The 72,089-nt window shown below is 40.3% G+C and overlaps 1 protein-coding gene across 1 annotated transcript; it reads right to left on the bottom strand.

The window, feature by feature from the left end:
- Positions 1–32,096: 32,096 nt before the first annotated feature.
- NDC1 (NDC1 transmembrane nucleoporin) lies at positions 32,097–71,885 on the bottom strand. The gene is made up of 18 exons (XM_053693446.1): positions 71,661–71,885; positions 63,186–63,306; positions 62,960–63,061; positions 61,286–61,460; positions 56,685–56,826; positions 56,333–56,441; positions 51,009–51,060; positions 39,305–39,437; positions 38,733–38,825; positions 37,224–37,305; positions 36,276–36,434; positions 35,945–36,187; positions 35,626–35,741; positions 35,392–35,442; positions 34,904–34,967; positions 33,113–33,213; positions 32,603–32,763; positions 32,097–32,368 (listed from the first exon to the last, which is right to left on the bottom strand). The coding sequence occupies exons 1-18, from the start codon at positions 71,676–71,678 to the stop codon at positions 32,305–32,307; spliced, it is 1,986 nt and encodes a 661-aa protein (XP_053549421.1). The 5' UTR covers positions 71,679–71,885; the 3' UTR covers positions 32,097–32,304.
- Between the last annotated feature and the right edge of the window lie 204 nt (positions 71,886–72,089).

The following is a 72,089-nucleotide window of genomic DNA, read 5'->3' as shown; positions in this document are numbered from 1 at the left end:
ATTGTGAGGTAAAATATCTTCCTTTTTTACATAGAGATGCTCAGGTGATATTTTCTTGTCAGCTTTTTACAGTTATACTGCATCAGTTTCAAGTGATTTAGCATATGAGTATTATGTCCCTTTATGTACTAGCACACCTTATTAAGTACCAGCACACCTTATTAAGTACCAGCACAACTTATTAAGTACCAGCACGCCTTATTAAGTACCAGCACGCCTTATTAAGTACCAGCACACCTTATTAAGTACCAGCACAACTTATTAAGTACCAGCACGCCTTATTAAGTACAAGCATATCTTATTACGTACCAGCACATCTTATTAAGTACTAGCACACATTATTAAGTACCAGCACGCCTTATTAAGTACTAGCACACATTATTAAGTACCAGCACGCCTTATTAAGTACTAGCACACATTATTAAGTACTAGCACACATTATTAAGTACTAGCACGCCTTATTAAGTACTAGCACACATTATTAAGTACCAGCACGCCTTATTAAGTACTAGCACACCTTATTAAGTACCAGCACGCCTTATTAAGTACTAGCACACCTTATTAAGTACCAGCATATCTTATTACGTACCAGCACATCTTATTAAGTACTAGCACACATTATTAAGTACCAGCACGCATTATTAAGTACCAGCACGCCTTATTAAGTACTAGCACACATTATTAAGTACTAGCACACCTTATTAAGTACCAGCACACCTTATCAAGTACCAGCATGCCTCATTAAGTACCGGCACAGGTAGCCTTTACAGCTTTTGGAAAATTAGCAGTCCCTATACATAAGTGTAAACGTAACCATGCATTTTAGCTTGTACATAAGCGTGTAAATTACCCTGTAAATAAGCCTGTTCATAACTTTGTACATAAGCCTGTTTATAAGCTTGTACATAAGCCTGTTCATAACTTTGTACATAAGCCTGTTTATGAGCTTGTACATAAGCCTGTTCATAACTTTAAATAGCATTAAATATAAAAGCCTGTGTCTGTGTTACAGGTCAGTTACAAAGAGACAGGAGTTACACGGTTACAAATGCACCTGCACTAAATACACAACTATGTAAGCATAAGCCCCTTGTAACTCCTTGTAGCAAGAGACAGGAGTTACACGGTTACAGATGTACATGCATGCACTAAATACACAACTATGTTAGCATAAGCCCCTTGTAGCAAGAGACAGGAGTTATACAGTTACAGATGCACATGCACTAAATACACAACTATATGTGAGCACAAGCCCCTTGTAGCAAGAGACAGGAGTTACACGGTTACAGATGTACATGCGCTAAATACACAACTATGTAAGCATAAGCCCCTTGTAGCAAGAGACAGGAGTTACACGGTTACAGATGTACATGCACTAAATACACAACTATGCAAGCATAAGCCCCTTGTAGCAAGAGACAGGAGTTACACAGTTACAGATGCACATGCACTAAATACACAACTATGTAAGCATAAGCCCCTTGTAGCAAGAGACAGGAGTTACACGGTTACAGATGCACATGCACTAAATACACAACTATATGTGAGCACAAGCCCCTGTACACGGTTACAGATGTACATGCACTAAATACATAACTATGCAAGCATAAGCCCCTTGTAGCAAGAGACAGGAGTTACACGGTTACAGATGCACATGCACTAAATACACAACTATGCAAGCATAAGCCCCTTGTAGCAAGAGACAGGAGTTACACAGTTACAGATGTACATGCACTAAATACACAACTATGTAAGCATAAGCCCCTTGTAGCAAGAGACAGGAGTTACACGGTTACAGATGTACATGCACTAAATACACAACTATGTAAGCATAAGCCCCTTGTAGCAAGAGAGAGGAGTTACACGGTTACAGATGCACATGCACTAAATACACAACTATATGTGAGCACAAGCCCCTTGTAGCAAGAGACAGGAGTTACACGGTTACAGATGTACATGCACTAAATACACAACTATGTAAGCATAAGCCCCTTGTAGCAAGAGACAGGAGTTACACAGTTACAGATGCACATGCACTAAATACACAACTATGTGAGCACAAGCCCCTTGTAGCAAGAGACAGGAGTTACACAGTTACAGATGCGCATGCACTAAATACACACCTATGTAAGCATAAGCCCCTTGTAGCAAGAGACAGGAGTTACACGGTTACAGATGTACATGCACTAAATACACAACTATGTAAGCATAAGCCCCTTGTAGCAAGAGAGAGGAGTTACACGGTTACAGATGCACATGCACAGCTATTCTGAAACACAACAGGATGGTATAACCACAAGATAATTCTAATAAGTCTGTTGTAGCTTTTATTTATGTGATTTTGACTTCTATGTTTTCTCATAGACAGCTTAGTATAAAGTCCTGCAATCACAATAAGTGTTATATCTCATGTAGCTTATTGTGCTGATAGTTGTCTAGTTGTTTGTATGATTCTCCTGGTTCTTGTCCCGGTACAAATGGGATGTCCATACTAGTAACCATCCTAGGGCACCTATCCCAAGCTGTCCTTCGTTTCCATGTCCTCTAGTCAGCCATCTGTGATTGCTCCTGCATATTTGTGGTGCAAGTTCCTTAAACAGCAAATAACTGCAATTATAAATACAACGTAGCTCACAATTGCTAATATAAACCATTTTGTAATCTTAGCAAATGTTGTTCCAGGGGCTTTTGTATCTCGGACAGCCCTGAAAGCCTCCTCCTGACCTGTGGCCTCAACCGAGTCTCCTTGCCACTTTGCTGGGAGAGGCCGGGCATGGATCTCAGCTAGTAGTACCATGGTGAAGATGAGTAGCCAACAGGTCATTTGCCACCAGGGATGATCAAGAGCTTTGCAACCTTCAGTGGAACCCTAGCTGGATACAGAGTTCAGCGTCTCTGGTCTTATTGAGCTGGTGGCTTCTCAGTGCTCCAAAGCTGATGGCTGTTCAGAAGCCTCTCACTAGCTGCAGCCTGGTTGTGAAGAGTATTACCACCAGCCCTGATGTCACAATGACCCCCAGACATTACCACCAGCTTACACAGAATTCTCTAGACAAACATTTAAATGGAAGTTTAAGAATGTTTAAATGAAGTCTCTAAAAGGTGTGTGGAGTAAATGACAATATGTACAGTATGTTATGGGATTTACTAAAGTTAATGGAATAGAAACCCATTTTTTTTCTTTCACGAGAAAGGATACATAGGTAGGTTCAGGAGCTGCTGATTGGTGGCTGCACATATATGTCTAGTTTTATTGACTCACCCAATGATTTAACACGCTCCCAGTAATGCATTGCTGCTTCTTCAACAATGGATAACGTGACAATGAAGCAAATTAGATAATAGAAGTAAATTGACCCTCCTGTGGGGGAGCTAGGGGGAGTGGGGTGACAACATGCCCAAGTTCTGGCTATTCATTAGTCTTATCGCTCATATGTTCTAATTTTTTAAAATCAACAATTAGAGGGAATCAATAGAATGACTCAAGCAAGTATTTGATTCTCCTTCTATTTATTGTTACTTTCTATTCTAGACAGAATTATTTTTGTGGGTCATGTAAAAGGGAGTTGTAAACTCTTAGTATAATTTGATAAGAAATATATCATAGGATGAAATTGTCACGTAAAAGAGGGGGGCACTAAGGCTAGTTTGCCTCTGTTATGTGTTACCATGAATTGTTGAGTGTAAAATATAAAAATTCCAAACGGTATACTAATACCACTTGAGGGACATTGATTGAATTTTTTAGTAGAATGTAATAGACAGATTACTGGAATATGTATTTGATCAACATTGCTGACACAAATATGTTGGATTTCTTCCTTTTTGTTTGTCTTTTTTTTTTTTTCCTTTGGCCCTGCGTGGTACCATAACATGTAATCTGTTTTCTTGTATACTTGTTTGGATATAAATAAATATTAAAAAAAAAAAAAGAAGTAAATTGGAAAATTGTTTAAAACATTGTATGATCTGTCTGAATCATGAATGAAGAAAAAAAAAATGAATGCTTACCTGATAAATTTATTTATTTCCGGGCATGGAGAGTCCACAAAACATTCTAATTACTAGTGGGAAATTCACACCTGGCCAGCAGGAGGAGGCAAAGAGCACCAAGCAGAGCTGTTAAGTATCACTTCCCTTACCCATAAACCCCAGTCATTCGGCCGAAGGGAAACGGAAAAAGAAGATAACACAAGGGTGTAGAGGTGCCTGAGGACTAGACAAAAAAACTGCTGTCTTAATTTGAATAAGGGTGGGTTGTGGACTCTTCATGCCCGGAAATAAATACATTTATCAGGTAAGCATACATTTTGTCTTCTTTCCTATGGCATGGAGAGTCCACAAAACACTAGTGGGAACCAATACCCAAGCTAGAGGACACAGAATGAATAGGGAGGGAGAACAAGACAGGCGGACTAAAACTGAAGGCACCACCGCTTGAAAAAGTTTCTCCCATAAGAAGTATCTGCCTCATAAATTTGTAGAATTTTGTAAAAGTATCAATAGAGAACCAAGTGGTCACCTTACAGATTTGCTCCACAGAAGCTTCGTTTTTGAAAGCCCATGAAGATGAAACAGCTCTAGTGGAATAAGCCGTAATTCTTTCAGGAGGCTGCTGTCCAGCTGTCTCATAAGCTAAACAGATAACACTTCTCAACCAGAAAGAAAGAGTGGTAGAAGTGGCCTTCTGACCCCTATGCTTACTAGCGAAAACAATAAACAGGGCAGAAGTCTGCCGAAAATCTTTAGTTGCTTGAAGGTAAAATTTAAGAGCACGCACAACCTCCAAGTTATGCAAAAGACGTTCCTTCTGGGTATAAGGGTTAGGACAAAAAGAAGGAACAACAATTTCCTGATTAATATTGCGATCCGACACTACCTTGAAGAGAAACCCAAGCTTAGTATGAAGAATTGCCTTATCAGCATGAAAAATAAGATAAGGGGAATCACACTGCAGAGCCGAAAGTTTGGAAACTCTGCGAGCAGAAGAAATTATAAGAAGAAACAAAACCTTCCAATATAGAAATTTAATACTAACAGAATGCATCAGCTCAAACAGAGTCTACTGCAAAACTCTAAGAACAAGGTTAAGACTCCAAGGAGGAGCAACAGATTTAAACAAAGGCTGATTCTGACCAATGCCTGAACAAAAGACTGAACATCTGGCAGAACTGCCAGACGTTTATGCAGAAGAATAGACAGAGCAGAAATCTGACCCTTCAAAGTACTTTCTGACAAATCCATCTCCAGGCCCTCCTGAAGAAAAGCCAAAATTTGAGGAACCCTTACTTCCAAGAAAAAACATTTTGAATCACACCAATTAAGCTATTTACACCATACCCTATGGTAAATTCTGCAAGTAACCAGTTTACGAGCCTGCAGCATAGTATCTATGACTTTCTCAGAGAAGCCATGTCTAGCCAAACTTGGATGTTCAATCTCCAAGCAGTCAGCTTCAGAAAAACCAGATTTGGATGAAGAAAGGGACGCTGAAGTAGAAGGTCCTTCCTGAAAGGTAACCTCCATGCGGAAGAGATGACATTGTCACCAGATCCGCAAACCAGATCCTGCGAGGCCATGCAGGAGCTATTAGAATCACAGAAGCTCTCTCCTGTTTGATGCAAGCAATTACTCGTGGAAGCAACGCAAACGGAGGAAACAGGTATGCAAGATTGAAGCTCCAAGGAACCGCTAGAGCATCTACCAGAATGGCTTCAGGATCTCTTGACCTTGAACTGTACGTTGGAAGCTTGGCATTTTAACGAGACGCCATCAGATCCAACTCCGGAACCCCCCACCTGAGAGTTATAATTGTGAAAACCTCTGGGTAGAGAGCCCACTCTCCGGGATGAAAAGTCTGCCTGCCTAGAAAATCCGCCTCCCAGTTGTCCACACCTGGTATGTGGATGGCAGAGAGATGGCAAACGTGAGGCTCCGCCCACTGGAGAATGCGAGACACCTCCTTCATTGCCAATGAACTCCAAGTTCCTCCCTGGTGATTTATGTAAGCCACGAGGTGATGTTGTCCGGCTGAAATCTGATAAATCGGACCAAAGATAGTTGAGGCCAAGCTATTAAAGCATAGAAAATTGCTCTCAACTTCAAGATGTTTATTGGCAGAGACAACTCTTCTGGAGTCCACAGACCCTGTGTCTTTAAGAAGCCTCAAACTGCTCCCCAGCATAGCAGGCTGGCCTCCGTGGTCACAATCACCTAGGAAGGCCTCAGGAAGCATGTGCCCCGAGACAGATTGTCCTGTGAAACCCACTATGAAAGTGAGACATTTGTTGGGGAATCCAAATTTATCTTCTGCTAGAGATCTGAGTGGTCCCCGTTCTATTGACTGAGCATGCATAGCTGCATTGGTCTCAGATGGAACCGAGCAAAAGGAATGATGTCCATGGAGGCAACCATCGGTTCAATCACCTCCATGCATTGAGCCACAGATGGATGAATAGCAGATTGGAGAGACAGCCAAGAAACAGGAAGCTTGGATTTTCTGACGTCCGTCAGAAAAATCTTCATGGACAGGGAATCTATGATTGTTCCCAAGAAACAAACCCTTGTATCTGGAACAAGGGATCTCTTTCCCAGATTCACTTTTCACCCGTGGGAATGTAGAATAGACATATCGGTATGAGATCTTGCTAGATGAAAAGATGGCGCTTAAACTAGAATGTCGTCTAGATAAGGCGCCACAGCAATACCCTGGGACCTCACCACTGCCAGAAGAGCCCACAGAACCTTTGTACAAATTCTGGGAGCTGTAGCAAGGCCAAAAGGAAAGGCAACAAACTGGAAATGTTTGTCCTGGAAGGCAAACTTTAGATACTGGTAATGATCCCTGTGAATAGGAACATGAAGATACGCATCCTTCAGATCTATGGTCGTTATGAACTGACCCTTTTGGACCAAAGAAAGTATAGAACGGATGGTCTCCATCTTGAAGGACGGAACCCTGAGGATTGAGACACTTTAGGTCCAGAATGGGACGAATAGTGCCTTCCTTCTTAGGAACTACAAATACATTTGAATAGAATACTAGACCCTGTTCCTCTAGAGGAACTGGAACAATCCCTCCCAGGGATGATAGGTAATTTACGCAGTTTAAGAAGGCCTCTCTCTTTATCTGGTTCTCAGATACCTTGACAGGTCGAACCTGCCCCTGGGAGGACAAGATTTGAATACTATTCTGTAACCGTGGGATACTATATCTATGGCCCTAGGATCTGGAACATCGTGTATCCAAGCCTGCTGAAAAAAAGAAAGCCTACCCCCCACTTGATCCACTACAAGATCAGGGGCAGCCCCTTCATGTTGATTTATAATCAATGGAAGGCTTCTTAGCTTGCTTCCCCCTATTCCAAGGCTGACTGGACCTCCAAGAAGACTTGGATTGATCCAACTTGGAAGAGGAATTCTTGGACCCTTAGGTCTATTCTTTTTATCCTGAGGTAGCAAATAACCCTTTCCACCTGTAATGTCAGAAATAATTTCTGCCAGACCTGGTCCAAACAAGGTTTTACCCTTATAAGGCAGAGATAAAAGCTTGGACTTGGATGTAACATCTGCAGACCAAGATTTTAACCGGAGAGCTCTGCGAGCTAAAACAGCAAAACCAGGAATCTTAGCACCCAACCTAAGAACCTTCATATTGGCGTCACAAATAAAGGTATTGGCTAGCTTGAGAGCCTTGATCCTGTCTTGTATCTCCTCTATAGTAGTCTCTTCTAGGATAAGATTAAATAAATCATTGCACCAATAAGATGCTGCCCCCGCAACTGTAGCAATACTAGCAACAGGTTGCCACTGTAATCCCTGATGAATGTACATCTTCTTCAAAAAAAACTCAAGCTTCTTATCCATGGGATCCTTGAAAGAACAACTATCTTCAATAGGAATAGTAGTTCTCTTAGAAAGAGTAGAGCTAGCTCCCTCTTCCTTGGGCACCGTGCGCCATGAGTCACGAATAGAGTCAGCAACAGGAAACATCTTTTTAAAAACAGGGGACGGGGAAAAAGGAATCTCTGGTATATCCCATTGCTGAGTTATAATATCTGCCATACGGTCTGGAACTGGAAATACTTCCACAGATGAGGGTACATCATATACCCTATTAAGCTTACTAGACCTCTTAGGATTCTCCGCACCAGATTTGGATTCTTCCAAAGTAGCAAGAACCTCCTTCAAAAGAACTCAAAGGTGTTCTAACTTAAATCTGAAATTAATCTCCTCTGAATCTGCAGAATTTGTCACTACAGTATCAGAATCTGACAATTCCCCCTCAGAAGCCACTGAAGAATCATCCTCATCAGATAATTGAGACAAACTGACTAACGCAGCTTTAGCGGAGTCAGCCTTACTAACATCAATATGTTTAGATTTCCTCTTACGCTTACCAGTAACCTTTGGAAAAGCTGATAAAGCTGCAGAAACAGCAGAAGTAATCCATGCAGCGAAATCCCCAGGAAAAAAACACCCCCAGGAGGCTGAGAGGACCCGCAGGGCACTGCATGTGAAGCTTGGGAAGCTTATGGGGAAAGCTGAGGCGTAGCTATGATAACACTATCTTGAGAGACAGGAGGTTCAGGGAGAGACATCTTTTCTTTTAACTTTAAAGTTTTATTTACACAAGAAGAGCAAAACTGTACAGGACGAATTATCAGCCTCCAAACACAATAAGCATTTTTCAAATGAATCAACTACAGTATTAGTGTCCATAATTGGGTATCGGTTCCTAACAATTAACAAAAAAATGTAGAAGCCAAATTAAATGTATTTATATGAAGCAGTAAAACATAAATAAGTACTTAAAACCCTCAGCTCTGCTGAGGTCTTGCCCCTCCAGAAGCTGCTATCCCACTAGGACAGAAAACCGGACACACCCGGTAGCAAAAAAACACCTCCTTGTTAACGGAACAGCCCAAATCCACTTGCCACTGTAGATAGAAGAAAATGCAGCCTCCACACTCTCCGCGGCAAACTCTGATCTGAAGAGAGAAGCCGAAAACCGGAAGTGCCGAGGAAAAACACACCCTTTTTAATTTTTTAAAAAAAATTGTGCAAAACAAAACGGCGCGAAAACCAAGAGCAGCACAGCAAAAGTGATTGGGTCAATAAGCTGAGCTGAAAAGCGATTGCAACAAGTAAGAAGTAAAACAAACACTTCATGCACTCTCCCATCTCTGAGCCCCTAATAAAAAAGTATGCCTCTTTTCACATAAAAGCAGTGCCCCTAAAACAGATTCAAATACTTTCCACAATAATTTAACCCCTATAGTGCCGGTACCTTCAAACCTAGAAGGGAAAGCACTTACCTGTGGATCCTGCTCTGTCAGACAGGAGCTGTTTTCTGAGGTGTGGCAGCTTCACCGTATCTACCAGGGACCTAAAGAAAAGAAAGAACAGAGTAAACAACCTTGGCTTTCTATAGTAGGGGTAGAAATAATGTTAGAAGTTTAAGCAAAGACCACCTCGCCATCTTCTAACTGCTAATAACCACCTTTACTCTTACTAAAGAGATTGTCATGGACACAGCATAGCCCCAATCCTTGCTTGCAGGGAAAAGTACCCATTAAAAGGATTAAAATCTTCAGACAGCATCTTCGCCATCCTCCCATGATCAAGGCAAAGAGAATGACTGGGAGTTATGGGTAAGGGAAGTGATAACAGCTCTGCTGGGGTGCTCTTTTCCTCCTCCTGCTGGCCAGGAGTGAATATCCCACTAGTAATTAGAATGTTTTGTGGACTCTCCATGCCATAGGAAAGAAATTAGGTTTTATGTCCTTTTAAGTCTGGAAGTAATTTTTGTTTAAAAAAAAAAAAGTAGATGATGTGGGAAATTTGGTAGTAATACTAATGATGTGAATGCTGTCATATTTTTAACCATTATTTGCTGTGCCTTTATTGCCTACTAAGGGCCAGATTACGAGTGGAGTGTTAAGTTACGCGTGAGCGATATCAGGTTCATCGCGGGTGTTTGCGCGAGTTGGATGCAGCGAACACATTACAAGTTGAAAGTAAATGTGATCGCTTGAGCACAATTGAATGTAATACGTGTTGGGTTAGCGCGACCTCAGAGCACTGGTTAAATGTTTTCGCGAAACAAATTTTTTTTACAAAAAACATCAAAAATACATTACAAAGTACAGTTAGACTCAAAAACACTAATAAAAATTATTATAAAAAATATTGTACAAAACAGTTATAAGGGCTCAAAGATATGAGATCTCAGGTGTTAGGAAATAAAAGGCAGTAAAAGGACTTTAACATAGCGATACATACATATACATGTCTAAAGATGTATATATATATCCTTCATAAAATGATGATGGTCCACAGTCCTCCATAACATATGGGATTTATATATTTCCTGTCACTAGGAGGAAGTCAAGAACCTTGGAGCAGATTTCCAAAGCTGCAACGTGTCTTATCTGCGTACTGTTTTTCAGAGTTTATAGCAAGCAGCTTTTGGCATGTAAGTCCTTCAGGCCGCAGTGTCGTCTAAATAAGATCTGCCAGAAAAATTGTCCCACCCTTTCAGTAACAGACCATCGGCTTGGGTATTAATCCCATATGTTATGGAGGACTGTGGACCATCATCATTTTACGGAAGAAAACAAAGTTTGTGCTTGCCTGATGTTCTTTTCTTTTAGAACTATGATGGTCCACAGGCCCCACCCGTTCACATTTTTGGACAATAGTTCTAATGACATCTCTATAGACCCTGCTTTGCCTTTACTACCTATTCTCTACTTAGTTATATGTAAAACTAAGAGAGAGATGGGAGGTGGAGATGTATGGGTTCTCGACCTCCCCCTAGTGGCGGGAAATATATCCCATATGTTATGGAGTACTCTGGACCATCATCATTTTACGAGAAAAAAAAAAATATATATATATCTATGTTAAAGCCATTTGGCTGCTTATCAGGTAAATACATTCCATGATTTTCATTTATAAATAATTGGGTGTTTGGATCAGTAATTTAATTTTTATCTATCAAATAACTGAAGGACACAGTAATATTTCAGTAGTGAAATGAGATTTATTGGATTAACAGAAAATGTGCAATATGCATCAAAACGAAATTAGACAGGTGCATAAATTTGGGCACCCTAACAGAAATATTGCATCAATATTTAGTAGAGCCTTCTTTAGCAGAAATAACAGCCTCTAGATGCTTCCTATAGCCTGTAATGAGTGTCTGGATGAAGGTATTTTGGACCATTCCTCCTTGCAAAACATCTCCAGTTCAGTTAGGTTTGATGGTTGCCGAGCATGGACAGCCCGCTTCAAATCACCCCACAGATTTTCAATGATATTCAGGTCTGGGGACTGGGATGACCATACATGTACTTGTTCCTCTGCATAAATGCCAGAGTAGATTTTGAGCAGTGTTTTGGGTCGTTGTCTTGTTGAAATATCCAGCCCCTGCGTAACTTCAACTTTGTGACTGATTCCTCAACATTCTTAAATATCTGCGGATATTGAGTGGAATCCATGCGACCCTCAACTTTAACAAGATTCCCAGTACCGGGCACTGGCCACACAGCCCCACAGCATGATGGAACATCCACCAAATTTTACTGTGGGTAGCAAGTGTTTGTCTTGGAACACTGTGTTCTTTTGCCGCCATGCATAATGCCCCTACCAAATAACTCAATCTTTGTTTCATCAGTCCACGGCACCTTCTTCCAAAATGAAGCTGGCTTGTCCAAATGTGTGTTTGCATACCTCAATTGACTCTGTTTGTGGCGTGTGTGCAGAAAAGGCTTCTTCCACATCCCTCTCCCATACAGCTTCTCCTTGTGTAAAGTGGGCTGAATTGTTGAACGATGCACAGTGACACCTTCTGCAGCAAGATGATGTTGTAGGTCTTTGGAGGTGGTTTGTGGGCTGTTTTTGACCGTTCTCACCATTCTTTGCCTTTTACTCTCCGATATTTAATTGGCCTGCCTCTTCTGGCCTCAACAAGAACTGTGCCTGTGGTCTTCCATTTCCTCACTATGTTCCTCACAGTGGACACTGACAGCTTAAATCTCTGCAATAGCTTTTTGTAGCCTTCCCCTAAACCATAATGTTGAACAATCTTTGTTTTCAGGTCATTTGAGAGTTGTTTTAAAGGCCCCCATGTTGCCACTCTTCAGAGGAGAGTCAAAGAGAACAACAACTTGCAATTGGCCACCTTAAATACCTTTTCTCATGATTAGATGCACCTGTCTATGAAGTTTAAGGCTTAATGGGCTCACCAAAACAATTGTGTGTTCCAATTAATCAGTGCTAGGTATTTACAGGTATTCAAAACAACAAAATGACAAGGGTACCCAAATGTATGCACCTGTCTAATTTCGTTTGGATGCATATTGCACATTTTCTGTTAATCCAATAAACCTAATTTCACTACTGAAATATTACTGTGTCCTTCAGTTATTTGATAGATCAAAATGAAATTGCTGATTCAAACACCCAATTATTTATAAATGAAAATCATGGAAATTGTCAGGGGTGCCTAAACATTTGCATACAACTGTATGTATTTATATGTATTTACAGACATATATACACACATATAAACACAATTACATATATATAAGTGCATTGGAACCCTTTGCAGTTAAGTAGATGAAAACATGTAAAAACATATTTAATTCAATATTTATATTTAATAAAGTGTTATACTGTGTATTTACTGTAAACTTGTAAAACAAGCGCTACCCAAGGCGTGCAAAATGTTTACTTCTAGCGGAGTTAGCTTGGGAGCGACAAATACTGCTCCACTTGTAATCTGGCGTTAAGTGGTTTAACACATAGTTGTGCGCCCCCATGCAGTCCATTAATAGATAAGTATGTGGCCAGTCAGGAGCGTGGCATACTTACGTATCCTATAATCCTATTCTGATCTGAAATAGTACAGAAGCACACTTGGCATGTGGAGGAGGCAAAGATTCCCAAACCCCAAGAGCCATATAAAACCCCTCCCACCTCACACCCCAATCTAACGTATAGCCAAGCAAAGTGAGGTAAGAGAAAAGAACAAGAGCCGTAAAAGGAGTAGGGAAAAAAAAAAAGATGTGCTGAGGAAAAAACTAACCCCCAAAAAAACATAAGGGTGGGGTCTCATGGACTCTCACCACCATGAAATAAATCAGGTAAGTATAAATTATGTTTTCTTTAATAGAGGTTGTGAGAGTCCATGATTCACTACTCATGGGAACTTACACCCAAGATGTGGAGTCCACAAGTAATAACAAACATAAACGGAGGGATTTAAAAAGATTTTTTTTTTAAAGAGGAATTTTTTTAATGCATTTAAAAAAAATCAATGCCAGAATCCGTGAGTAAGCGCTCAATCGTTTGGCAATTCCATTCGCCTCTCTCAATGCCGTGCGTGCTGTGTCTTCACTGCCTCTGCAGCACCGCTCTGTCTCTCCTCTTCAGCGCTCCCCACGGGAGCTGTAGCTAAAACAAAGGTTCCAGTCCGACTGGTGCAGAAAGGGATATGTACAGGGAACTTCACCTTTTTCCGTCAAGAAGAACAATTATTAGATCAGCTGAATCCCCGCACACATAAGGGTTATGTAGATAGGTTGAATATAAATAACGTACTGCCAGTCCAATGGCTTAAAAATAAAAAGCTCCTTTATTTAGAAATCCACATAAAAGGCATACACGCCAGCAAGGTAACAAGGTCAAACACGTTTCATAGTTGTAACTTCTTCAGTGACCTATAACATCACCTGAAATCTCATCCTTAATAAAGGTATTAACCACTCCCCCATTACAGGTACAAATCATAGTACAGGTGAATCAGAAAAGGAGGGCAATCATATTCAACACATACAATATATAATTTCTAACAGATAAGCATATTTACATAGTTTACAGAGTGTAAAATAAAATGTAGTTTCATTTTAAAGTGAAAGCATTTATTTATTGAAACGTCTTTTATTTTATTTAACTGATATCTGGGGCATAACCTTATTTCTATTAGCATATACCAAATTAATAACTGAATCACAGTCATCCATAATATTAAATACCTAGAGCTACCTTATAATTATTATCATATGAGCTAAGTACAAATAACCATTTACTAAAAGGTATTACTCAAGTGAAAATGTGATATGACATATCCTCATGCTTAAAGGCTAAATAATTTTTAATTTTTAAATTTTTAATTTTTGAAATGTGTATAATTATCACCTTATTGCAGGAAGGAATATTGCTAGATCAGATTCTCAAAAACCTAGGAACTTCCCAATTTTTCCAATCAATATCATCATCTATACTTTATGGATAAAGTTATTACGTATATTTGTGACTAGGTTTGAGTAACAAAATATGCACTAAAGACTCCCAAAAAGGGAGTGCATACCAAAGTTCATAATGTTTTCTAATATTTTGTAAATGCGTGCATATTTCCCACCCAAGTTCAAGTCCAATTACTCTACATAAAGTTTAATGTCCCAGTCAGAATTTAGTCCCATAGGGACCCTTGTATTTAATTGGAAAATCCAATATACTTCCTTCTGGCTTAGAAGTTTAAGTCTGTTTCCTCCTCTTTTTGGTCTTCTTACATGTTGTATACCCTGGAAACTCAATAAATTTTTATTCCCATTATGTTCGTTCTTAAAATGTAAGGCAACTGGGGTATCTGAGTCCTCATCTCCAATTGACCTCAGGTGCTCCAAAAATCTCGTTTTTAGAGTTCTGGTCGTTTGACCAACATATTTAATATTGCAAAGTTTGCACGTGAGTAAATATATCACGTACGAGGTGTTACAATTTATGTACTCTTTAATTTTAAAAGACTTTTCATCACCTGTGGACTTGAAGGTATCCCCCAATTGAGCATAAGAACATGATGTACATTTCCTACTCCCACAGTGGAAAAAACCATTTCTTGGTGTAAGCCAATTACCTGTAGTACTTGTAGGTAGCATGGATGGGGAAAGAATGTTAGCCAACGTTCTTGATTTACGTGTCACATATTTACACCCTCCCTCAATTATTTTATCCATAGTCTCATCAACTCTAAGAATAGGGAGAGACTTTTTGATAATATGGCAGATATCATTGTATTCCTTACTATACATTGTTGTGAATACAGGTTTCTGCTGGTAATCAGTTTTTTCCTAACTTTGCCTTTAATCATGTCTTGTCTAGCCATAGAATCTACTTGTTGTTTAGCCTCTCTCAGATCCTGTAATTTGTATCCTCTTTCCAAAAATCGTTCTGTAGTTTTCACCGAGTGGGCTTCATAGGCCTCTACAGTACTACAGTTTCTTTTTGTCCTCATGTATTGGCCTTTTGGTATGGCCTTTATAACATGTCTTGGATGGCTAGATTTAGCCATCAAAAGAGTATTGCCTGCACTCTCCTTTCTATACAACGCTACTTCTATACTATGTGTACTAGTGTTAGGTTTAATTAGTACATCAAGGAAGGGCATTTCTTTTCTACTTGTGTTCATAGTGAACCGTAGATTCTGTTGGTTATCTGATAGATAATCAAAAAAGTCATTCACCATCAAATCATCACCCTTAAATATGAACACAAGGTCGTCTATATAACGACCATAATACCTGATGTGTTCTTTGAAGGGATTATCATCACCAAAGACACGGGACAGCTCCCACCAACCTAAAAATAGGTTGGCATACGTGGGGGCAAATTTCGCCCCCATAGCTGTCCCCTGCCTTTGGCGATAGTAGTCCCCCTCAAATAGAAAAAAATTATGTGATAACAAAAATTCAATAGATTTTAAAATGAATTCTCTGAGATTAACATCATAATCAGTAAATATCTCTAGACACGATTGTATTGCCACAATACCCTTATCATGAGGGATGGAGGTATAGAGGGATACAACATCTATGGTGACAATACATTGATCATCCAGCCATTCCACCTGTTCAATCTGTTTAATGAATTCTGTTGTATCCCTAATATAACTCCTAAGGCTCAATACAATGGGTTGCAGTAAAGTATCAATCATGGCGCTTAGTGGTTCATTTAATGAACCAATGCCCGCCACTATGGGGCGTCCTGGAGGCGAGGTCATACTCTTATGAACCTTTGGGAGGTAATGAAAAATTGGTACAGTAGAATGTTCAACTAACAGATAATCAAAATTCGTTTTTGTTATTGCACCAATCATTACCGCCCAGTCCAAAAGATCATGAAGTACCCTCCTGTACCTAAAGGTAGGGTTAGTTGGGAGTTTTTCATAAACCTCCTCATCCTGTAACTGTCGAAAGGCTTCCTTAATATAGTCAGTCCTATTAAGGACAACAACATTGCCCCCTTTGTCTGAATTGCGTATAACAATCGATGAGTTATTCTTAAGTTGTTTTATAGCAATCCTATCATGTTTGCTCATGTTATCATTCTTAAAGGTGTCACACTTATCCATGTTTCTCTTATGTAATTCCATCAATTCCTTTTCAACTGTTTTATGAAATATTTCTATACTGTTATTTCTCACATGTTGGATAAAAGTCAGACCTACTCTTGAACTTTCTCAGAGGAATTTCACTGCCTTTTAACTTGTGGATATTTCCACCTGCTGCCCTCTGTAGGTCAGTTAGATCCATTTCTGCACATATATCAACAAAAGATAGAATCCCATCATCCTGTACTACTTCATCAATTTTATCACCATCATCAGATATATCCAAAGCATCGTCTTTACCCATTGTTTCAAAAAAATATTTCTTAAGGGTAAGTGATCGCACAAATTTATTAACGTCAACAATGGTTTGGAACAAATCAAAGTGTGAACTTGGTGCAAAATTCAACCCCAATGATAGCACTTTTGTCTGGTTATGGGTCAATTCAACAGATGATAGATTAATTACATTTTTTAGATTTTAAACATATTTCCTGCTCTGAGTCTTCCGTTGTCTCCTGGGATAATGGTGTGTCCTCCCCTGGCCTACCTGATGACCTCTTCCTACCCCTGCCCCTCCTTCCCCGTCGTGTCCTACGCTTTTTTCTTTTACTTTGGTATGTAGGATACCCTTCATGTTTTTTTAAACCTGGGAATTGGTGACAACAATATCTTCCCTATCTGTAGAGGGCTGTAGAACAAAGGAAGTAGAGGAATTAGTATCCTCTGTGACCCCCTCAAAATCTGATGAGTCATAATCATATTCTGTATCAGTTTCATTAAACTTGACTTTCTTCTTATCCTGTTTGAAATTACTACTAACTCTCTGTCTCTTTCTCCCTCCTGTATGTATCCATCTATAGACATTCCCCTTCTCATAATCATCCTTATCCCTTGATATTTTTGACTTCTTAAAAAACCATAAATTCTCTCTAAATTCTTCCATTACTCTTTTGATTTTATCATCATAGCCCTTAAACTCAGGTTTAATGGATAATGGGCGTATATAATCTTGCACTTTCTTAATTTCTAAAATCAAGGTGGATCTCTGTTGTTTCTTATACTCTATGAGTAGATCCATAAGGGCCAGGGAGCATTGGGTTAATAGCTCGTTCCATTTCCTAATGAAATCTGTATCTGCTACCTCAAAAGAGGGAAATTTCTTTATTCGTAAGCCCCTTGGAATACGGTGAAACTTTTTATATATGTTAAATGTTTTTACATCAATCTCCAGCCTAGTGTCTTGCTTTAGCATTTTGTCCATTTTAAAGAAAAGTGAGTCCAAACTTTCTCTCTCCTCCTGTTCTAGTTTGTCATCATCATAGTCCTCACAATCCTCATACGTTTCTTCAAATGACTGGAACACATAACTCTCAGCAGCCATGCCTTTAGATAATACTCCTGTCAAGCAGATAATCAAACAGCACACTCCACGCAGTAATTCCACAAATGTAAACTGCTGTATGGTATAATGCCACTATCATATGCAAAAAGTACACGTCGTACAGAAATTCCAATGATATGAACTGCTGTATGGAATAGTCCCACTTATCAAATGCAAAAAGAGTCAAGCAGCATCTTTTGAGCAGTGATTGCAAAGATATGTATTGCTGTATCAGATAGACCCACTCTTGAGTGCAGAAATTCAAACAGCACAGCTCATGCAGTAATTCCAAAGGTGCAAAGTAGTATATGGGATGATTGCATTATTTTATAAATTCCCAGTTAAGAAGAGACTTATTTGTTTGCACTCTCTGTGGTAATATGATAGCATTGACACTATATTCTTTATTTAAATGCTCTTCACTCTCTTAACAATTGTGTTAACAGGAACTCCAAGCTTAAATTTATAAAATAGCACAAAATGGAACTCCAAGCATATTAGACCCAGAAATAAAGCATATCTCAGAAAATTCTTTTGTAGAATGCCACTCCAATTCAAAGCACTCTGCTTGGCGTGTAGCCTAAAAAATGTGTGTATATGAGGGATCTAGCAATCTAGCAATATTCCTTCCTGCAATAAGGTGATAATTATACACATTTCAAAAATTAAAAATTTAAAAATTAAAAATTATTTAGCCTTTAAGCATGAGGATATGTCATATCACATTTTCACTTGAGTAATACCTTTTAGTAAATGGTTATTTGTACTTAGCTCATATGATAATAATTATAAGGTAGCTCTAGGTATTTAATATTATGGATGACTGTGATTCAGTTATTAATTTGGTATATGCTAATAGAAATAAGGTTATGCCCCAGATATCAGTTAAATAAAATAAAAGACGTTTCAATAAATAAATGCTTTCACTTTAAAATGAAACTACATTTTATTTTACACTCTGTAAACTATGTAAATATGCTTATCTGTTAGAAATTATATATTGTATGTGTTGAATATGATTGCCCTCCTTTTCTGATTCACCTGTACTATGATTTGCACCTGTAATGGGGGAGTGGTTAATACCTTTATTAAGGATGAGATTTCAGGTGATGTTATAGGTCACTGAAGAAGTTACAACTATGAAACGCGTTTGACCTTGTTACCTTGCTGGCGTGTATGCCTTTTATGTGGATTTCTAAATAAAGGAGCTTTTTATTTTTAAGCCATTGGACTGGCGGTACGTTATTTATATTCACCCTATCTACATAACCCTTATGTGTGCGGGGATTCAGCTGATCTAATATTTAAAAAAAATCAATCAGGCAAAAAATCTAACTGAAACAACTGTCTGAAGAACCTTCCTACCAAAGGCTGCTTCAGAAGAATAATAAAAAAAAACATTAAAATGGTAGAAATTTTGTAAAAGTATACAAAGACCAAGTAGCTGCCTTGCAAATCTGGTCAACTAAAGCCTCATGCTGGAAGGCCCAAGAAGTGGCAACTGACCTAGTAGAATGGGGAGTAATCCTCAGTGGTGGAGGCTGAGCTTCCTTTAAAGGGATACTAAACCCACATTTTTTCTCTCATGATTCAGATAGAGCATGCAATTTTAAGCAATTTTCTAATTTACTCCTATTATCAATTTTTCTTCATTCTCTTGCTATCTTTATGTGAAAATGCAGGAATGTAAGGTAAGGAGCCGACCCATTTTTGGTTTAGCACCTGGATAGAGCTTGCTGATTGGTTTGCTACATTTAGCCACCAATCAGGAAGCGCTACCCAAGTGCTGAACCAAAATGGGCTGGCTCTAAAGCTTTCAATCCTGCTTTTTCAAATAAAGATGTCAGGAGAAAAAACATAATTTATGTAAGAACTTACCTGATAAATTCATTTATTTCATATTGGCAAGAGTCCATGAGCTAGTGACGTATGGGATATACAATCCTACCAGGAGGGGCAAAGTTTCCCAAACCTCAAAATGCCTATAAATACACCCCTCACCACACCCACAATTCAGTTTAATGAATAGCCAAGCAGTGGGGTGATAAAGAAAGGAGTAGAAAGCATCAACAAAAGAAATTTTGAAATAATTGTGTTTTATACAAAAAAATCATAACCACCATAAAAAGGGTGGGACTCATGGACTCTTGCCAATATGAAAGAAATTAATTTATCAGGTAAGTTCTTACATAAATTATGTTTTCTTTCATGTAATTGGCAAGAGTCCATGAGCTAGTGACGTATGGGATAGCAATACCCAAGATGTGGAACTCCGCGCAAGAGTCACTAGAGAGGGAGGGATAAAAATAAACAGCCATTTTCCGCTGAAAAAATTAATCCACAATTAAAAAAAATAAGTTTATTCTCATAAATGAAAGAAAAAAACTTAAATCAAAAGCAGAAGAATCAAACTGAAACAGCTGCCTGAAGAACATTTCTACCAAAAACTGCTTCTGAAGAAGCAAATACATCAAAACGGTAGAATTTAGTAAATGTATGCAAAGAGGACCAAGATGCCGCTTTGCAAATCTGATCAACTGAAGCTTCATTCTTAAAGGCCCACAAAGTGGAGACTGATCTAGTAGAATGAGCTGTAATTCTCTGAGGCAGGGCCTGACCCGACTCCAAATAAGCTTGATGAATCAAAAGCTTTAACCAAGAAGCCAAGGAAACAGCAGAAGCCTTCTGACCTTTCCTAGGACCAGAAAATAAAACAAATAGACTGGAAGTCTTCCTGAAATCTTTAGTAGCTTCCACATAATATTTCAAAGTTCTTACCACATCCAAAGAATGTAAGGATCTTTCCAAAGAATTCTTAGGATTAGGACACAAGGAAGGGACAACAATTTCTCTACTAATGTTGTTAGAATTCACAACCTTAGATAAAAATTGAAAAGAAGTCCGCAAAACTGCCTTATCCTGATGAAAAATCAGAAAAGGAGACTCACAAGAAAGAGCAGATAGCTCAGAAACTCTTCTAGCAGAAGAGATAGCCAAAAGGAACAACACTTTCCAAGAAAGTATTTTAATGTCCAAGGAATGCATAGGCTCAAATGGAGGAGCCTGTAAAGCCTTCAAAACCAAATTAAGACTCCAAGGAGGAGAAATTGATTTAATGACAGGCTTAATACGAACTAAAGCCTTTACAAAACAGTGAATATCAGGAAGTATAGCAATCTTTCTGTGAAATAAATCATAAAGAGCAGAGATTTGTCCCTTCAAGGAACTTGCAGACAAACCCTTATCCAAACCATCCTGAAGAAACTGTAAAATTCTAGGAATTCTAAAAGAATGGCAAGAGAATTTATGAGAAGAGCACCATGAAATGTAAGTCTTCCAAACTCTATACTAAATCTTTCTAGAGACAGATTTACGAGCTTGTAACATAGTATTAATCACTGAGTCAGAGAAACCTCTATGACTTAGTACTAAGCGTTCAATTTCCATACCTTCAAATTTAATGATTTGAGATCCTGATGGAAAAACGGACCTTGAGACAGTAAGTCCGGCCTTAACGGAAGTGGCCAAGATTGGCAACTGGACATCCGAATTAGAGTTGATTGTATTTTGGAGTGCGCCTGAGAAAGCTAAAATAGATTATCTCAGTCTTAATTTGCCTAGAGTATTATTCTAATTGTGTATTTTATAATTTCTTTCTTTGGTGTGAATTAAAACATGAAGTATAATAAATCAAACTATAATTGATAATAAAAGACAAATATCTGATTGATTAATTAATTAAAATAATTACATTTATTCAGTTAGATTTCATTCAATCGCTCAGAGCATAAAAATTCATGTCCATAACTTAAAACCTAAAAACAATACTTATATATTAGCATAGATAATAGTATATAACCGTGTGTTGCTTCTATTCCATGTCTGGTATACAACTGTATGATTAATTTATGAACGGGTATACTAGCGCTCTAATTGGTTTCAAAATTTGCAGCTTATTTTAAAAACACAGATACAACTCTTTACGTGAACAATTTATGTCCTGTATCTCGGGTAAATTTGATTTAAATATTGAGGGATGTAGTAATTCGTATATAAAAGTAGAAGTAATTTTTCATAGATTTCTGTATTCACATTAAAAGACAGTTTATACGGTATGTATATCAGTCCCTTTTTCTGTGTATTATTTGCCCGGGGCTTTAAAAAGAGGAGAGGTACCTTTTGAAGTATGAAGAAAGTGTTTTGTTGACTATACCGGTATAGATTTGTGTTGAATTCCTTTCTTGGTATCCGTATGCCGAATCCTGTTCTTCTTTTATCCTTTGTTGAAGAGAAACCCACCAGGGTTTTTTTTGGAGATGTGCTTTGCAGGCAAAGTGTTAGAGGATAGTGTCCGTTGATTCGCCTTTGTTTTTGTGACCGTTGTTGTTCAAACCCACCAGGGGGCAACTTCAGGTGTCACAGTAGGCTCTGAATCTTGATTGCTGTTATATTGTTGGTCTCACCTTGTTGTATGGAGCAATAAGCAGTTCTTTATCCCGATGTTTGCTGAACAAAGAACTTCTGGGATTCACGCTGGCATAATCCTTTTTAGACTGGGTTGTATCAATATATCAAAGTACTGGTTTTACACAGTCTCGGTTGTTGCAACAGTAGTTGCTAGTTCAAAATAGTGGAGCAGAATGCTGGACGCGTTTCGGCTGTCACCTGCAGCCTTTTTCATACATAATCAATAATAATAATAATAATAATTCCTTTAAACTAATCTTAGTTTATAGGTGGTCATTACGGAGGTAAACCACCTTTTTTAGAGTGTTTTTTCTGCCTTTTTGATAGCAATTAATCTACACCATCCACTGGAGTAAATTTGATAGTTCCTCCAGCAGGAGAGTATCTATCATATCTGTCCAACTGGACATCCGAACCAGATCTGCATACCAAAACCTGTGTGGCCATGCTGGAGCCACCAGCAGTACAAATGATTGTTCCATGATAATTTTGGAGATCACTCTTGGAAGAAGAACTAGAGGAGGGAAAATGTAAGCAGGATGATAACACTAAGGAAGTGTCAGCGCATCCACTGCTTTCGCCTGAACATCCCTGGACCTGGACAGGTATCTGGGAAGTTTCTTGTTTAGATGAGAGGCCATGAGCTCTATCTCTGGAAGACCCCACATCTGAACAATCTGAGAAAACACATCTGGATGGAGAGACCACTCCCCTGGATGTAAAGTCTGACGGCTGAGATAATCCGCCTCCTAATTGTCTTACCTGGGATATGCACCGCAGAGATTAGACAGGAGCTGGATTCCGCCCAAGCAAGTATCCGAGATACTTCTTTCATAGCTTGTGGACTGTGATTCCCACCCTGATGATTGACATATGCCACTGTTGTGATATTGTCTGTCTGAAAACAAATGAACGGTTGGTTCTCTCTTTAACAGAGGCTAAAACTGAAGAGCTCTGAGAATTGCATGGAGTTCTAAAATATTTATTGGTAATCTCGCCTCTTGAGATTTCCAAAAAAACCCTTGTGCTGTCAGCGATCCCCAAACAGCTCCCCAACCTGAAAGACTCGCATCTGTTGTGAACACAGTCCAGGTTGGCCGAACAAAAGAAGCCCCTTGAACTAAACGATGGTGATCTATCCACCACGTCAGAGAGTGTCGAACATTGGGATTTAAGGATATTAATTGTGATATCTTTGTATAATCCCTGCACTATTGGTTCAGCATACAAAGCTGTAGAGGTCTCATGTGAAAACGAGCAAAGGGGATCGCGTCCGATGCTGCAGTCATGAGACCTAAAACTTCCATGCACATAGCCACTGAAGGGAATGACTGAGACTGAAGGTGCCGGCAAGCTGCAACCAATTTTAAACGTCTCTTGTCTGTTAGAGACAGAGTCATGGACACTGAATCTATCTGGAAGCCTAAAAAGGTGACCCTTGTCTGAGGAATCAAGAAACATTTTGGTAAATTGATCCTCCAACCATGTTTCCGAAGAAACAACACTATTTGATTCGTGTGAGATTCTGCAGAACGTAAAGACTGAGCTAGTACCAAGATATCGTCCAAATAAGGAAACACTGCAATACCCTGTTCTCTGATTACAGAGAGTAGGGCACCTAGAACCTTTGAAAAGATTCTTGGAGCTGTTGCTAGGTCAAATGGAAGAGCAACAAATTGATAATGCTTGTCTAGAAAAAGAGAATCTCAGGAACTGATAATGTTCTGGACGAATCGAAATATGAAGGTATGCATCTTGCAAGTCTATTGTGGACATATAATGTCCTCGAATAGTCCTTATAGTCACATCTTGAAAGTTGGTACTCTTACATAACAATTCAAAATTTTCAGATCCAGAACTGGTCTGAATAAATTTTCCTTCTTTGGGACAATGAATAGATTTGAATAAAACCCCAAACCTTGTTCCTGAAAAGGAACTGGCATGATTAACCCTGAAGACTCCAGGTCTGAAACACACTTCAGGAAATCCTGAGCTTTTACTTTATTTGCTGGGATACGTGAGAGAAAAAATCTTTGTACAGGAGGTCTTACTCTGAATCCTATTCGATACCCTTGAGAGACAATGCTCTGAATCCATTGATTTTTGACAGAATTTATCCAAATATCGTTGAAAAACCTAAATCTGCCCCCTACCAGCTGAGCTGGAATGAGGGCCGCACCTTCATGCGGACTTAGGGGCTGACTTTGGTTTCTTAAATGGCTTGGATTTATTCCAATTTGAGGAAGGCTTCCAATTGGAAACAAATTCCTTGGGGGAAGGATTGGGTTTTTGTTCCTTATTTTGACGAAAGGAACGAAAACGGTTAGAAGCCTTAGATTTATCCTTAGGCAGAAAAACTCCCTTTCCCCCAGTAACAGTTGAAATAATAGAATCCAACTGAGAACCAAATAAATTATTACCTTGGAAAGAAAGAGATAGTAATCTAGATTTAGATGTCATATCAGCATTCCAAGATTTAAGCCACAAAGCTCTTCTAGCTAAAATAGCTAAAGACATGGATGTAACATCAATTTTGATAATATAAAAAATGGCATCACAAATAAAATGATTAGCATGTTGCAGTAAGTGAATAATGCTAGATATGTCAGAATCCAATTCTTGTTGGGATAAATTCTCTAACCAGAAAGTTGATGCAGCCACAACATCAGCCAAAGAAATTGCAGGTCTGAGAAGATGACCTGAATATAAATAGGCTTTCCTTAGATAAGATTCAAGTTTCCTATCTAAAGGATCCTTAAAGTAAGTACTATCTTCCATAGGAATAGTGGTACGTTTAGCAAGAGTAGAAATAGCCCCATCAACTTTGGGGATTTTTCCCCAAAACTCTATAGAATTTTCTGGTAAAGGATACAATTTTTTAAACCTTGAAGAAGGAATAAAAGAAGTACCTGGCTTATTCCATTCCTTAGAAATCATATCAGAGATAGGAAAAATCCCCTGGAGAAACCACAGGAGGTTTAAAAACAGCATTTAAACGTTTATTAGACTTAACGTCAAGAGGACTGGTTACCTCAATATCCAAAGTAATTAACACTTCTTTTAATAAAGAACGCATATACTCTATTTTAAATAAATAAGTGGATTTGTCAGTGTCAATGTCTGAGGAAGGATCTTCTGAATCAGATAGATCCTCATCATAAATCATTATGTTGTTGGTCATTTGAAATTTCATCAACTGAATGATAAATTTTAAAAGACCTTTTACGTTTATTAGAAGGTGGAAATGCAGACAAAGCCTTCTGGATAGAATCAGAAACAAACTCTTTAAAATTCATAGGTATATCATGTACATTAGAAGTTGAAGGAACTGCAACTGGCAATGTATTATTACTGATGGACACGCTATCTGCATGTAAAAGTTTACTATGACAACTATTACAAATGACATACAGAGAAATAATTTCTACAATCTTACAACAAATGCACTTAGCTTTGGTAGAACCGATGTCAGGCAGCAAGGTTCCAGCAGATACTTCTGAGGCAGGATCAGATTGAGACATCTTGCAAGATGTAAAAGAAAAAACAACATACAAAGCAAAATTATCAATTTCCTTATATGACAGTTTCGGGAATGGGAAAAAAATGCAAATAGCATAGCCCTCTGATAGAGAAAAAAGAGGCAAACATCAATGGGGTATTAAAATAATGAAAAAGTTTGGCGCCAAGTATGATGCAACCGTGTGTAAGGTTTCGGCGTCAAGTATGACGCCGGAAATGACGAAGTTGCGTCATAGACTTATTTTTCGCCCCAAAAAATTCTCGCGCCAAGAATGACGCAATAAAGTCTAGCATTTGGCGCACCCGCGGGCCTAATACCGCTCGCAATTTGCAAGAAAGTAGTCAGTCAATTGAAAAAAAGACTAAACCCCAGGTAAGAAAAAAAAAATTCTTAACGTTACTTGTGCTTTGATGCTAATGTGGAACCACCAATCCATTTCTGTTATTTATGTATTGAGAGAACATTGAATTACAGGGATAAACGGTTTGAATCTAAACCACATTGTCTAGAGAGGATGCTGTTCAGGGGTCTCCTGCTAATGTTCAAGATATGCCGCAGCTTTCTCCTCAAACGTCCCAAATTTTACTGTCCACACATGCAGGGACCTGCGCTTCCTCACAAACACAGGTTGGAGTTTCATTGCAAGACATCGCTACCCTTATGTGTTCTACGGTAACTGATGTGTTGTCTGCTTTTCCCATGCTGCAGGGAAAGCGCAAGAGTAAATCTAAGGATTTAGGGAGTAAAGTGTCTGACACAGTTGTGGCTGTTCCGAACATTCCTTCCCAGAAATCTAAAGAGGAAGATGCTTCGTGGCATCTGAGGGGGAAATCTCAGACAGTGTAACTCCTTCTGATGCTGAAGTTGTATCCTTCAGGTTTAAGCTAGAACACCTCCGTTTGTTACTTAAGGAGGTTTTGGCTACCTTAGACGACTCCAACACTAATGTCTTGGTCAATCCTAAGAAGTCTAGCAAGCTAAACAATCCTAAGAAGTCTAGCAAGCTAAACAAGTATTTTGATGTACCTTCCATGGTGGAGAGTTTCCCTGTGCCGGATCGGGCTACAGAGACTATTGCTAAGGAATGGGAGAGACCTGGTATCCCTTTTTCTCCATCCCCTATTTTTAAAAAGATGTTTCCTATTGCTGACTCTATCAAGGAGTCTTGGCAGACGGTCCCCAAGGTGGAAGGGGCAATTTCCACCTTGGCTAAGAGAACCACTATTCCCATAGGAGGATAGTTGTTCTTTTAAGGATCCTATGGATAAGAAGTTGGAGGGATTGCTCAAGAAAATATATGTTCACCAGGGATTACAATGGCAACCTGCGGTGTGTATTGCTACTGTCACTAGTGCGGCAGCATAATGGTTTGATGCGTTGTCTGATTCTATTCAGACAGATACCCCCAGGATAGGATCAAGGCCCTTAAGTTGGCCAATTCTTTTATTACGGATGCTTCCCTACAGGTTATCAAGCTGGGAGCAACAATTTCTTGGTTTACCGTACTGGCCCGCAGAGCCTTATGGTTGAAATCCTGGCCTGCGGATGTGTCCTCTAAATCTAAAACTTTTGGCGATTCCCTACACGGGTAAGACCTTGTTTGGACCGGGCTTGGCTGAGATTATTTCCGACATTACGGGAGGAAAGGGTCATTTCCTCCCTCAGGATAAGAGGAATAAACAGAAGGGAAGTCAGAGTAATTTTCATTCCTTTCGAAACTTCAAGGGTAAGCCTTCCTCTCCCTCTACAAAGCAGGAACAGTCCAAGCCTTCTTGGAGGTCCAACCAGTCATGGAACAAGGGAAAGCAATCTAAGAAGCCCGCTACTGACTCTAAGTCAGCATGAAGGGTTTGCGCCCAATCCGGGACCGAATCTTGTGGGGGGCAGACTTTCCTTCTTTGCTCAGGCTTGGGTTCGAGATGTTCAGGTTCCCTGAGCAGTGGACATCGTGTCCCAGGGATACAAACTAGAATTCAAGACATCTCCCAGGGGCAGGTTTCTGCTCTCAAGACTATCTGTAGACCAAATAAAGAGAGGCGTTCTTACACTGTGTTTGAGACCTTTCCGATCTGGGAGGATAGTTCCTGTTCCAATGCAGGATCAGGGTCTGGGATTTTATTCCAATCTGTTCATGATTCCCAAAAAAAGAGGAAACTTTCAGACCAATTCTAGATCTCAAAAGTTTCAACAAGTTCCTCAGAGTACCATTATTCAAGATGGAAACTATTCGTCCCATTCTTCCCTTGGTTCAAGAGGGTCAATTCATGACAACAGTAGATTTAAAGGATGCCTACCTGCATGTTCCGATCCACAGGAATCATCACAAGTTCCTGAGGTTCGCTTTTCTAGACAAACACTTCCAGTTTGTGGCTCTTCCATTCGGCCTTGCTACAGCGCCCAGAATTTTTTCAAAAGTCCTGGAATCTCTGTTGGCGGTGCCCCGGTTGCGGGGCATTGCAGTGGCGCCTTATCTGGATGACATTTTGGTTCAGGCGCCATCATTTCATCAAGCAAACTCCCACACGGAGATGTTGTTATCCTTCCTGCACTCTCGGATGGAAGGTATATTTGGGAAAAAGTTCCTTAATTCCAGCTACAAGGGTAGCGTTCTTGGGAACCATAATAGATTCCCTATCGATGAAAATATTCTTCGATTCTTGTCGGGCACTGCAGTCCTCTCCTCGGCCGTCAGTGGCTCAATGTATGGAGGTAATCGGTCTGATGGTGGCTGCCATAGACATTCTTTTTGCCCGTTTCCACCTTAGGCCTCTGCAGTTATGCATGCTCAGACAATGGAACAGGGATTATGTAGATCTGTCTCTGCGATTACATCTGGATCGGAAAACAAGAGATTCTCTTCTTTGGTGGTTGTCTCAGGAACATCTCTCCCAGGGAACCTGCTTCCGCAGACCCACCTGGGTGATTGTGACAATGGATACCAGCCTGTTGGGGTGGGGAGCAGTCTGGGGCTCTCTAAAGGCTCAGGGGTCATGGACTCGGGAGGAGTCTTTCTTTCCATAAACATTCTAGAGCTGAGGGCAATCTTCAATGCTCTTCTGGCCTGGCCTCAGCTTCAGCCTGGGTTATCAGGTTCCAGTTGAACAACATAACTTCAGTGGCTTACATCAATCATCAGGGAGGAACTCAGAGTTCCTTGGCCATGATAGAGGTAGCCAAGATTATTCAGTGGGCGGAGACCCACAACTGCTCTCTATCTGCGATCCATTCCAGGAGTGGACAATTGGGAAGCAGATTTTCTGAGCAGACGGCCTTTTCACCCAGGGGAGTGGGATCTCCATCCAGAAGTGTTTTCCAGTTTGATTCTCACATGGGGAAAGCCTGAACTGGATCTCATGGCATCTCGTCAGAATGCCAAGCTCCCGAGGTACGGGTCGAGGGACCCTCAGGCGGTATTGATAGATGCTCTGGCGGTCCCTTGGAATTTCAGTCTAGCATACCTATTTCCTCTGTTCGCTCCCCTTTCTTGGGTCATTGCTCAAATCAAAGAGGAGAGGACGTCGGTGATCCTCATTGAACCGGCGTGGCCTCGCAGGATCTGGTATGCAGACCTGGTGGAGATGTCATCTCTTCCACCTTGGAGACGTCCATTGCGGAAGGACCTTCTACTTCAAGGGCCCTTCCTTCACCCAAATCTAGTTTCTCTGAAGCTGACTGCTTGGAGATTGAAAGCTTAATTTTATCTAAGCGGGGTTTCTCTGAGTCGGTCATTGAGACCATGATTCAGGCTCGTAAGCCTGTGACTAGGAAGATTTACCATAAGATATGGCGGAAATATTTACATTGGTGTGAATCCAGAGGATACTCTTGGAATACAGTTCGGATTCCTAGAATTTTGTCCTTTCTCCAGGAGGGTCTGGAGAAGGTTTTGTCTGCAAGTACTTTGAAGGGTCAAATATCTGCTTTATCTATTCTGTTGCATAAACGTCTGGCGGATGTACCAGACGTGCAATCTTTCTGTCAGGCCTTGGTCAGAATCAGGCCTGTGTTTAAACCTGTTACTCATCCCTGGAGTCTTAACCTTGTTCTTTCCTAAACAGGCTCCATTTGAGCCTATGCATTCCTTAGATATTAAGTTATTATCTTGGAAACTTTTGTTTCTTGTTGTAATTTCTTCTGCCCGCAGTCTCAGAACTCCCGGCATTGCAGTGTGAATCCTCTTACCTTATTTTTCATTTGGATAAGGTAGTTCTGTGTACTAAGTTGGAGTTCCTTGCTGAGGTGGTTTCGGATAGGAACATTGATCAAGAGATTGTGGTTCCTTCTTTGTGCCCTAACCCTTCTTCTCATAAGGAGCGTCTGTTGCACAACCTGGATGTGGTCCGTGCGTTGAAATACTATTTACAGACGACTAAGGATTTTCGCCAGTCTTCGGCTCCATTTGTTGTTGTCTCTGGTAAACAGGGTCAGAAAGCTACGGCTACTTCTCTTTCCTTGTGGCTGAAGAGTATCATTCGCTTGACCTATGAAACTGCTGGACAGCAGCCTCCTGAGAGAGTCACGGCTTATTCTACTAGGGCTGTTGTTTTCTCTTCCTGGGCATTCAAAAATGAAGCTTCTGTGGAACAGATTTGCAAGGCTGCAACTTGGTCCTCTCTACACACTTTTTCCCATTTCTATAAGTTTGATACTTTTGCCTCGGCTGAGGCTACTTTTGGGCGAAAGGTTCTTCAAGCAGTGGTGCCTTCCGTTTAGGTTCCCTGTCTTGTCCCTCCCGTATCATCTGTGTCCTTTAGCATGGGTATTGATTCCCAATAGTAATTAGATGATCCGTGGACTCACCGTGTCTTTAGAAAGAAAACAAAATTTATGCTTACCTGATAAATGTATTTCTTGACACAGTGAGTCCACAGCCCGCCCTGTTATATTTAGACAGGTCTGTTTTATAAACCTCAGGCACCTCTGCACCTTGTTTCTTCCTTTCTCTCCTTTTACTTCAGTTGAATGACTGGGGTTGGAGGAAAGGGAGGTGATATTTAAAGGGACATTAAACCCCACATTTTTCTTTCATGATTCAGATAGAGAGTACAATTTTAAACAACTTTCTAATTTACTTATATTATCTAATTTGCTTCATTATTTAGATATCCTTTGTTGAAGAAATAGTACTGCACGGGGGGCGAGCCAATCAAACGAGGCATCTATGAGCTGCCACCAATCAGCAGCTACTGAGCCTATCTAGATATGCTTTTCAACAAAGGATATCAAGAGAATGAAGTAAATTAGATAATAGAAATAAACTAGAAAGTTGTTTAAAATTGCATTCTCTATCTAAATCATGAAAGAATTTGGGTTTCATGACCCTTTAACAGCTTTGCTCTGATGCTCTTTGCTGCCTCATGCTGGCCAGGAGTGATATTCCCAATAGTCTGTGGACTCAGTGTCAAGAAAGAAAGATATTTATCAGGTAAGCATAAATTTTGTTTTTGTCAGCGTTCATCACCCTCACACCTTACTCCCTGCATCCGCTATAGCACCAGTTTATTCTATTGCCAAGAGCAGACTCATCTCCATTATCCCTTAAACCATTATTAAAACTTGTCTTCAAGAAAACTCAACTTCCATCAGATGCTGCCTATTTTGCACCAAACAAAGCTTTGCATATTTCCTCTTATCTGCTGGTTTTGTTTTTTTTATTAACTATATGAACTCTGTTTGCAACAATATTCCTGAGACCTAACAAAAATGACTCACTACAGCTGAGTCCACTTAATTTTGCACCTCTGGATCTGCTGACCATGTACTTCCTGTGGCATCTGTGACATCTCCTCTGTGGTTCTTCTAACCTTCTAATATTAGCACCTTCTCTGACATATCCTTTACACTTCATGCTGGGATGCCACGCCACATTGCTAGATTGCTAATCAAGTCTTGCAGAGTTTCAGCAGCATCTATGTTAATGATGCCCAGGTTAACTTCTCTGCAGCAGACACCTTTCTATACTTGCCTGTGTCACCATCTGCCCATCCAACAGGCATGTCCCCTTGCTATTTAAAGCATGACAACTGAGCTCCTACTTTCCGTTTGTCTCTGGTCCCTTTGTGAGAAATGATAAGGCTGCATTGTGTGTTAGAGTTTACAGATAACTATACGTTATGAATAGAAAGAAATTGTGGCATTGGCCCATCTAACTATTGAGAGAAAAAAAATAAAGCAGCTTTAAAAATAAAAATTGTCACACAGGTATACTTAATTTCACAACTGATAAAGTTATTGCACTTTAATTAAAAAAAAAAATTATATACAGAAGACGGTCAACTCACAAAGTGATAGTAGTGAGGAATGTAAAACAGTGAATACTCAAAACAGCAAAGAAAAAATAATGACTATTTTATTACAAGATGACAAATAAATAGACAGAGACCCGAGAGAAAGTCCAACATATTTAGCAGTAAGTTTTGTGCTCATGATTCACCTAGGAAACAATCTACAACACAGCAGCGAGTTTCCTACAAAGAAGAAAGGGATCTGTACAGTATGGTAGCCACCCACAGCGAGCCGGGGCACAGCGAGCTTCTGGTTTCATTCTTTAAAGTCAAGGAATTGTTGCAGCTTTTTCTGGTGCTCTGCAGACATGGGAACAGCACTGAGAGGGGACAGGGAAAAAACAAAAACATAAATCATTAAATACATTTATGTTAAATTATGCAATTAATTTGTGCTTTGGATAGCACCAAATGATATATTAGAAAATATTACACTGCCTCCATCCGGCTACTTCATAATGCCACACAGCTGGCAACATTTTCTGTGGATAACACCGTTTTAGGAAAACCCGTTCACCAGCAATAGGAAAACTGAACTGCAGGTTCTCACTTACTGTAAGTGCTCCCCAAATGTTGTGGTTATTCTGTAGATTGCAGTTTTGAGTGCAGCACGAAGGGCAAATCTCAGCGTCTTGTAAGAAGAGTCCACAAAGCTCACAGAACTCCGGGCCGTTTTGCTTGATGCATGTGGCAACTTAAAATGCTTCTCTATAGCCTGAAAACACAAACAAACATCGGACAGGTCTACAGAACACAGCGTCACAAGACTTTCAGGACACAGTAACGTAGTTACACAGCTGGCATCACAGCTGTGCACAGGCAAGCAATCATTAGGAAAACGGCAATTTAATGTTATTCTACATCACTACTCCTGAAGTTCCAAATAGTAACCAAAGTCTGATGTCAGCTCCTGACAAACTGTTAAAATATTTTTTCTAATCCTTTAAATTGAGGATCCTTAAACTAGCAGCTTTGGGTTCTTTCCCTGGTAATTCATAGTAAAATATGAACAGTCCTAGTTGTCTCTCTATGTGTCCCCTAAACTGTGGCCCCCAGTCTCTCACCTCTTGCAAGCTCAGGAAGGAGGCGAGGATAGCAGACAGAGACGTTTGTACAACTCCCATTCTGTCTTCATAGAATGAAGCAGCAACAAGGTGAGACAACCCTGAAGAAAAAACAGACACAAACACAATTTATATAGGAGCTGGCAACGCATGTCTGACATCACATGCTATAGGCGTTTGAGGAACAGACAGGGCTGTTAATGTACGCTATACCTGCGTGATACATACTCTTGCGCAGATTAAAGGGGTATAAAGCGCCTCGACTGCTGTCTTAATCAATTAACATGTCAGCTGTCCTGAATACATTAAATATATTGTTGACTGCAAGTGTGTTTCAATGGCCAAAGCTAGCCACTGTCAATTAGAGACATATGCAGCAGGGTTAGGCTTGTAAAGTCTGCAGTGTACACTTCCAGTTTCCATAAGTGGAAAACCCAGACTAAAAATTATAGGAACAGCAGGTAAGAAATAATGAAACTGTTCTGCAAAGTTGTTATACTACACGATTAAACATCACAGTCAGAGAGTGCAAGTTGTTTTACTACACTATTAAACACCACAGTCAGAGAGTGCAAGTTGTTTTACTAAACGATTAAACATCGCAGTCAGAGAGTGCAAGTTGTTTTACTACACATGATTAAACATCACAGTCAGAGAGTGCAAGTTGTTTTACTACACGATTAAACATCACAGTCAGAGAGTGCAAGTTGTTTTACTACACGATTAAACATCACAGTCAGAGAGTGCAAGTTGTTTTACTACACGATTAAACATCACAGTCAGAGAGTGCAAGTTGTTTTACTACACGATTAAACATCACAGTCAGAGAGTGCAAGTTGTTTTACTACACGATTAAACATCACAGTCAGAGAGTGCAAGTTGTTTTACTACACGATTAAACAACGCAGTCAGAGAGTGTAAGTTGTTTTACTACACATGATTAAACATCACAGTCAGAGAGTGTAAGTTGTTTTACTACACATGATTAAACATCGCAGTCAGAGAGTGTAGGTTGTTTTACTACACATGATTAAACATCGCAGTCAGAGAGTGCAAGTTGTTTTACTACACGATTAAACATCACAGTCAGAGAGTGCAAGTTGTTTTACTACACGATTAAACATCACAGTCAGAGAGTGCAAGTTGTTTTACTACACGATTAAACAACGCAGTCAGAGAGTGTAAGTTGTTTTACTACACATGATTAAACATCACAGTCAGAGAGTGTAAGTTGTTTTACTACACATGATTAAACATCGCAGTCAGAGAGTGTAGGTTGTTTTACTACACATGATTAAACATCGCAGTCAGAGAGTGTAAGTTGTTTTACTACACATGATTAAACATCGCAGTCAGAAAGTGTAAGTTGTTTTACTACATGATTAAACATCGCAGTCAGAAAGTGTAAGTTGTTTTACTACATGATTAAACATCGCAGTCAGAAAGTGTAAGTTGTTTTACTACATGATTAAACATTGCAGTCAGAAAGTGTAAGTTGTTTTACTACACATGGTTAAACATCGCAGTCAGAAAGTGTAAGTTGTTTTACTACATGATTAAACATCGCAGTCATCGCATTTGAAAACTTCTAATAAAAGTGAAAAAGTTGTTTTGCTTTAGGCATCTAGGATTTAAACCTTGTGTATGGAAGGCAGAAAAACAACAAACTTTTTTTTATTAAAATCAATCTAATCTCAAGGTGCGTCATGTGCGCCTAATGTAAACTTGCCACATTTCACTCTGAGTGGATCAGCAGTGCAATAAAGGAGATAAGTAGTTCCAGACACTCACCTTCCAATGCCCATATATGAACCTGAGCATCAGCAAACACCTCCTGGCTTGAGGCTTCAGGATGCTACAGCGAGAAACAGATTTAAGCTACTCAGCAAGTCTCATTTAGCAAAATACAACAAGCTAGTTTAACTTTTAAAAGAACCTATGTTTCCCACCACTACACACAACAAACTCCCTCCACCCACTCCAACAATCACTAGATCCCCCAAGAACCATGACACCAGTGTCAACCCCTAGTGCCATTTAACCAGTGTCACTCCACTGGCGCCATTTAACGTGTCACTCTACCCCAGTGCCACCCCCACGGCACCATTTAACCAGTGTCACCCCCCACTCCAGAGCCATGCAAAGAGAGTCACCCCCCGTCACCATTTAACCAGTATTCAGATTACTCCCCCAGTTTCTTTTTAAATAGCTTCATCCCCCCAGCAGTCACAAGACCCTGTGCCACCACTGCTATTTAACCAGTATCATCAGACACTAACCTTGCTAAACAGGTACATGATCAACACTCTCTTCGACATGAAGTTCTTGATCTGAGAAAATACAATTTTGCAGTCAGCAGGAAGTAAAACCAGGCATGAAGTATAAGATTCAAAACATAAACCTGTTGCAAACAGGCGATTTCCTGATCACAGGTGAGGTAACCTGGGACAGTACTCTGCCCATCATCTGACAATTCCACAAGAAGCTAAACTGCCACAACCCAGGTCACTCACCTGCTCCTGTTTGTGCTGGTACCACGTGTAAATAAAGCTTGGTTTGTCTTTCTTTGTCACCACTCTTGCAGGTGCTGGGGAGAACGCAGATGCACCAGAAGCAGACGTTGGACCATCTAGAACAAAACCGGAGACATATAAGAGTGGGAAAGTAATGCCTGGTGACCATTAGCCGTCACATGATTTTCGTATGTTCCAAAAGGCCATGTAAATAATTAGGTCATAAACTAAAGCCAAACAAGGCCAATGCACATGTATTTGTAGTCCTTAGACAAAAACTAAAATGCAGTAGTATAAACTGTTATTATGGAAACGTTACCAGTGCTACATGTCCACAGCTTTGCACCTCTCCTCATGATATGAGGACTCTGAATGGCACCATGCCAAGGAGAGTTTTGGTCCAGGACCTCTGACACACGACTGACTACTGGAGAAGCGAAGGGGCTTCCTGTGTCCAGTGGACTTTTTAGGGAAGCAGACTTCAGTAGGGAGGGGATGGGCGCCCGAAGACCTGCACCCAAAACTGGTGTTTGAACAGCAGACTCCTCAGATACTGAGCCACCTAAGTAAGCACAAAAGGAAGGATCCATGGGCAGCAGCAGAGGAGAGGGATATTTCCGAATGAGTAGACAATAATAGTAGTGTGGTACCTGTGCTGCTAGAAGATTTCCTAGACTCTGCTGCGGACGGCAGCATCACACGCCCATTGTTTGCAGCTGCTTCCTGATGGGTGACCAGTCTGGAAGTCAAACTGTTCAGTAAATGTAGGCATTCCCTGGAGATTGCTGTCCAGTTGTGAGGATGCCCACCTGTCATACAAACAGGACCACAACGTCATCTCACAATACATGCACATCCAATAACTTAAAGGGCCATAATACCCAAATGTTTAAACACTTGAAAGTGATGCAGCATAGCTGTAAAAAGCCGACTAGAAAATATCACCTGAACATCTCTATGTAAAAAAGAAAGATATTTTACCTCAAAAGTTCCTCAGTAGCCACATCCCATTGTAAAGGATTTCTAAGCAGCATTTTAGTATGTCGGTCCTGGGACAGCTAAGGGGATGAGCCTCGTGCACTCTCATATTATTTCCCTATTCAGCTTACTATGAAATCTCATGAGAGTTAAGTCAAATCTCATGAGATCACAGTAAAAGAGTTCATGACCTCAGCACTGCTGATGCTGATTGGCTGCTGTTTGTTTCTTAATTATTTTTTTTTTACCTGCAGTTGGGTAGTAACTGAATTATAACTTTTTACACAGAACTTACTCTGCTGAGCTGAGGAAGTTGTGAGGTAAAATATCTTCCTTTTTTACATAGAGATGCTCAGGTGATATTTTCCTGTCAGCTTTTTACAGTTATACTGCATCAGTTTCAAGTGATTTAGCATATGAGTATTATGTCCCTTTAATACAAACTATGGTGAAATTGCTTTGGTTTTCAACTAATGGAAAGTACATGTAAACACAGAAAAATCCTAACAGCTTTATAACATCTCTGTTTGCGTTTTGTTTTTTTTAAATAAACAAACAGTGTTCTTTTATAACAGGAGTGTTTTAAGGGCAGTGTCCCATATTCTTCTGATGAATATTACCTGGCAGGCTAAGGCTGAAGACTTCTTGCCTTCTCGATGGGGAATACTGTGACAGCAGCATGAGATCCTGCAATGCCAGGTACTGTTGGGAAAACAGAAAAAAACAATTCAAGTGAAAACCAGAAACCGGGGGGGGGGGAGGGGGGGGAGTGTGCACGGAGAAGTAAGCTGCATAAAAGTGCCTCCCGCCTCATCTTTCACAATCTGCCACCTTAGGCACGGGCCTTGTTGGCCTAGGCCATAATACGCCCCTGGGTAGAATGAGCAGCAATATCTTTACTTTCCCCACTCCAAGTAACCCCTGCGGATTAAAAGCCATGAAGCCAAAGTAACAGAGTGGACCTGCTGAGAAATGAATGAACAAACTAGAGGATTAACTAAAATCTTACTACTACACTTACTACTAGAAAGCCGAGTTTGTGCTGTCATTATGAATATATATATATATATATATATATATATATATATATATATATATATATATATATATATATATATATATATATATATTATTTTTTTCTCAGAAGGATTTTCCTTCTGACTTTGGGAGGACGGCTTGTACGCCGCACTTGTGTCAGCAATACGGCTGTAAATTGACATTTTGTCTTGATAAAGGCTCCACTTGGGGCCGAAACGTTGAGAGGTGATCTACAAATTTGAAATGAATAAAGTCTAAATGTATTTTATACAAATCCTGCGAGTTCCCATACTTTATATATTAAATATATATATATATATATATATATATATATATATATATATATATATATATATATATATATATATATATATATATATATACACATATACATACATACATACACACACACACACACACACATACACATATAGTTTTAATATATGGCGTTTGATTAGTTAAGGTTTACCATCACTTTAAGTTCAGTAGTTCCAAGCACTCACTGTAGTTATTTTAAATGTCTGGGTGCTCTCTATAATATAGAAATGTCTGAAAGAAATGAAGAGGCACTCTCAGGTCTTGAAGTCTACAGATAAGATGTACATACAAGATATAAAATTGGTCTTGAAGAAGGTCCTTGCATGGACCAAAACGTCGATCTGATCATGGTTTATATGAAGACATAAAACTTTGGTATATAGTGAAACAAAGGTATAAGCTGTATAATGACGTAAATGTACACACAAATCTATAAATAAAATATAAGTGGTGTAGCTACAGTGCCCAGTCTACAGCTTCTCCATAGGACACAGAAAATGATCTGTGATGTATTAGCGAACTCATGTAATGGTAACAAAACACTCGCTAACAAGGTTGAGGGAGACAGTGAGCAACTGTAAAGTTTGTTGCAATAAGCCGTTATCAGAGTGTGTAAACTAAACAAACACCTCCATGCTGCGGTTTGTATACGGTTTAAATGTACGATACAAACATGAAGAGCACAAATGTATTTTTTGTTTTTATAGGATATTTACTGCATACTTATGGCCTAGTCAGCAATGATAGAAAGCACAAGCTCAGGATTCACGCACCTTTAGCAGGGGAGGGTTGTCCCTGGTCAATACGTTGGGGAGACATTTGTCTGCTTCCTCAGCAAAGGACGACTGCACAGGAAACACCCGGGACTGAGAGGGCAGAGACATTTGTCAGGTTATACAGATTACAAAACACACTGCCTTCCTTCTTTATTCTACAGACTATCACTGCTTTTTCACAAGGATACTGAATATAAATGTATTGCCCCAGTCTGTCACAAACCACGGAACTATGCAATGCGTTACAGCCTGTGCTAACCGTTAAGGTAAATTGTGGTTGATAAAAAAAAAAAAAAAAAAGAGAACAAAAAGTTTGGGGTGAGGAGGAGCTGGTGCAACTGTAGTGAGATGACTGCAGTTACACTTTATTCACAGTGAGAGCGAAAAGCATTAATGTGCTGCAAGGTGTGTGTGTGCGCCAATAACTATACATTGCTTATAGCTCACAATATGCCATTGTTAAACTGTCAGCTGGTACCAGGAATCAGACACTACGCAGATATATAAAACTTGCTGACACTACCTATCATCTTTGACCTTGGCTGGAGCTCCCGGACAAGCATACCCACCTCAGTTGCATAGATTCGGAAGAGTATCCAGACCATGTACCACGTGGTGAGAAGGAAGGTGCCAGTTAACCAGGTTTCATAAAACAAAGACAAGTTCATGAGCCCCCTTATGGTGTCAAGAGGAGGCTGCTGACTGCACAAGGAGGACAGAGAGCAGGGTTACATATGCAACTTATTATTAACTACAGATATTATTTATATAAAGATCTGATGCTTAAAAGGGTCATGAAATCCCAATTTATTATTTCATGATTTAGAAAAAGCACGCAGTTTTAAACAACTTTCCAGTTCACTTCTATCATTTAATTAGCTTCCTTCTCTTGGTATCCTTTGCTGAAAAGTTTATCTGGGTATGTCCAGGAGCAGCAAATAACCTAGGTTCTAGCTGCTTATTGGAGGATAGATATATATAGATAGATAGAGATATATATATATATATATATATATATATATATATATATATATATAGTGGGGCAAAAAAGTATTTAGTCAGCCACCAATTGTGCAAGTTCTCTCACTTAAGAAGATGAGAGAGGCCTGTAATTTTCATCATAGGTATACCTCAACTATGAGAGACAAAATGTGGAAACAAATCCAGACAATCACATTGTCTGATTTGGAAAGACTTTATTTGCAAATTATGGTGGAAAATAAGTATTTGGTCAATATCAAAAGTTCATCTCAATATTTTGTTATATATCCTTTGTTGGCAATGACAGAGGTCAAACGTTTTCTGTAAGTCTTCACAAGGTTGTCACACACTGTTGCTAGTATGTTGGCCCATTCCTGCATGCAGATCTACTCTAGAGCAGTGATGTTTTGGGGCTGTCGCTGGGCAACACAGACTTTCAACTCCCTCCAAAGGTTTTCTATGGGGTTGAGATCTTGAGACTGGCTAGGCCACTCCAGGACCTTGAAATGCTTCTTACAAAGCCACTCCATTGCCCGGGCGGTGTGTTTGGGATCATTGTCATGTTGAAAGACCCAGCCACGTTTCATCTTCAATGCCCTTACTGCGGAAGGAGGTTTGCACTCAAAATCTCACAATACATGGCTCCATTCATTCTTTTATGTACACAGATCAGTCGTCCTGTTCCCTTTAAAGAGAAACAGCCCCAAAGCATGATGTTGCGACCCCCATGCTTCACAGTAGGTATGGTGTTCTTTGGTTGCAACTCAGCATTCTCTCTCCTCCAAACAGACTTGTGTTTCTACCAAACAGTTCTACTTTGGTTTCTTCTGACCATATGACATTCTCCCAATCCGCTTCTGGATCATCCAAATGCTCTCTAGCATACTTCAGACGGGCCCGTCCCTGGCGGCGTAGTGTGTTACTGATGGTAGCCTTTGTTACGTTGGTCCCAGCTCTCTGCAGGTCATTCACTAGGTCCCCCCGTGTGGTTCTGGGATGTTTGCTCACTGTTCTTGTGATCATTTTTACCCCACGGGGGGAGATCTTGCGTGGAGCCCCAGATCGAGGGAGATTATCAGTGGTCTTGTATGTCTTCCATTTTCTAATTATTGCTCCCACACTTGATTTCTTCACACCAAGCTGCTTGCCTATTGCAGATTCAGTCTTCCCAGCCTGGTGCAGGTCTAGAATTTTGTTTCTGGTGTCCTTGGACAGCTCTTTGGTCTTCACCATAGTGGAGTTTGGAGTGTGACTGTTTGAGGTTGTGGACAGGTGTCTTTTATACTGATAACAAGTTCAAACAAGTGCCATTAATATAGGTAATGAGTGGAGGACAGAGGAGCCTCTTAAAGAAGAAGATACAGGTCTGTGAGAGCCAGAAATCTTGCTTGTTTGTAGGTGACCAAATACTTATTTTCCACCATAATATGCAAATAAATTCTTTCCAAATCAGACAATGTGATTGTCTGGATTTGTTTCCACATTTTGTCTCTCATAGTTGAGGTATACCTATGATGAAAATTACAGGCCTCTCTCATCTTCTTAAGTGGGAGAACTAGCACAATTGGTGGCTGACTAAATACTTTTTTGCCCCACTGTGTAATATTAATATATATATATATATATATATATATTAATATATATTAATATATATATATATATATATATATTAATATATATATTAATATATATATATATATATATATATAAATATATATATATTAATATATATATATTAATATATATATTAATATATATATATTAATATATATATATATATATATTAATATATATATATATTAATATATATATATTAATATATATATATATTAATATATATATTAATATATATATATTAATATATATATATATATATATATATTAATATATATATATATATATATATTAATATATATATATTAATATATATATATTAATATATATATATATATATTAATATATATATATATATATATATATATATATATATTAATATATATATATATATATATATATTAATATATATATATTAATATATATATATATATTAATAAATATATATATATATTAATATATATATATTAATAAATATATATATATCTATATCTATATATATCTATATATATATCTATATCTATATCTATATCTATATATATATATATAGAAAACCCAGCACTCACTTACAAGCTCTCAGCTAACATGGAAAGGTTAGTCACCGCATCTGGCCAAATGGGACAAGCTCAGGTACCACGTCAAGGTCCTTTCCAATACCTGAGACCCTAAAACAGCCACACAATGCAAGCTTTCAAATCCAGACAAACTGAAAACAAGGGAAGGGTGCACAGGAATATGTAATTACCCTAGACATATACAAAACACGGAAGGGAACTGCACTCTCGTACCGGACCGGGTACACATCCCATGACCCTGCAACATGCTCAGCCCTGGGTGCCACTGGCACTCACAGGAAGCTGTGCTGTCCCCAGAGCCACAAGCAGTTAACCCCAGACAGGTCTGGGTGCAAGAACCATAGGGAAAATTACAAAAATTCTGTGTTTTGTATATGTCTAGGGTAATTACATATTCCTGTGCACCCTTCCCTTGTTTTCAGTTTGTCTGGATTTGAAAGCTTGCATTGTGTGGCTGTTTTAGGGTCTCAGGTATTGGAAAGGACCTTGACGTGGTACCTGAGCTTGTCCCATTTGGCCAGATGCAGTGACTAACCTTTCCATTTTTGCTTTTAAATCTTAGCTGAGAGCTTGTAAGTGAGTGCTGGGTTTTCTCTGTGTGTTGTATTAATTTGTTTTGTAATTTTCCCTATGGTTCTTGCACCCAGACCTGTCTGGGGTTAACTGCTTGTGGCTCTGGGGACAGCACAGCTTCCTGTGAGTGCCAGTGGCACCCAGGGCTGAGCATGTTGCAGGGTCATGGGATGTGTACCCGGTCCGGTATGAGAGTGCAGTTCCCTTCCGTGTTTTGTATATGTCTAGGGTAATTACATATTCCTGTGCACCCTTCCCTTGTTTTCAGTTTGTCTGGATTTGAAAGCTTGCATTGTGTGGCTGTTTTAGGGTCTCAGGTATTGGAAAGGACCTTGACGTGGTACCTGAGCTTGTCCCATTTGGCCAGATGCAGTGACTAACCTTTCCATTTTTGCTTTTAAATCTTAGCTGAGAGCTTGTAAGTGAGTGCTGGGTTTTCTCTGTGTGTTGTATTAATTTGTTTTGTAATTTTCCCTATGGTTCTTGCACCCAGACCTGTCTGGGGTTAACTGCTTGTGGCTCTGGGGACAGCACAGCTTCCTGTGAGTGCCAGTGGCACCCAGGGCTGAGCATGTTGCAGGGTCATAGGATGTGTACCCGGTCCGGTATGAGAGTGCAGTTCCCTTCCGTGTTTTGTATATGTCTAGGGTAATTACATATTCCTGTGCACCCTTCCCTTGTTTTCAGTTTGTCTGGATTTGAAAGCTTGCATTGTGTGGCTGTTTTAGGGTCTCAGGTATTGGAAAGGACCTTGACGTGGTACATGAGCTTGTCCCATTTGGCCAGATGCGGTGACTAACCTTTCCATTTTTGCTTTTAAATCTTAGCTGAGAGCTTGTAAGTGAGTGCTGGGTTTTCTCTGTGTGTTGTATTAATTTGTTTTGTAATTTTCCCTATGGTTCTTGCACCCAGACCTGTCTGGGGTTAACTGCTTGTGGCTCTAGGGACAGCACAGCTTCCTGTGAGTGCCAGTGGCACCCAGGGCTGAGCATGTTTCAGGGTCATGGGATGTGTACCCGGTCCGGTATGAGAGTGCAGTTCCCTTCAGTGTTTTGTATATGTATATTATATATATATATATATATATATATATATATATATATATATATATATATATATATATATATATAAATAATATTATATGACAAAGGATCCATGAACTATACAATATTGTCAGTCACAGGAGGCTCAGAAACTCAAGCAGATTATAGGTTTATTAAACATGGATTATTATCCCAACACCACACACAATATGTAGTCACAATTAGTGAGCAGTCCTACTGAAGGAGTATATTGAGGGCAAGTAATACAAAAAGGTATGGAGATAAATGTCTCCAGGGCTTCCATGTAACGGTAATGGTAACCGCATCAATCCGTTGAGTGGATGAATGAAGGGGCGGCTCTGGGAGGACCCGAGATTAGCTATGAATTACTTTGGGTCCGGTAAGCTAAGGGGGTGAAACTCCAGAATCGTTCTTCCCCTATACCCATCATCACTCTAGGATTGATATGCTGACTTTTAATTTGGCTAGCTTTATCTATCTGCTTGTACTCTGCTACACTACAGTTTGGTACTACAGGTCTTAACCTGGACTGTTCTGCACCAATGTTTTTTTCTGCAAAATGCTGTATGAAAATTAACCTACTGACTGTGCCACCGCTCTTGTACTTTATTTCTACAGGTCTTAGGTCTTAAAGGGACATTAAACCCAAAAAATTATTTTATGATTCAGATAGGGAATACATTTTTAAACAACATTGCAATTTACTTCTATTATCTAATTTTCTTCATTCTTTAGATATCCTTTGTTGAAGAAATAGCAATGCACATGGGTGAGCCAATCCCACGAGGCATATATGTGCAACCACCAATTAGCAGCCATTGAGCATATCTAGATATGCTTTTCAGCAAAGGATATCAAGAGAATGAAGCAAAATAGATAAAACATAATTTATGTAAGAACTTAACTGATAAATTCATTTCTTTCATATTAGCAAGAGTCCATGAGCTAGTGACGTATGGGATATACATTCCTACCAGGAGGGGCAAAGTTTCCCAAACCTCAAAATGCCTATAAATACACCCCTCACCACACCCACAATTCAGTTTAACGAATAGCCAAGAAGTGGGGTGATAAAAAAGTGTGAAAGCATATAAAAATAAGGAATTGGAATAATTGTGCTTTATACAAAATCAAAACCACCACAAAAAAAGGGCGGGCCTCATGGACTCTTGCTAATATGAAAGAAATGAATTTATCAGGTAAGTTCTTACATAAATTATGTTTTCTTTCATGTAATTAGCAAGAGTCCATGAGCTAGTGACGTATGGGATAATGATTACCCAAGATGTGGATCTTTCCACACAAGAGTCACTAGAGAGGGAGGGATAAAATAAAGACAGCCAATTCCTGCTGAAAATAATCCACACCCAAAATAAAGTTTAATGAAAAACATAAGCAGAAGATTCAAACTGAAACCGCTGCCTGAAGTACTTTTCTACCAAAAACTGCTTCAGAAGAAGAAAATACATCAAAATGGTAGAATTTAGTAAAAGTATGCAAAGAGGACCAAGTTGCTGCTTTGCAAATCTGATCAACCGAAGCTTCATTCCTAAACGCCCAGGAAGTAGAAACTGACCTAGTAGAATGAGCTGTAATCCTCTGAGGCGGAGTTTTACCCGACTCAACATAGGCAAGATGAATTAAAGATTTCAACCAAGATGCCAAAGAAATGGCAGAAGCTTTCTGGCCTTTTCTAGAACCGGAAAAGATAACAAATAGACTAGAAGTCTTTCGGAAAGACTTAGTAGCTTCAACATAATATTTCAAAGCTCTAACAACATCCAAAGAATGCAACTATTTCTCCTTAGAATTCTTAGGATTAGGACATAATGAAGGAACCACAATTTCTCTACTAATGTTGTTGGAATTCACAACTTTAGGTAAAAATTCAAAAGAAGTTCGCAACACCGCCTTATCCTGATGAAAAATCAGAAAAGGAGACTCACAAGAAAGAGCAGATAATTCAGAAACTCTTCTGGCAGAAGAGATTGCCAAAAGGAACAAAACTTTCCAAGAAAGTAATTTAATGTCCAATGAATGCATAGGTTCAAACGGAGGAGCTTGAAGAGCTCCCAGAACCAAATTCAAACTCCAAGGAGGAGAAATTGACTTAATGACAGGTTTTATACGAACCAAAGCTTGTACAAAACAATGAATATCAGGAAGAACAGCAATCTTTCTGTGAAAAAGAACAGAAAGAGCAGAGATTTGTCCTTTCAAGGAACTTGCGGACAAACCCTTATCTAAACCATCCTGAAGAAACTGTAAAATTCTCGGTATTCTAAAAGAATGCCAAGAAAAATGATGAGAAAAACACCAAGAAATGTAAGTCTTCCAGACTCTATAATATATCTCTCTAGATACAGATTTACGAGCCTGTAACATAGTATTAATCACAGAGTCAGAGAAACCTCTTTGACCAAGAATCAAGCGTTCAATCTCCATACCTTTAAATTTAAGGATTTTAGATCCTGATGGAAAAAAGGACCTTGCGACAGAAGGTCTGTTCTTAACGGAAGAGTCCACGGTTGGCAAGAGGCCATCCGGACAAGATCCGCATACCAAAACCTGTGAGGCCATGCCGGAGCTACCAGCAGAACAAACGAGCATTCCTTCAGAATCTTGGAGATTACTCTTGGAAGAAGAACTAGAGGCGGAAAGATATAGGCAGGATGATACTTCCAAGGAAGTGATAATGCATCCACTGCCTCCGCCTGAGGATCCCGGGATCTGGACAGATACCTGGGAAGTTTCTTGTTTAGATGAGACGCCATCAGATCTATTTCTGGAAGTTCCCACATTTGAACAATATGAAGAAATACCTCTGGGTGAAGAGACCATTCGCCCGGATGCAACGTTTGGCGACTGAGATAATCCGCTTCCCAATTGTCTATACCTGGGAAATGAACCGCAGAGATTAGACAGGAGCTGGATTCCGCCCAAACCAAAATTCGAGATACTTCTTTCATAGCCAGAGGACTGTGAGTCCCTCCTTGATGATTGATGTATGCCACAGTTGTGACATTGTCTGTCTGAAAGCAAATGAACGATTCTCTCTTCAGAAGAGGCCAAAACTGAAGAGCTCTGAAAATTGCACGGAGTTCCAAAATATTGATCGGCAATCTCACCTCCTGAGATTCCCAAACTCCTTGTGCCGTCAGAGATCCCCACACAGCTCCCCAACCTGTGAGACTTGCATCTGTTGAAATTACAGTCCAGGTCGGAAGCACAAAAGAAGCCCCCTGAATTAAACGATGGTGATCTGTCCACCATGTTAGAGAGTGTTGAACAATCGGTTTTAAAGATATTAATTGAGATATCTTTGTGTAATCCTTGCACCATTGATTCAGCATACAAAGCTGAAGAGGTCGCATGTGAAAACGAGCAAAGGGGATCGCGTCCGATGCAGCAGTCATAAGACCTAGAATTTCCATGCATAAGGCTACCGAAGGGAATAATTGTGACTGAAGGTTTCGACAAGCTGAAATCAGTTTTAGACGTCTCTTGTCTGTTAAAGACAGAGTCATGGACACTGAATCTATCTGGAAACCCAGAAAGGTTACCCTTGTCTGAGGAATCAATGAACTTTTTGGTAAATTGATCCTCCAACCATGATCTTGAAGAAACAACACAAGTCGATTCGTATGAGATTCTGCTAAATGTAAAGATTGAGCAAGTACCAAGATATCGTCCAAATAAGGAAATACCACAATACCCTGTTCTCTGATTACAGACAGAAGGGCACGAGAACCTTTGTAAAAATTCTTGGAGCTGTAGCTAGGCCAAACGGCAGAGCCACAAACTGGTAATGCTTGTCCAGAAAAGAGAATCTCAGGAACTGATAATGATCTGGATGAATCGGAATATGCAGATATGCATCCTGTAAATCTATTGTGGACATATAATTCCCTTGCTGAACAAAAGGCAAGATAGTCCTTACAGTTACCATCTTGAATGTTGGTATCCTTACATAAACGATTCAATATTTTTAGAACCAGAACTGGTCTGAAGGAATTCTCCTTCTTTGGTACAATGAAGAGATTTGAATAAAACCCCATCCCCTGTTCCGGAACTGGAACTGGCATAATTACTCCAGCCAACTCTAGATCTGAAACACAATTCAGAAATGCTTGAGCTTTCACTGGATTTACTGGGACACGGGAAAGAAAAAAATCTCTTTGCAGGAGGTCTCAACTTGAAACCAATTCTGTACCCTTCTGAAACAATGTTCTGAATCCAAAGATTGTGAACAGAATTGATCCAAATTTCTTTGAAAAAACGTAACCTGCCCCCTACCAGCTGAGCTGGAATGAGGGCCGCACCTTCATGTGGACTTAGAAGCAGGCTTTGGCTTTCTAGCAGGCTTGGATTTATTCCAGACTGGAGATGGTTTCCAAACTGAAACTGCTCCTGAGGATGAAGGATTAGGCTTTTGTTCTTTGTTGAAACGAAAGGAACGAAAACGATTAGCAGCCCTGTTTTTACCCTTAGATTTTTTATCCTGTGGTAAAAAAGTTCCTTTCCCACCAGTAACAGTTGAGATAATAGAATCCAACTGAGAACCAAATAATTTGTTACCCTGGAAAGAAATGGAAAGTAGAGTTGATTTAGAAGCCATATCAGCATTCCAAGTTTTAAGCCATAAAGCCCTTCTAGCTAAAATAGCTAGAGACATAAACCTGACATCAACCCTGATAATATCAAAAATGGCATCACAGATAAAATTATTAGCATGCTGAAGAAGAATAATAATATCATGAGAATCATGATCTGTTACTTGTTGCGCTAAAGTTTCCAACCAAAAAGTTGAAGCTGCAGCAACATCAGCCAATGATATAGCAGGTCTAAGAAGATTACCTGAACACAGATAAGCTTTTCTTAGAAAGGATTCAATTTTCCTATCTAAAGGATCCTTAAACGAAGTACCATCTGACGTAGGAATAGTAGTACGTTTAGCAAGGGTAGCAATAGCCCCATCAACTTTAGGGATCTTGTCCCAAAATTCTAATCGGTCAGACGGCACAGGATATAATTGCTTAAAACGTTTAGAAGGAGTAAAATAATTACCCAATTTATCCCATTCTTTGGAAATTACTTCAGAAATAGCATTAGGAACAGGAAAAACTTCTGGAATAACCACAGGAGATTTAAATACCTTATCTAAACGTTTAGAATTAGTATCAAGAGGACCAGAATCCTCTATTTCTAAAGCAATCAGTACTTCTTTAAGTAAAGAACGAATAAATTCCATTTTAAATAAATATGAAGATTTATCAGCATCAATCTCTGAGACAGAATCCTCTGAACCAGAAGAGTCATCAGAATCAGAATGATGATGTACATTTAAAAATTCATCTGTAGGGAGAGAAGTTTTAAAAGATTTTTTACGTTTACTAGAAGGAGAAATAACAGACATAGCCTTCTTGATGGATTCAGAAACAAAATCTCTTATGTTATCAGGAACATTCTGCACCTTAGATGTTGAGGGAACTGCAACAGACAATGGTACTTTACTAAAGGAAATATTCTCTGCATTAACAAGTTTGTCATGACAATTAATACAAACAACAGCCGGAGGAATAGCTACCAAAAGTTTACAGCAGATACACTTAGCTTTGGTAGATCCAGCACTAGACAGCAATTTTCCTGTAGTATCTTCTGACTCAGATGCAACGTGAGACATCTTGCAATATGTAAGAGAAAAAACAACATAAAAAGCAAAATTGATCAAATTCCTTAAATGACAGTTTCAGGAATGGGAAAAAATGCCAAAGAACAAGCTTCTAGCAACCAGAAGCAATAAAAAATGAAACTTAAATAATGTGGAGACAAAAGTGACGCCCATATTTTTTTGGCGCCAAATAAGACGCCCACATTATTTGGCGCCTAAATGCTTTTGGCGCCAAAAATGACGCCACATCCGGAACGCCGACATCTTTGGCGCAAAATAACGTCAAAAAATGACGCAACTTCCGGGGACACGTATGACGCCGGAAACGGAAAAGATTTTTTTGCGCCAAAAAAGTCTGCGCCAAGAATGACGCAATAAAATGAAGCATTTTCAGCCCCCGCAAGCCTAACAGCCCACAGGGAAAAAGAGTCAAATTTTTGAAGGTAAGAAAAAATGAATAATTCAAATGCATTATCCCAAATATGAAACTGACTGTCTGAAAAATAAGGAATGTTGAACATTCTGAGTCAAGGCAAATAAATGTTTAAATACATATATTTAGAACTTTATAAACAAAGTGCCCAACCATAGCTTAGAGTGTCACAGAAAATAAGATTTACTTACCCCAGGACACTCATCTACATGTTTGTAGAAAGCCAAACCAGTACTGAAACGAGAATCAGTAGAGGTAATGGTATATATAAGAGTATATCGTCGATCTGAAAAGGGAGGTAAGAGATGAATCTCTACGACCGATAACAGAGAACCTATGAAATAGACCCCGTAGAAGGAGATCACTGCATTCAAATAGGCAATACTCTCCTCACATCCCTCTGACATTCACTGCACGCCGAGAGGAAAACCGGGCTCCAACTTGCTGCGGAGCGCATATCAACGTAGAATCTAGCACAAACTTACTTCACCACCTCCATAGGAGGCAAAGTTTGTAAAACTGAATTGTGGGTGTGGTGAGGGGTGTATTTATAGGCATTTTGAGGTTTGGGAAACTTTGCCCCTCCTGGTAGGAATGTATATCCCATACGTCACTAGCTCATGGACTCTTGCTAATTACATGAAAGAAAAGTAAATTAGAAAGCGGTTTAAAATTGCATGCTCTTTCTAAATCATGAAAGAAAAAATATGGGTTTCATGTTCCTTTAAGCTGGACTGCTTTGCACTAAACGTTTCTTTTTTTCAAATGCTGTATGCAAACTAACCAACTGACTGTGCAACCGTTCTATGGATATCCTACTAAGCTTTGCCTAATCAATTATGGTGCATCTGGAGACATTTATCTCCATACCTTTTGTATTACTTGCCCTCAATATACTCCTTCAGTAGGACTGCTCACTAATTGTGAATACATATTGTGTGTGGTGTTGGGATAATAATCCACGTTTAATAAATTTATAATCTGCTTGAATTTCTGAGCCTCATGTGATTTGCTTGTATGCGGGTTCATCTTTATATTGTTTGCCCCTATATGAGCTAGTGCTGGTTTGGTTCAGCTAGCTCTCAGTAGTGCTACTCCTGACCCTACCTAAGTATACTCCTCTACAAAAGGATACCAAGAGAGCAAATACATTTGATAATAGAAGTAAATTGAAAAGTTTTTTTTTTTAAATGACTGCTCTTTCTGATCCATTATTTTTTTTTATATGGACTCATGTCCCTTAAAAAAAAAAAAAAAAAAAAAAAGACAACAAATAACTTTATAAATCACATCTAACAGCACAAGAAATGTGCGCGACACATAACATTACTGTATGTAGGTAACCAACAACTCAATATTTACCCATCTAACTGAAGATTCATCACAGTTTGTATCCAAGTCCGTGGGATGTGCCCTGGAGAAAAGAAATGAATCAGTTCTCATTCTTCAGGTTTAGGACGTGCACGAGCACAGATGTGATAATGTGTTAGAAACCAGGAACTTATTTCATAGAACTCAAATTCATAGTCTATTAAATACAGAGGTGCACAAGATACAGGTTTGGATGTTGCATGCTGTGCACACAAAGCACAGTGCTAAAACAAACCACCCTGACCAGGAAAAAAAAAAAAAACTCCTCTGAAACATTTTCTACCTGTAAAGGTTTATAAAGCTCATGTCACTTGTGAAGCAACTGGTACACCAAGGGCCATGATACCCACATGTTAAAACACTTGAAAGTGATGCAGCATAGCTGTAAAAAAGCTGACAGGGAAATATCACCTGAGCATCTCTATATAAAAAAGAAAGATATTTTACCTCAAAATGTCCTAAGTATTCAAACCCCATTGTAAAGGACTTAAAGCAGCAAATCAGTATGCCTGTCCCGGGACCTGCAAAGGAGTGAGCCTCATGCACACTCATGTTATTTCCCTATTCAGTTTAAGGAAGTTTAGTATGAAATTTCATGAAAGTCAAAGCTCACGAGATCACAGTAAAAGAGTTCATGACCTCAGCACTGCTGATGCTGATTGGCTGCTGTTCATTTCTTCCTTTTTTATTTTACCTGCTGCTGGGCAACAGCTGAAGTATAACTTTTTACACAGCACTTAAAGGGTTACTAAACCCAAATTTTGTCCGTCTTCCACGATTCAGATAGAGCATGCAATTTTAAGCAACGTCTAATTCACTTCTATTAATTTTTCCTCGTTCACATGCTATCTTGATTTTAAAAAGAGACTGTAAGCTTAAGAGCCGGCCCATTTTTGGTTCAGCCCCTGGGTAGCACTTGCTGATTGGTGGCTAAATGTAGCAAACCAATCAGCAAGCGCTACCCAGGTGCTGAAGCAAAAATGGGCCGGCTCCTAACCTTATATTACTGCTATTTCAAATAAAGACAACAAAGAAAATTTGATAATAGGAGCAAATGAGAAAGTTGCTTAAAATTGCCTGCTCTATCTGAATCATAAAAGAAAAAAATTGGGTTTAGTGTCCCTTTAAGGCTGTGACACACTGCAAGCGGAGCAGCGCGCTCAGTGTGTCTTGCTTTTTTATCTCTGAGCGCTGAACTTCAGAAGCAATGCGGTGCAGAGCAGCTGCTTTGCCTTGCGCTGCATCGCTTGCAGTTTGTCACAGCCTTTACTCTGCTGAGCTGAGGAAATTGTGAGGCAAAAGATCTTCCTTTTTACATAGAAATTCTCAGGTGATATTTTCCTGTCAGCTTTTTACAGTTATACTGCATCAGTTTCAAGTGATTTAGCATATGAGTATTATAATAATAATATATAATAAAATGCAAATTAATTAATTAAAAATACTTTTAGAGAAGAAAGAGACATTACTTCGTTAAAATGTATTATAATTTAATTTCTAATAATGGCCTTAAAAAGATTCTTTGGTTTTTCACTAATATACAAACGTTTCTGGTTGCAGTATACATGGGTCATAGATGCACAACAGGTATTTCATTTACAAACCCTGTATTTTCCTTTTACATAACAAAGAAAAAAAAATATTTAAAAGGGGACACTAAACCCAAATTTTTTTCTTTCATAATTCAGAAAGAGAATACAATTTTTTACAACATTCCAATTTACTTCTATTATCTAATTTGCTTCATTCTTTAAATATCCTGTGTTGAAGAAATAGCAATGCACATGAGTGAGCCAATCACACAAGGCATCTATTTGCAGCCACCAATCAGCAGCTACTGAGCATATCTAAATATGATTTTCGGCAAATGATATCGAGAATTAAGCAAATTAGATAATAGAAGTAAATTGGGAAATTGTTTAAAATTGCTTGTTTTTTTCTTAATCATAGGGGAGAAAAAAACAAACAAAAAAAACAGCCTGTCTAGATTTTCCCCTCTAAGTAGCGACATGATCAGTGGGCACGGAGTAGAACTGCACATACAAACATCTTACTAGAGATCAACTTTATATGCCAAAATCTGGGGTGTGGTGACAAAAATATTAAATATATATATATATATATATATATATATATATATATATATAAAAAAACACCAGCATATCCAACACAAGGGTTACGGTATAACAGGTAACAATTCTCACTGGCACAGTCTAGACATTAATAGATACTGTAACCAGTGCTAATTATACATAGTATATGGAGTACAAAAAAAAAAAAAAAGTGTACTGTCCCTTTAAATTATGTAATCTGTTTTCTATGTTTAACTATGGGACTACTTACAAATAAAAGAAAAAAAAATACGCCTGTGCATGTTTTCATGTGAATAAATGTTTTTGTAATATGTTTATTTTATAATTTTTTAGGAAGTCAGGTCTGAGGCCCCACTAAACTGAACAGAGTACAAATACAACGGCTTGTTTTATACGAATTTATAGACGTACAGTACGCCGTTATACCCCATGTTTGAGGTGTTGTGTTTTATTTTCTCCTATTTACATGTTTTTTAAAGAATAAAACTATTTCACTACAGAACCTGCTATGAATGACTGAATTTTATCAAAATCGGAGATTAAAACTAATCATGTTAAAAAAAATAAAACTCAGATATTTAAACAAACATTAGTTAACAATCAAAGCAAAAGGAACTTCCGATGGGCGGCTCACCATGATGGCCACTGCATCACTCAGCTCCATGTCGGACATCTATTTATAAAATAGTTGTGGCCGAAACTTAAGCCATCCAGACCTCCCTTGGCTATAATTGTGCCCGGGAAACTTCCAGGATCAGGACGTTCCAACACCTGGCTACCGAGAAGGTATATAAACAAAATTAAGCCTCTAGGCTTTTTAACGAAGCAGTGTGCTCACTTCAATGATAAACAAGATGGAGTACATTACTTCTTCCCTTATTGATGTTTTCACACCACTGTTTGACTCCCTAACAGCAGCTTTGGGGGAACTTCTTCTGGAAACACGAGCGCTTCGCATTATTGATCATCCTAGAATTTCCCTACTCGTCTGACAGAGCCTCGGCAGGTTTTGCCAATCAGGATGAATAGAGATGGGGTTTTCCCAGTGCCAGTCATTTTAGGTTCCGACATGACATCGCCCATGACGGACCTATGCTCTACTATTGTTCTAACACCACCAAGTTGCTATGTCACATGGGAAGCAATAACAGATAACGAAATGAATATCTCGCACAGGATGAAATATCCCAAACACAGTTCTGAGGAAACTGACCGTGTCTCAAGATTCTTAACACACAGTGAGAATATGAAATCTTATGGCTCCACAAGCTTCACCACAGATTCTCTTTGAACCTGCATCTACATAACCAGCAGCCCACTATACCTCAGCGCTACAACCGGACAACACCTTAAACACGATGTCGGCTCCGGATAAGTAGGCAAGCTTGATCCACTGAAAGTTGGAGTGGAATGATAGCATACAGCAGGAGGAAAAAACAAACTCAGATTAGTATATCCCGATTTGTGTGATGCAAAACTTTGAACTTCGCATTGACTTCAAACCGAAACTATCTTATATGTAAATATGTTGGACAGTTTATATTGTTGTTTTTTGTTTGTTCTTAACATTCCCTGACTCCATGGGTATCTGACATTAGAGACTTCCTGTGTATCTGCCCTGGATGCTTTGAATGAGATCACTGCTCTGCCGCCCATATGCCAATAACTACAGTGCAAACATAAGGAAGGGCACAGAATATCGTAATAAAAGCAGCAGAAGCGACAACATGAATAACTGTCATGGTGCCTATATCTTGGACCGTTACCAAATTTGAAAAGTCGTACTGCATTATCCCAATACACAAAGGAACGTTTTATATATATAATGCCACCATTTTGCTTAAAATTAAACCCTTGTGTTCATTGGAAATCATTCAGGTTGCAGCAGAAAAAGCTTAAATGTCACTGTCATTTTGATTATATTCGCTTACAACCTAATTTGTGAGTCTTGCTGTTATTCTCAGAAATATCCCTCTACATTTGGTATACTGTGGTATTGAGTCTCCATGTCATTACTTATTATATGCTCTTTAGATGTGGCGGGACATCTCATCTTTGTTGGCTTAACAGTTTATTCAGTTATGCCCCATCTTATTCTATTTAGAACCTACCCTGGGTATAAATTCACGGGGCAGTCAGAATAACAGGCTGGCTCTGTCTGAATTTTACATGACACTTCTGCAAGATAGGTAGCACGTTGAAATGCATCAATTTGCTGAACTTAGTTATTTTTCTACGTTAATTAGTTAAAAGCTCAGCCTTACGAAATACCTACAGCTATCTTATAGTACAGACCAGTACAAACACAAGGAAAAATGACACAGAATATCGGAAAATAAAAGCAGAAGTGTCAACATGAATAACTGTCATGGTGCCTATACCTTGGACCTTTACCAAATTCTAAATGTCTTTCTGCATTATCCTAATATATAAAGTAACGTTTTATATACAATGCCACTATTCTGCTTACGCTAAAATGTAATTTTGATTATATTCGCTTACAACCTTATTTGTGAGTTGGCCATGTCTTGCAAGTTGCTGTTCTCAGCAATATCCCTTTAAGTTTGGTATACTGTAGTATTTAAAGCACTTAAGTTTTAGTTGACTCTAACGCAGTCTCCATGTCATTACATACTATATACTCTTTAGAAATGTGGCGGGACAGATCACCTTTGTTGGCTTAACAGTTTACTTAGTTATGCCCTAGCATATTCTATTTAGAACTTACCCTGGGTGCACATTCATGGGGCATCCAGAATTAAAGGCTGGCTCTGTCTGAATTCTACAAGACACTTCTGCATGATAGGCAGTACATTAAAATGGCCCAATTTGCTAAATTTAGCTATTTTTTGTGCGTTGTTGTACGCAAGTTTAGTTTTATTTTAGTTTAAATTTTTATTTTTGTTATTATAATAAAACTAAGAAGCACAGGTTCAACAAAAGATGGTGTTCGATTAGCCTTGAAATTCCTTTAAATATATAGAATCATTTTATATAATACAAAAATGACACGTACTCAAACCTGTATAGCAACTGAAACTGCCATATTTTCTTTTTTTCTTCTCTATTTTAAACCATAAACTATGTACTGATCTTCATTCTGTGAATTGTAATACTGTTATAACTCTACTTTGTACGAGCACACGTATAGTTCTTTGTACCGGTGTTTCTTTAATAAATAGAATTTGAAGAAAAAAAAACAAAGCAAAAATGGTAACCTACCGAGGAAGTAATATAGAACGATGAAGCTCCGAAGAAGATAGAGAGACTGGACACAACTGTGTTTCAGCAGAAGGGGCAGGTATCTTCTGAACCGCAGGTACTTGAATTGCTTTAAAAAAATAAAATTGGTTTTAGGATAAATTTGTGTTTCGCATTATATTATATCACAGTATATTTTAGAGCTTTAATAGTTCAAGCTCTTTCAGGTACTGACAAGGTCACATTGCCACACTCAGTATTAAAATAAAATGCAATAACTTCACATGTAATTGAGACGGGCAAGCAGATTAACTCTGAATCCAAAGGCTCGGCAGGTGCAGTTAGCACAAGAAACACATGGTACAACTCCTACCTGAACAGGGGGGAACGACAGGTAATTCATATTGTGCACAAAGTACAACAGGCTGTATGTGTAGCCAAAGAACGCCCCGGCAAGCAGGATGAAGAGGTGATGCTCATTCAGGCACGTTGACGGACTTCCACCTTCATTCAGACTGAAATGCAAAGTCACATTTAGATAATAAGGAGGTTTAAACATTCCATTTATGCTAAATGCAAAAAAAACAAAACAATTGATCTATAAATACATTTGAATAAACAATCAGGATGCACCATGCAGGACAGCACTTACAGAATAATAGAAGAAGGTAAACTAAAAGGGACACTGTAGGTCTTTAGAGTATTTTATATTTAAACGCTGTGTGCTATCACCAACAGTAATGAGAAGCAGTGCATTGCAGCTTGTGGAGGAAGACAGAGAATGCTGTATGCTGGTATCAGCCTTACTGGCCTATTGCTGAATGTCTCAGGAGCGAGGCCCAATAAAATGCCCCCATGGTCATGTGATCTTTGTGAGAGCCAGTCACAGTGTTCCCAACAGTTATGACAAGCCAATGTTTATAAACAATGGCTTATCTTGACCCCTCCCCTTCACTCCCTGACAGCACCTATTTCAATTAAAGTGATAACATTTATTATAAAAAAAATTTTTTACAAATCTATTTTATTAAAAATGTATATTTTTATTTTAATGTAGTTTTTTGTATACTTAAGTCTTATTTTTTATCCTTAGCAATAAAAGGGTTAAATTAAAAATATCAAAATGCCTCTAGGTAAATACCCTGTTGTCTAGTTTCTTGTACTAGTGACCTGCTTTGTGCCCAGTGGGAATGTGACCTGTACTAGTGACATGCTTTGTGCCCAGTGGGAATGTGCCCTGTACTAGTGACATGCTTTGTGCCCAGTGGGAATGTGACCTGTACTAGTGACATGCTTTGTGCCCAGTGGGAATGTGCCCTGTACTAGTGACATGCTTTGTGCCCAGTGGGAATGTGCCCTGTACTAGTGACCTGCTTTGTGCCCAGTGGGAATGTGCCCTGTACTAGTGACCTGCTTTGTGCCCAGTGGGAATGTGCCCTGTACTAGTGACCTGCTTTGTGCCCAGTGGGAATGTGCCCTGTACTAGTGACCTGCTTTGTGCCCAGTGGGAATGTGCCCTGTACTAGTGACCTGCTTTGTGCCCAGTAGGAATGTGCCCTGTACTAGTGATCTGCTTTGTGCCCAGTGGGAATATGCCCTGTACTAGTGACCTGCTTTGTACCCAGTGGGAATGTGCCCTGTACTAGTGACCTGCTTTGTGCCCAGTGGGAATGTGCCCTGTACTAGTGACATGCTTTGTGCCCAGTGGGAATGTGCCCTGTACTAGTGACCTGCTTTGTGCCCAGTGGGAATGTGCCCTGTACTAGTGACATGCTTTGTGCACAGTGGGAATGTGCCCTGTACTAGTGACATGCTTTGTGCACAGTGGGAATGTGCCCTGTACTAATGACATGCTTTGTGCCCAGTGGGAATGTGCCCTGTACTAGTGACCTGCTTTATGCCCAGTGGGAATGTGCCCTGTACTAGTGACATACTTTGTGCCCAGTGGGAATGTGACCTGTACTAGTGACATACTTTGTGCCCAGTGGGAATGTGACCTGTACTAGTGACATGCTTTGTGCTTAGTGGGAATGTGCCCTGTACTAGTGACATGCTTTGTGCCCAGTGGGAATGTGCCCTGTACTAGTGACATGCTTTGTGCTTAGTGGGAATGTGCCCTGTACTAGTGACCTGCTTTGTGCTTAGTGGGAATGTGCCCTGTACTAGTGACCTGCTTTGTGCCCAGTGGGAATGTGCCCTGTACTAATGACATGCTTTGTGCCCAGTGGGAATGTGCCCTGTACTAGTGACCTGCTTTGTGCCCAGTGGGAATGTGCCCTGTACTAGTGACCTGCTTTGTGCCCAGTAGGAATGTGCCCTGTACTAGTGACCTGCTTTGTGCTTAGTGGGAATGTGCCCTGTACTAGTGACCTGCTTTGTGCCCAGTGGGAATGTGACCTGTACTAGTGACCTGCTTTGTGCCCAGTGGGAATGTGCCCTGTACTAGTGACCTGCTTTGTGCCCAGTGGGAATGTGCCCTGTACTAGTGACCTGCTTTGTGCTTAGTGGGAATATGCCCTGTACTAATGACATGCTTTGTTCTTAGTGGGAATGTGCCCTGTACTAGTGACCTGCTTTGTGCCCAGTGGGAATGTGCCCTGTACTAGTGACCTGCTTTGTGCCCAGTGGGAATGTGCCCTGTACTAGTGACATGCTTTGTGCCCAGTGGGAATGTGCCCTGTACTAATGACATGCTTTGTGCCCAGTGGGAATGTGCCCTGTACTAGTGACATGCTTTGTGCCCAGTGGGAATGTGACCTGTACTAGTGACCTGCTTTGTGCCCAGTAGGAATGTGCCCTGTACTAGTGACCTGCTTTGTGCTTAGTGGGAATGTGCCCTGTACTAGTGACCTGCTTTGTGCCCAGTGGGAATGTGACCTGTACTAGTGACCTGCTTTGTGCCCAGTGGGAATGTGCCCTGTACTAGTGACCTGCTTTGTGCCCAGTGGGAATGTGCCCTGTACTAGTGACCTGCTTTGTGCTTAGTGGGAATATGCCCTGTACTAATGACATGCTTTGTGCTTAGTGGGAATGTGACCTGTACTAGTGACATGCTTTGTGCCCAGTGGGAATGTGACCTGTACTAGTGACATGCTTTGTGCCCAGTGGGAATGTGCCCTGTACTAGTGACCTGCTTTGTGCCCAGTGGGAATGTGCCCTGTACTAGTGACCTGCTTTGTGCCCAGTGGGAATGTGCCCTGTACTAGTGACCTGCTTTGTGCCCAGTGGGAATGTGCCCTGTACTAGTGACATGCTTTGTGCCCAGTGGGAATGTGCCCTGTACTAGTGACATACTTTGTGCCCAGTGGGAATGTGACCTGTACTAGTGACATACTTTGTGCCCAGTGGGAATGTGCCCTGTACTAGTGACATACTTTGTGCCCAGTGGGAATGTGCCCTGTACTAGTGACATGCTTTGTGCCCAGTGGGAATGTGCCCTGTACTAGTGACATACTTTGTGCACAGTGGGAATCTGACCTGTACTAGTGACATACTTTGTGCTTAGTGGGAATGTGCCCTGTACTAGTGACATGCTTTGTGCCCAGTGGGAATGTGCCCTGTACTAGTGACATACTTTGTGCCCAGTGGGAATGTGCCCTGTACTAGTGACATACTTTGTGCCCAGTGGGAATGTGACCTGTACTAGTGACATGCTTTGTGCCCAGTGGGAATCTGACCTGTACTAGTGACATACTTTGTGCTTAGTGGGAATGTGCCCTGTACTAGTGACCTGCTTTTTGCCCAGTGGGAATGTGCCCTGTACTAGTGACCTGCTTTGTGCCCAGTGGGAATGTGCCCTGTACTAGTGACATGCTTTGTGCCCAGTGGGAATGTGACCTGTACTAGTGACATACTTTGTGCTTAGTGGGAATGTGCCCTGTACTAGTGACATGCTTTGTGCCCAGTGGGAATGTGCCCTGTACTAGTGACCTGCTTTGTGCCCAGTGGGAATGTGCCCTGTACTAGTGACATACTTTGTGCTTAGTGGGAATGTGCCCTGTACTAGTGACATACTTTGTGCCCAGTGGGAATGTGACCTGTACTAGTGACATACTTTGTGCCCAGTGGGAATGTGACCTGTACTAGTGACATACTTTGTGCCCAGTGGGAATGTGACCTGTACTAGTGACATACTTTGTGCCCAGTGGGAATGTGACCTGTACTAGTGACATACTTTGTGCCCAGTGGGAATGTGACCTGTACTAGTGACATGCTTTGTGCACAGTGGGAATGTGACCTGTACTAGTGACATGCTTTGTGCCCAGTGGGAATCTGACCTGTACTAGTGACATGCTTTGTGCCCAGTGGGAATCTGACCTGTACTAGTGACATGCTTTGTGCCCAGTGGGAATGTGACCTGTACTAGTGACATGCTTTGTGCACAGTGGGAATCTGACCTGTACTAGTGACATACTTTGTGAACAGTGGGAATGTGCCCTGTACTAGTGACATACTTTGTGCACAGTGGGAATCTGACCTGTACTAGTGACATACTTTGTGAACAGTGGGAATGTGCCCTGTACTAGTGACATACTTTGTGCACAGTGGGAATCTGACCTGTACTAGTGACCTGCTTTGGGCACAGTGTAGCACTTTTTTTTATTTGAAAACACCATAAAAAAATAAATATTGTGGATAAAATCTGCTCTTACAAAAACACCATATATTTAAAAACATATTTATTGCTTAAAACCAGAGGCTCCTAGAATTTGCCCCCTGGCTCCTAACTTTTATGGTTATAGGTTAGTTTCAGTCAGATCATATTTTATACGGTTTAGAAAACTATTAGAAGCTGACTTATCAAAAACCTTTTTATGATTTAGGGGTCGATACCAATCAACATTAATCCTATGAGGATCTTTGTAAATAAATATTTTAATACTTCTTCTAAAGGATTGCGATCTACACCTTAGCGATTTGCGCTTGGCACCTCCCACCCCACACCCACTGAAGCCGCCAATGCAAAGAACTCACCTTGGTGTAGGAGTGCAGAAATCCACCAGAAGCTGGTACTTCCCTTTACAGAGCACTGCACAGCACCAGGACATCAGCATCCCCATAACTGCATGTGCCAGAGAGTGCAGGATACGTTGCGGGAGAAGAATTTGGCCCATAAGGGACAAGCGGGAGCCCGGTATGGAAGGCACCACTGAGAGAAAAAGACATATTGCAGAGAAACAGCCACAGATAAAAAACCAACAACAATTTAAAGGGAAATGAATGTTGTGTGTGCGTGTGTATATATACGGAGCCCCGTTTGATAAAGGTTCACATTGGAACCGAAACCTTATGGGTTAAGGCCTTTCTTTGGATTATGCACCTTATGGATTAAAGCCGATTTGCATCGTATCCTGTGTTGCCTGCTTCATTTCAGTATTGCCATACATCCCTGGCCAGGTTTGGTATACTGGGGACTGTTTGTATCTACCTCACTTAGCAGTACACCAGGCAGTTGTGTGCATGGTGTGTGCCACTTTCTCTCTCTCTATATATATATATCTTTACTTTCCTCATCAAATTTGCTTTGTTCTTGTGGTATCCTTAGTTGAAAGCTTAACCTGGGTAGGCTCATATGCTAATTGCTAAGCCCTTGAAGGTCGACTCTTATCTGAACGCATGACAGTTTTTCACAGCTAGAAGGCGCTAGTTCATGTGTTTCATATAAATAACATTGTGCTCATGCACGTGGCGCTATTTAAGAGTCAGCACTAATTGCCTGAAATACAAGCCTGTCAAAAGATCTGACATAAGTAGGCAGTCAGCAGAGGCTTAGATACAAGGTAATGTAAGGTTTACACAGGTAAAAAGTGTATTAATATAACAGTGTTGGTTGTGCAAAACTGGGGAATGGTAAATAAAAGGATTATCTATATTTTTTATACAATAACATTTTTGGTGTTTACTATCCCTTTAAGAAGCAGGTAGTAGGCAAAATAAATGAAATGGCCATAATAGTGGAAAAATGATAAGCTCTGATTTGTTAGAAAATGTAATTTTAAAAGGGCCAATAAACCCACCAAATAATGTTATATAATTTAACATTTAGGTTAGCGCCAGCTTTCTAAATCAAAGTATGTCACAGATATTTGGCTACAAAAATTTATTTTTCAGACCTCCGCTCCTGGCTCTACTGAGCGGGTCTATTTTTTTTCTAAGCGCATCGGGCACGCTGCCTAGTCACAGCCGGCCCGATCACGCCATTAAGATGAATGTAGATCGCTCCCACTACCAGACCAGAGCGAGCTACATTCATTTTAATGGCGCAATCAGGACGGCTGTGACTAGACAGCGTGCCCGATGTGCTTAGAAAAAAAATAGACCCGCTCAGTAGAGCCAGGAGCGGCGGTCTGTAAAATACATTTTTGTAGGAAAATATCTGTGACATACTTTGATTTAGAAAGCTGGCGCTAACCTAAATGTTATATAATTCTGCATTATGTACAGAATTATATAACATTATTTGGTGGGTTTACTGGCCCTTTAACACTAGTGACTCTGCAATGCTATGTAGTCAATAAACAGCAAAGTGTTTTTCATTATGGATAACTACGGGGCATTTAAAGAAAAATGCAAATGAGAAATTTTTATCACAACAGATACTCTGTGCTATGTCTGAGCAGACTGACACGTAGGATACCTACAACTCACCTGTGTAAAATTCTACAGTGAAGACACAATGCATCCCCAGCAGCAGGCTTAGGAGCAGGAGACAGAAAAAGGTGGAACTGCTGCTCAGGTTACTTACAGAGTCTGCAGGGCAGGGATAGAGCAAGAACAAATGAAAAGTGAGAGCATGTAACTGTCAGAGGACACAATATACTTGTATATGCCCCTCCCCCCATAAACCACCCAGAACATAAAGTAACCCCTGTACCTGTGAGCCATTGTATTGGATGTAAGATTTGTATCCTGCTGAGAGTGATAAAACCCAAACAGCTCAACGGCAGGAGAATCACTGTCCAGGCAAAGCTGATAGCCACTTGCCCCTGCAGCACCTGTAAGACATGAACAATATGAAACGCTGGGAGCAAAAATACAACAAGCTGCAATAGATAGAAGCCCAACATCCTGTAAACCTGACTCCTAATGTCCAGTCAGTCGCCATAACCAGTTATCATGCAGTACCCAGTTAGCAGCCTCTCACTTCAGCTTCTACATAAATACAAATCTGACCCTTGCCAGGGCTGGTCCCAGATACCACCTCTCATATCCTTCCCAAACTTCACTTATCCATTGGTCATCTATCGGTGCTGCACAGCTACCGCCAGTCAGTCTTCTATAATGCTAATCAGGGCCACAAATTATCTGCTTTGCCACTTAGGGTCACACACTACATCCCCTTGTGACTCAAAGCTGCCGAGTGCCACATATTTCTTATCCTTAGACTCACAGGGTCACACAATAACAAACATGCACATAATAACTGCCCTGTCACTAAGTGTCACATATAGTCAAGCGGTTGCTTATGGTTACCAGATACCTGCCCTGTCACCTGAGGTCACTTATGATAGCTGCCCTGTCACATAGTCACTTACAGTACCTACCATGTCACACATGGTCATTTATGATTACCCAGTACCTGCCTTGTCACATAGGGTACCTACCATCTCACACACATTTATGGTTACCCAGCAACTGCCATGTCACATGCAGTCACTCATGCTACCTGCCCTATTACTATCACATAGGGTATCTAGTCCTACCATATAACACAGTCATTTATGGTTACCTGGTACCTGCCCTGTCACCTGTGGTTACTTACAGTAGCTGCCCTGTCACATAGTTACTTACGGTACATACCCAGTCACATGCAGTCACTCATGCTACCTGCCCTATTACTATCACATAGGGTATCTAGTCCTACCATATAACACAGTCATTTATGGTTACCTGGTACCTGCCCTGTCACCTGTGGTTACTTACAGTAGCTGCCCTGTCACATAGTTACTTACGGTACATACCCAGTCACATGCAGTCACTTATGGTTACACAGTACCTGCCCTGTCATTAACCATCACATAGAGTACCTGCCATATCACAGTCATTTATGGTTACACAGTACCTGCCCTGTCATTAACCATCACATAGAGTACCTGCCATATCACAGTCATTTATGGTTAAACAGTACCTGCCCTGTCATTAACTGTCACATAGAGTACCTGCCATATCACAGTCATTTATGGTTACACAGTACCTGCCCTGTCATTAACCGTCACATAGAGTACCTGCCATATCACAGTCATTTATGGTTACACAGTACCTGCCATATCTCACATGGTCACTTACTGTCAAACACAGTCACTTATGGTACCTGCCATATCTCACTGTCACACATGGTCACTTGTTACCTGCTATCTCTCACACGGTCACTGTCACACATGGTCACTTAAGTTACCTGCCATATCTCGCACAGTAACTTACTGTCACAGACGGTCACTTATGGTACCTGCCATATCTCACAGGGTCACCTACTATCACACCTGGTCACTTACGGTACCTGCCATATCTCACAAGCAGTTAAAAAGGTAACGATACCTTGCGGTCTGCATTGTGTAAGGTTTGCTAACTGCAGGATGTGGTTCACTAATTAACTTTTCACTGCTGGTCCACTCACAAAATCTAGCCTTAGAGGGAACACTGCTCACAATTCACTGTCACTTTATACCTGCCATATCTCACACAGTCACGTACTGTCACACACGGTCCCTTACGATACCTCCCATATCTCACACAGTAACAGTGTCACACATGGTCACAATGCCTGCCATATCTTAGTCACCTGCTGTCACACATGGTCACTTACGGTACCTGCCATATCTCACAAGGTCACCTACTGTCCCAAATGGTCACTTACGGTACCTGTCACACATGGTGCCTGCAATATATCACACAGTCACTTACTGTCACAAACTGTCGCTTACAGTACCTCCCATATCTAAAAAAGTAACTGTCACATACGGACACTTAGGGTACCTGCCATATCTCAAAGGGTCACCTACTGTCACAAATGGTCACTTATGGTACCTGTCACACATGGTACCTGCCATATCTCTCACCGTCACACCTGGTCACTTACGGTACCTGCCATATCTCACACAGTTACTTACTGTCACACCTGGTCACTTATGGTACCTGCCACACCTCTCACCGTCACACCTGGTCACTTACAGTACCTGCCATATCTCACACAGTTACTGTCACACCTGGTCACTTATGGTACCTACCATATCTGACAAGTCACTGTCACACATAGTCACTTACGGTACCTGCCATATCTCACAGGGACACCTACTGTCAGAAATGGTCACTTATGGTACCTGTCACACATGGTAACTGCCATATCTCACCAGTCACTTACTGTCACGGTACCTGCAATATCTCACACAGTCACGATCACTTACTGTCACACCTGGTCACTTACAGTACCTGCCATGTCTCACAGGGACACCTACTGTCACAAATAGTCACGGTACCTGTCACACATAGTAAGTGACTTGGGATATATGGCAGTTACCATCACACACTGTTACGGTACCTGCCATATCTCACACAGTCACAATAACTTACTGTCACACCTGGTCACTTACAGTACCCGGCATCACTTACTGTCACACCTGGTCACTTACGATACTTGCCATCACTGTCACACCTGGTCACTTATCAGTACCTGCCATCACTTACTGTCACACCTGGTCACTTATCGGTACCTGCCATCACTTACTGTCGCACCTGGTCACTTATTTATTTATAAAATATTTTACCAGGAAGGATACATTGAGATTTCTCTCGTTTTCAAGTATGTCCTGGGATCACAAAACATTGCATTGATACAATAGGGTACAATAAAATACAGAAACAATAATAATACACAATATATGCAAACACTTAACATAGAGCAGGTACGAAATATTTAATCAACCATGACAGGGGCATTCTGTTTTGAGATATGTATAGAGGGATCTCTTAAAGGATTTTAGGCTTGGGGAAGATTTGAAAGTGTGCGGGAGGTCATTCCATAATTGTGGCGCTTTGTAGGAAAAGGAGGATCGAGCTGCTTTCTTTTTGTATTGAGGCAAGCTAAATAATGTGCTGGTACTTGATCAGAGGTTATAGGAGGTGGGAATAGCAGGGGAGAGCATTCTGCTCAGGTAGAGTGGGAGCTTCCCAGAAAGGCTCTTAAAGACAAGGCAGGAAAGATGGAGGGTGCGCCTGGATTCCAGCATCAGCCAGTTTAGTTATTTTAGCATGTCACAATGGTGGGTCCTGTAGTTACATTGTAGCACAAAGCGGCAGAGCGAGTTATATAACGTATTTAGTTTATTAAGGTGAGTTTGCGGAGCAGGTGCATATACTATGTCCCCATAATCCAAGATAGGCATCAGCATTTGCTGTGCAATCTTTTCCTTTACTGTAGGGCTGAGGCAAGATTTGTTTCTGTACAGGGCACCTAGTTTTGGATAAAGTTTAGAGGCAAGTTTTTCTATGTGGAGTCCAAAAGATAGATTGGGGTCTAACAACATACCTAAGTATTTAAAAGAGTGGACTGCGGTCAGCGTGCAATTGGATTTTGTTTTGATGCGAAGATGGGAATTTTGTATTTTAGGTCCCGTTCCAAAGATCATTGTGACCGTTTTGTCAGTGTTTAGGAAGAGTTTGTATTTCGAGATCCACTTTTCTACCTCTGTGAACTGGTCTTGGAGCACTGCTTCAAGCTGCGGCAGATCAGATTTGTTTGCATAGATTACTGTGTCGTCTGCGTACATGTGTACAGTTGAGGATTTGCAGACATTAGGCAAATCATTTATAAATAATGTGAATAGTAGGGGGCCGAGAATGGAACCTTGGGGAAAACCACACGTGACTGGGAGAGGGAGGGAGTCACTGTTAGAGACAGAGACATATTGTGATCGATCCGATACATATGATTTAAACCAGGTTAACAGGCGATCAGCAATACCAGAGTTTTTTAGTTTGAGAAGTAGTAGGTCATGGTCCACTGTGTCAAAAGCCTTTGCAAAATCAAGGAAAATAGCTCCAGTTAGGTCTCCTTGTTCCATGCCAGTTTGGATGTCGTTGCAAACTTTTAGGAGGGCAGTTGTAGTGGAGTGATTCGGTCTAAAACCTGATTGATCAGGGGTCAGATAGTTAGAAAGTTGATAATACTTGCATAATTGCGTATGGACGCATTTTTCTAAGATTTTTGACAATACAGGGAGCAATGATATAGGACGATAGTTAGAAACCAAGGTTAACTCCCCACTTGTATGAATAGGCACTACTCTTGCAGTTTTCCAGAGTTTGGGTATGTATCCAGACACCAAGGATTCGTTAATTAGGGTTGCGACAGGCTTAGCAATTGCCGGCGCACTGAGCTTCAACAGCATTGCTGGGATTTGATCAGGTCCTGACTGGTTTTTCATTTTTAGATTATCGAGGTGTTTCTTAATGACATTGAAGGGTACAGGTCTAAAATTGAACTTTTCTATATTGGGTCTTTGCTGTTTTAGTGGGGCCTGATCCACATTTGTGGCTTCAGGATGTGTGCCATTTATTAGTTTGTCAATCAGGGTGGTGGAGCATCCTACAAAATAATTGTTAAAGGCATTTGCTACTTCTAAGGGGAGTTGCAGGTTTTGGTTATCCACATTGACAGTGGAGGGTTGGGAGGGGATTGGTGGATTTTGTAGGTTATTTATGAGTTTCCAAAACTTTCTAGGGTTACATATATTATTGTTCAGATTTTCACAGAAATATTGCGCCTTAGCCAATTTTGTTTGTTTAGTACATATAGTTCGCCATTGTCTATATACACAGTGATCATTCATAGAGCCAGTATGCTTGAACTTTGACCACAATGAATCCCGAAATTGGTACATTTGAATGAGGTCAGCTGTGATCCAATTCAAGTGTGCTCCTTTTACTCTCACCTTACGCAGCGGTGCATGTAAATTCCAAACTTGTAGGAGTTCAGACTGAAAGAATTCAACTGCAGAGTCTAGATCTGGGATTAGGTTTAATCTGTGAAAGGGGAGGTTCTTGATGTCATTTAGAAATGATTGAAGATTAAATTTTTTGAAGGACCTGGTGATTTTAACCTTGGGAGAGGATTTAGTAGCCTTTATTTTGCGCACACAGTACACTAAGCAGTGGTCACTGAAATTGTTAGGGAGAACACCTGCCTCCTGGATTCGGTCAGGAGAAGTGGAGAGAATCCAGTCGAGCAGTGTATGATTATGGCTTTTGATGTTTATGCGAGTTGGGGAGGAGATTAATTGCGTTAGCTGCAAAGATTTAAACAGCGAGCGACAACTGTTATTTTTTGGATTCAGCCAATCGATGATAAAATTTCCAAAAACCAAAATTTCACTTTTTGGGTTTTGAGTTATGGACTCACTAAGGAGCTGTGTTATGTCTGAAATGGAATGTACAGGGGAGCTTGGTGGGCGGTAGATTCCTGCAACAATGATTGATTTACTGCACGGGATCTCAATTTTGCCAGAAAGGAAATCAAAGGTGGCAGGAGAGCTAGATTTTTGTATGGGGGTGAACTTTGTGGAGTTGTCAACATAAATTACAATGCCGCCTCCTCTCTTTGCTCTGTCAATTCTATGGCATGAATATCCATGTAATGCAATGGCAGAGTCAGGTATTTTTGCAGTTAGCCATGATTCAGAGATAACAAAGATTTTTGGATTGTTTTGTAAACACCAAGCTTTGCAGTGCATTGATTTTTGGAAATAAGCTGCATATATTACAGTGCACAAAGGAGAGGCCTTTTTTTAGCTGGAACCTGCCATCACTTACTGTCGCACCTGGTCACTTATGGTACCTGCCATCACTTACTGTCGCACCTGGTCACTTACGGTACCTGCCATCACTTACTGTCGCACCTGGTCACTTACGGTACCTGCCATCACTTACTGTCTCACCTGGTCACTTACGGTACCTGCCATCACTTACTGTCGCACCTGGTCACTTACGGTACCTGCCATCACTTACTGTCGCACCTGGTCACTTACGGTACCTGCCATCACTTACTGTCGCACCTGGTCACTTACGGTACCTGCCATCACTTACTGTCGCACCTGGTCACTTACGGTACCTGCCATCACTTACTGTCGCACCTGGTCACTTACGGTACCTGCCATCACTTACTGTCGCACCTGGTCACTTACGGTACCTGCCATCACTTACTGTCGCACCTGGTCACTTACGGTACCTGCCATCACTTACTGTCGCACCTGGTCATTTACGGTACCTGCCATCACTTACTGTCGCACCTGGTCACTTACGGTACCTGCCATCACTTACTGTCGCACCTGGTCACTTACGGTACCTGCCATCACTTACTGTCGCACCTGGTCATTTACGGTACCTGCCATCACTTACTGTCCCACCTGGTCACTTACGGTACCTGCCATCACTTACGGTACCACCTGGTCATTTACGGTACCTGCCATCATTTACTGTCACACCTGGTCATTTACGGTACCTGCCATCACTTACTGTCACACCTGGTCATTTACGGTACCTGCCATATCTCACAGGGACACCTACTGTCACAAATGGTCACTTACAGTACCTGTCACACAAGTGATTGGTGAGATATGGCAATTACCTTCACACACTGTCATAGTACCTGCCATAACTCACACAGTCATAATCACTGTCAAACCAGGTAACTTACGGTGTCTGCCATTACTTACTGTCACATCTGGTCACTTATATTCCAGGTACCATCTCACAGTCACGCATCACTTACTGTCACACCTGGTCACTTATGGTACCTGGAATATCTCACACAGTCACGCATCACTTACTGTCACACCTGGTCACTTATGGTATCAGGAATATCTCACACAGTCACCCATCACTTACTGTCACACCTGGTCACTTATGGTATCAGGAATATCTCACACAGTCACCCATCACTTACTGTCACACCTGGTCACTTATGGTACCTGGAATATCTCACACAGTCACCCATCAGTTACTGTCACACCTGGTCACTTATGGTATCAGGAATATCTCACACAGTCACCCATCACTTACTGTCACACCTGGTCACTTATGGTACCTGGAATATCTCACACAGTCACCCATCAGTTACTGTCACACCTGGTCACTTATGGTACCTGGAATATCTCACACAGTCACCCATCACTTACTGTCACACCTGGTCACTTATGGTACCTGGAATATCTCACAGTCACCCATCACTTAACTGTCACACCTGGTCACTTATGGTACCTGGAATATCTCACACAGTCACCCATCACTTACTGTCACACCTGGTCACTTATGGTACCTGGAATATCTCACAGTCACCCATCACTTAACTGTCACACCTGGTCACTTATGGTACCTGGAATATCTCACACAGTCACCCATCAGTTACTGTCACACCTGGTCACTTATGGTACTTGGAATATCTCACACAGTCACCCATCACTTACTGTCACACCTGGTCACTTATGGTACCTGGAATATCTCACACAGTCACCCATCAGTTACTGTCACACCTGGTCACTTATGGTACTTGGAATATCTCACACAGTCACCCATCACTTACTGTCACACCTGGTCACTTATGGTACTTGGAATATCTCACACAGTCACCCATCACTTACTGTCACACCTGGTCACTTATGGTACCTGGAATATCTCACACAGTCACCCATCACTTACTGTCACACCTGGTCACTTATGGTACCTGTAATATCTCACACAGTCACCCATCACTTACTGTCACACCTGGTCACTTATGGTACCTGGAATATCTCACACAGTCACCCATCAGTTACTGTCACACCTGGTCACTTATGGTACCTGGAATATCTCACACAGTCACCCATCAGTTACTGTCACACCTGGTCACTTATGGTACCTGGAATATCTCACACAGTCACCCAGCACTTACTGTCACACCTGGTCACTTATGGTACCTGGAATATCTCACACAGTCACCCAGCACTTACTGTCACACCTGGTCACTTATGGTACCTGGAATATCTCACACAGTCACCCAGCACTTACTGTCACACCTGATCACTTACAGTACCTGAAATATCACACACGGTCACTTACGGTACCTTCCATATCTAGCCAGCCACTCAGTGTCACACGCGGTCACTTACAGTACCGCCAATCACACACAGTAACTTACTGTCACGGTACCTTTCATATCTCACACTGTCACTTGTTCACTTACCGTACCTGCCATATCTCACACAGTAACTTACTGTCACAGACAGACCCACGGTCTCTTACGGTACCTGCAATATCTGTCACACGGTCACTTACGGTACCTACCATATCTCACACGTTCGCTTACTGTCACTTACGGTACCTGCCGTGTGAGTCCCATGTCGCTGCCGCTTCTTCCATTCAAACCCACAGCGCGGCACGATACATGAAGCCCCCTCTGTATAGGCTGCCCGTGCTGCGCCTGTCAGAAAACCCGCCTGTGCCCTGTAACGCTAAACGTTAGGTGCAGAGACAGAAATGGAGCTTCCCGTGCGACCTCTTCCGGCTGCCCTGTGTGCTGCCTATCAGGAGGGTACCCATAGTTAGTAAATCCGCTTTACAGAACAGGACCCCCTTACTAGGCTGCCTTTCCGACTGCCTGAGAGAGAAAAAATCACGTAGGACCCTCACGTACTGGTCAACCACCACCATATCTACTATGGGCAAAGTAACACTACTGCTGTATTGTGTGAAGTAATGTTATTTGTTTGTATTAGCGGGAATCCACCAATGAGCTGATACAAGGAATTGA

This window comes from Bombina bombina, chromosome 10 (genome assembly GCF_027579735.1).
Source record: "Bombina bombina isolate aBomBom1 chromosome 10, aBomBom1.pri, whole genome shotgun sequence".
NCBI lineage: Eukaryota > Metazoa > Chordata > Amphibia > Anura > Bombinatoridae > Bombina > Bombina bombina.
Note: the sequence above shows the minus strand (reverse complement) of the source record. Positions and strands in the feature narration are given on the sequence as shown.

Bases quoted from the DNA above. Each gene is read 5' to 3' on its own strand.
- NDC1 (XM_053693446.1), bottom strand. The intron at 39,438-51,008 runs GTAAATATTGAG...CTCCTTGTGCAG, and splicing joins ATGAATCTTCAGTTAGATGG to TCAGCAGCCTCCTCTTGACA. The intron at 36,188-36,275 runs GTACCACACTAC...GTGCTTACTTAG, and splicing joins GAAATCTTCTAGCAGCACAG to GTGGCTCAGTATCTGAGGAG.